The 72,089-nt window shown below is 39.3% G+C and overlaps 5 protein-coding genes and 1 non-coding gene across 6 annotated transcripts in view; 2 read left to right on the top strand and 4 right to left on the bottom strand.

The window, feature by feature from the left end:
* Nucleotides 1–981, bottom strand: part of CCDC18 (coiled-coil domain containing 18) — a 21,786-nt gene extending 20,805 nt beyond the window's left edge. The window contains exon 1 of the mRNA XM_053470235.1: nucleotides 890–981. The gene's annotated coding sequence lies outside the window, so the exon portion shown is untranslated. The remainder of the gene's footprint in view (nucleotides 1–889) is intronic.
* Nucleotides 982–1,620: 639 nt separating this feature from the next.
* On the top strand, nucleotides 1,621–4,720 carry TMED5 (transmembrane p24 trafficking protein 5). The gene is made up of 4 exons (XM_053470258.1): nucleotides 1,621–2,012; nucleotides 3,702–3,799; nucleotides 3,876–4,059; nucleotides 4,428–4,720. Exons 1-4 carry the CDS (start codon nucleotides 1,842–1,844, stop codon nucleotides 4,644–4,646), a joined length of 672 nt encoding a protein of 223 aa, XP_053326233.1. The 5' UTR covers nucleotides 1,621–1,841; the 3' UTR covers nucleotides 4,647–4,720.
* A 3,741-nt stretch (nucleotides 4,721–8,461) lies between these two features.
* Nucleotides 8,462–18,878, bottom strand: MTF2 (metal response element binding transcription factor 2). The gene is made up of 15 exons (XM_053470248.1): nucleotides 18,686–18,878; nucleotides 16,435–16,633; nucleotides 15,329–15,410; nucleotides 15,036–15,131; nucleotides 14,509–14,609; nucleotides 13,875–14,023; nucleotides 13,115–13,210; nucleotides 12,536–12,604; nucleotides 11,790–11,913; nucleotides 11,459–11,526; nucleotides 11,099–11,266; nucleotides 10,433–10,538; nucleotides 9,497–9,555; nucleotides 9,315–9,407; nucleotides 8,462–8,873 (listed from the first exon to the last, which is right to left on the bottom strand). Exons 1-15 carry the CDS (start codon nucleotides 18,688–18,690, stop codon nucleotides 8,516–8,518), a joined length of 1,773 nt encoding a protein of 590 aa, XP_053326223.1. The 5' UTR covers nucleotides 18,691–18,878; the 3' UTR covers nucleotides 8,462–8,515.
* A 7,143-nt stretch (nucleotides 18,879–26,021) lies between these two features.
* DIPK1A (divergent protein kinase domain 1A) lies at nucleotides 26,022–54,098 on the top strand. Its single transcript, XM_053470252.1, has 6 exons — nucleotides 26,022–26,137; nucleotides 46,535–46,628; nucleotides 49,269–49,403; nucleotides 51,734–51,841; nucleotides 51,974–52,150; nucleotides 52,806–54,098. The coding sequence occupies exons 2-6, from the start codon at nucleotides 46,626–46,628 to the stop codon at nucleotides 53,616–53,618; spliced, it is 1,236 nt and encodes a 411-aa protein (XP_053326227.1). The 5' UTR covers nucleotides 26,022–26,137; nucleotides 46,535–46,625; the 3' UTR covers nucleotides 53,619–54,098.
* A 12,159-nt stretch (nucleotides 54,099–66,257) lies between these two features.
* On the bottom strand, nucleotides 66,258–71,622 carry RPL5 (ribosomal protein L5). The gene is made up of 8 exons (XM_053470256.1): nucleotides 71,534–71,622; nucleotides 70,868–70,937; nucleotides 70,656–70,771; nucleotides 70,201–70,335; nucleotides 69,346–69,548; nucleotides 67,457–67,634; nucleotides 66,970–67,058; nucleotides 66,258–66,420 (listed from the first exon to the last, which is right to left on the bottom strand). Exons 1-8 carry the CDS (start codon nucleotides 71,534–71,536, stop codon nucleotides 66,318–66,320), a joined length of 897 nt encoding a protein of 298 aa, XP_053326231.1. The 5' UTR covers nucleotides 71,537–71,622; the 3' UTR covers nucleotides 66,258–66,317.
* Nucleotides 67,904–67,999, bottom strand: LOC128501052 (small nucleolar RNA SNORD21). Its single transcript, XR_008354992.1, has one exon. It is a non-coding gene; the product is annotated as a small nucleolar RNA SNORD21 (small nucleolar RNA).
* Nucleotides 71,623–72,089: the final 467 nt, after the last annotated feature.

Genomic DNA, 72,089 nt, shown 5'->3' with positions numbered 1-72,089 from the left:
TTCTGAAATTACATTTTCATCTTGGGGGAATTAGCGAAAATGTTTGGTCAACTCAAGGAGGAACCGACCAACAGCTCAAACTCAAGGAGGTTCCCTCAACATCTCACTTAAATGCACAAAAGCATTATTGTAAGGAACATAAATTGCGTCAGCTCAAGAATTCCAAAATGTAGTAGCCATTGAGATCAGAGAGACCGAACACGGAAGACACTGGTTGGCGCTACTGGTTGGCGCTCCTCCACCCTGCCGACGGCTCGGTTGGGACACTTTTCTTATGGTTCCTCAGAGAAGATAAAGATTTTGCTCCATAATCTATGGCTACACAGTGTCACTCCATTCCTAGAAACCCACAAGGTCACAGGAAAGTAGGATGGTATTCACTGTCATGGCCCTCTAGTGCAGGACAAACATACCATGCCGGCAAAAGACACATAGCTCCCGACCGTCCTAAATTTGCAGAAACAGTCTGCTATGCAATTCTCAGGATTGGCAGCAGTTTCGCCGGCAAAGGGTCCAAAGCATGCACGGTGCAGGGAAATGACGAACCGCGAAGGATGTGACATTGTCATCTGCATTATGTTAGCAGATTGCCCCTGATACGGAGACCTTTGTGTCAGGGGAGTGGGCTACATCTGCTCATTAATAACACAAACTCATTGAAAGAACACAAAAGCTTCCGTCTGAATTTAACTTCACTGTTTAGAGAACAATGAATGAAAATGAGTCTGTAACCAGCCCACCAAGCCCGATCATAATAATAATTTATATGTAATTATAGTTGATGAGTAATTAATAATTAATCATTGTGGCTGTTTTATTTCACTAACCTGGACATATGAAAAGTTACGTCAAACAATCATAAAGGCCGGCAATATTTACCAACACATACCTTTAACTCATCAGATCAGACACAATCTACCCGGTTCCTTTTAAAAATCCGCCATAACACGATCCTTACAACTTCCACAACAAATATGGCTCCGCCCAAACGGACACCTTAATTCCAGGAAGCCGATTGGATAAAACAATGTGACGTTTGCCTCCCGCCTTAATGACAAGCCTAAATTCTCACTCGGTCAGTTACAGATTCTTTGACAGACGCCGTAAGATCTCTATGGCGACAGAACGACTGTTTGTAAAACTTTATTGATACCCGCTACTCATAGTCGCAAACATGAATATGAATAGTGGCGATACCTTCTATGCGCGTTACGTGGGTACTATATCTAATGTACCGCGAGTACAAACATGAGCACAGATATCCTTAGGGGCGAGATTTAAAAGTAGCGAATACACGAATTTCTACTTCTTATTGTAATTTGCATTATTGAGGGGTTTTTTAAAAGTGGAAGGAATTAAAAAGACATTTAACGTAAACACCGCAGACAAGAATTTCAGCCGAGACGTCTGAAATACCGCGCGTTGTGATGACTAAACATTTTGGGGAGCGCGATGGTTCTCTGGAACTTGTAGTCCGGAAACGCAGTAAAGAAATATGTTTGACAGCTCTGTGGACTTCATTACCCAGAATCCTATGCAACCCTTTCTTTCATTGAAACTCCTGTGTGTGTGTGTGTGTGTGCAAGGAATACCCTATGATAGAGGCATTGACCGTAGTTAGCGGGTCGGCAATGTACCGATCATCGCTGCAGAAACCGTATTGAATGAAAGCCCGTTATAATATGACCGCTGTTGCTCACGCACTAGGAGTGGTGTGTGAGATTTCTGATTGGCTGAACCGTTTCTTCCGGACACACCCCACTTTTGGAGGAGAAGTTGCCTCCCATGCTTTTTTGGTGCCCCTGACTAACCCGGGACAAATCCCATTAGCGGACTAAAATATGGGCACAAAAATCGTGGGCTTCCTGATCTTTACATATTACATGATACAGGGCAGTCAGGGGTTCTCCCAGTCTGTAGACAGCGATTTTACCTTCACCCTCCCAGCGGGACAGAAGGAATGCTTTTACCAGCCCATGAAGAAAGATGCAACACTGGAGATAGAGTATCAGGTAATCTCTGGTTCTGGTGAAGGTGTCTTTTAGGGTTATAGCTGTATAATATTCTCTGTGTACTTTTATTTATATATATATATATATATATATATATATATATATATATATATATATATATATATATATATATATATATATATATATATATACATAGAATCAGAATGCTAAGTTACACCTTTACACCTCTATAATAAGACAGACTTGGGTGACTAGGTGAGTAACGCAGTATGGCATTGCATCCTTTTCAAACTGAACAGCTCCGTAACGGCTTTAACGGCGTTTTAAAGCTCAATTAACGGCAAAACACCAACTTACCATCAAAGTAAGATACGCTGTTGAATATAATTCATAACCAGTGTCACGCCCTAGAGGCAATTTTACTGCCATTTTGCCCTTACGTCCTTGAGCCGGTTTTACTGCATTATACTGCGATTAGCATTTTTTAAAATCTCATGTAATCTAATACAGAATCTGTGTCGATTTGGCCCCCAAATAGTGATTTTCTTTTCATTTTGAAACAAAGGCAGTTTCCAGTACATTTAAGTTTTGCAATGAGCCAAAACAAAAGTCAGGGTCAGACTTTAGGTAAGGCTCAATATATATGTCCAGAGCCGTATTTAGTCCGGGACAATTGCATGCCACCGTTTCTACAGCTAAAAAGGCAGCCAAGGTGACAATTCTTCATGCTCTCGCCCCGGGCTGCTCCGTACCCTCAAGTTAAACAGTTTATACCCCAAATGTTGTTTACAAAGAGATTTTTGATATGTAAGTACTGTGTCCGCCGTGCACTGGCTTTATCATCTAGGTGGAATTGCAGACCGTAAACGTAGTTGTGGTTTGGGTATAAGCAGTACCTGTTATGAGCAAGTAGTGCGTAATAATTCCGCTAGCAATGTCTCCCCTTTGATGATTCAGAAAATGAATATTTGACATACATGTACAGTCAGATATGTTATATTAATATCTTTTATTTATATAGCGCCAACAATGTATGCAGCATTTTTTCTTTAATGGTGTTTTAACACAGTATAACAAAGTAATTTCATATGTTAGCTTAATTAGTGAAGATATAGTTATTACTGTACTACTTAAAATGAAGAAGCAATCAAATCCATTTAAATGGCTACATGCTTAAATCAGGGCTGCACAACTCTAGTCCTCGATGGCTCCAACCAGGCCTCAGTGCTTGGATATCCCAACTTTGCACACAGGTATCTCGATTAAAAATAGTCCCTTGAGGACTGGACTTGTCTGGCCCTGTTAATAAAATCTTATTATATCATGTTGACTTTTCAAAAATAAATACATTTTAATATTTGTTTCCTAACGTTAGTTTAAGGAGATGGCCAACAGGTAGCTCTGCGCTGGCTGGGAACCTACATCTTCCATTATGCATGTGTCCTCTGTTTTGCTCCATACTTGACAGTTCCTCCCAGGAATGCTGTCTACAAATTATTCTTAACGACTGCCACATATCACATACATAAAATTAACCAAACAGAGAGGTTCATTGCCTTACCAGCAGATTTGTATATCATAGAGTATTAATGAGTTAAAATTGCCTTTTATAATGTTTCGTATTTTGTGTAAGTCAATGTTGTAATTTGTTGGGGAGGAATTGGGAGCTTTCCACTTTTGCTGCGTACAATGTGAAATCTGTAGTCTGACTTCTTTTTTTTTGATCAGGTTTTGGATGGTTCAAGCCTTGATGTTGACTTCACATTGTTATCGCCATTTGGAGATGTTCTCATCTCTGAGGAACGTCAATCAGATGGTGTCCACACGTAAGTAATATGGTTTAACATATGGTTTAACTAGACCTTACTTGAAGCCTCTTCTACATAAACTCTTCTTGCACAGGGTGGAGACGGTGGATGGAGATTACCAGTTCTGCTTTGACAATACTTTCAGTCACATGTATGAGAAGGTGATATTCTTTGAATTGATCTTGGATCACATGGGTGATGAGGGAAATGAACAAGAGGACTGGAAGAATTACATTATAGGCACCGATATGTTGGATATGAAGCTGGAGGACATATTGGTAAGTCCCATCATTTTCATTCACAATGTTTGAAAACAATATATCGAAATAATTGTTAAATAGACATTGTGTCAACCACATACTCGCGCGTCCTGATTTGTTGTTTTTTTTCCCCATAAAGAAGCCACGTGCGCATGAAAAGGGAACTCACACCATTTTTTATTCGATTAAAAATCAATTTTCAAAAATATTCTTTAAAAACTATTTTTAGAGAATTTAATTCTTATTGTAATTGGTAGCTGGCCGCTAGCTTGATTCCTTTCTGTAGAATACTGTAGATCGTAGATTTCCAGCTCTTAAAAAGGTGTATTGAGAACCTGAAATGCATGAAGTAGTGTCACATGTTTTTATCTTTCTTTCCTTCGCAGGAAACTATTAACAGCGTGAAAGGAAGGTTGAGCAAAAGTCTTCAGATTCAGACACTTCTGAAAGCCTTTGAGGCACGCGATCGGAACATCCAAGAGAGCAACTATGACCGCGTTAACTTTTGGTCTACCTTCAACTTGGTGGTAATGGTCGTCGTGTCGGTTATTCAAGTATTCATGCTACGGAGTCTCTTTGAGGACAAAAGGAAAAGCAGACCATGATCATCTGTGGGACAATAACCCAACTTTCAGAAGAAAAAAAATAACTGTGAATTGAATAAAGGATTTTGGTTACATTTGGGCTTTTCATCAATATGAATCAGTTACAAATTGTAACCAAGAATCTTTTTTTTTTTTTTTTTTTTTTTTTTTTTTACTCTTTTCTGCTTCGGTGAAGTCTAGGACCTTTTACCTCTTTGGAATGATTAACATATGTTGTAAATACCGGGGACTTGGCTGTTGCACAAGAGTACATTTCATATGATGTGGTATTTGCCCTACTTAGTACTTGTTTAAGATGACGTTCTTCCAGAAAATAACATTTGTGGAATCTTTGTTTATTATGTCAGAGTACTAGCAACATATGTAGGTAAAAGGGAACCGTGGTATAATGAATGTCTAATATACTTTTTAAATGTAAAAACATGAATGCATTTTTTCCTAAAACAAGTGGGAAATCTCATAAAACATTGATTCATGAAACTGACAGTTTTTAAAAGAGATGGACTGGACTTTGAAATGCAACAATTGGGGGGCTGTTATAAAGGTAAGTACTCCCCCTCCCCCCAATTATAAATACAAAAACTGAACATTGGCCCTTAAAGGTATTCCTAAGGTCTATGTGATAACGTTTCTCTTCCATGCCAACAATATTGTCCAAGTTCATTTAGTGTAGGTTTCTTAGGGAGACACATCCCTATGTATCTCAGGTATTGAAATGTGACTTGTGCTAGATGAGAGTTTAACGCAACATTGTACAAAAGTTGTTCTAATTTAATCGGCTGGTACCCCTACCCCTTATATGCATTCTGGGGTATAAAGAACTGATGACTTACTATCCCAGAGAAAGATATTCACACCATTAAGCTCAGACCGCGCTGAAGCTCAATCCGTTACGTCTTTTCACCAGGTTTGACCAGTTTTTTTTCTCATGTGTATTGAGTATTGAATGGCTGCCATGGTGGCGAGTCCCAGCTTTTTGGCTTTATTCACTTTTATCTCAGAGTTCGGGACAGCAAGGCAACTCAAAGATTTACTGCGATGCCATTAATAGATCAAGTCCATAGAGATGCAATGGAAGGCATTTGGCCTACTAAGCCATCATGTAATGCTTGCAATTGTACTATATGTGCAATTTATTTGGAGGGAGGGTAATATCGATCAAACAATGGAAACAATTACATAAATGTTGGTGTTACTAAAGTATAACACATAGCATTTGTTAATGGATTTCAGCGGCAAGCTGTGCTATAAGTATGATTTGCTACTAACCAGCTGTGGCCATGTTACTCTTCAGTCCATATCTCGCATACACCTACATACAAATAGTTAGCACATATGTATTGTTCACATTTGTTTTAGTGATCATAGTCAGAATATCTGCCTTTTTTGTGGTGACTATTGCCAATATTTAGGAAACATTGTGTTTAAAGAAACCCCATCTGTAATAAAGGAAATATGACATTTATTTCTTCTCTGCAATAAACCCACTGAAAAGGCATGTGCTTTCTCGCATCAAATAAAAAAACTTCAGCCATCACTTTTTATATTAAAGTTTTTCTGTGCTTAAGTAGTGTTTTTGTTTTTTTGCAGTGTGCCAAAAGTGTGAGATACATTTATGAGAAATTCCATTAAAGAAAAACGCTCCAGCACAGATACCAGATAATCATCATGCGCACACATTCTATTCTCAAACATGGTTTGAGTATCTAGAACATTTGCCATTGGGTCAAAAACAAACACTGAAGATGATCTATTCTAAAGTACTTTAATGACATACAGAGATAGTAAAGCTGTTAGAGGGCAGCAATTTACTTCATCGTAAATAGGATGAAATGTCACAATCAGTGGAATTTAGAATAAAATTAAAAAAAAAATCATCTTATGAAATGGACATAAAAAATGTACTGTATACAATTTTTACAAATGTGTATGTGGAAATTTATACAATAGAAAACTTGATCAGTAGATGAAGGGGACATTATGATGTACATTTTACCTGGGCACGGGAACATTGGATGCCAGCATTGAGACTACAGGGCCCATTAGCCGAGAAGGAGCTGCAGTGCAATCACACGTGGTAGGCCACGGTTGCAGAAGTACTTCCAAACGTCTCAGTAACAAAAGAGAAAAGAAAAACGAGGAAGAGTAATGTCAGATCCTTAACCCTTTGAATACCACCGTCGTAAGCACTTTATTCCTCTGTACTCCTGTGAGAATTCTGTTACATATACATATAAAAATAAAAAAAATAGCACCGACTCTTCATGGAGAAGAAAACTAATTTTTTGCCTAATTGTTATGCCCGTGGACCAGTTGGGCCGTAGTCCTGCTATTGGGCAATTAACTGCACCAAGAAGCCTGAGGAAGAAAGCTGTTGTGTAAATATTGCAGCCATTACTGAATTATTCTTTGCATTTGTAAGTTTAACGGTTCCATCAAATATTAAAATAGTAAAATATTGCATAGATCACTTTATAAAAAATAAAAATAAAACCCCCACAAAAACAAGACTAACTACTTACAAAATTAATCTCTTAAATACATTTTGTAAAGCAACAGTGCCAACCAGGCTCAAGGATACAGTAAGATATGTGAGGCTATACCATCCTTAGAACAGAGCATACACACCTTGTGTGACGGCTACTTATTTGCTCGTAGTTGATTTGAGATTCTAGGATCTTTCAGACGAGTCTGTAAACAGCATTTCTGCACCAAAAGTACTTTGGCACAGGATGGGGTCTTAATCTGCCATATTAAATGAAATATCATCTTTCTGGATTGATTCTTTACAAACAATTGTGCATAAATCTTTCATGCTGCTTTACAACATATAAAAAAAAAAAAGTCTTAATGAGAAACACCTCTAGCTAGGTCATTTTATATCTCCAACCTGACAAGTCTTGGAAACAAGCTCTTGATAACAGTAAGAAAATAATTCAGGGGTCTATTAAGTTAAACATTTCAAAATTAAAAAAACTCCTATATAAACTACAAAGGTACCCCTAAAAGATTTACATGAGACACAGTTGTTGCATCTCTGGTTCGTAAACAAAAAGTCTAACAGTGTGTAGTTTCCAGACAAACAATATGAATTTAGAGGCGCCAGGTGGATGTTTTCTTATAGATTTGATCAAGGCCTACTTAAGCATTAGGCACAAGGTGTGTTCTCTATGGTATATTTGACATTACAGAAAGAACTTTCTATGAATGCCCTACAGTTCCTTAAGTATTCACAATGTGGCAGATACCAGATCTTCGTTTGTCAACCAGACACCCTGAAATGATTATGCTTTTGTAAGTAACCAGACCCCCCTCCCTACGCTGATGGCTAGATGTTACCATTTCTTAAACCTGCATATCCAGTGGCACTGTCACTTTAAGAGACCCCAAATAAGTGTTCTTGGACTTTTTGAACAAAATGATTTAAACAGCATTCCATGAACATAAAACCCAAATTACATATAGAATAAATCAAACAGAACACTTCATCATGAAATACTGTAAACTGCACACTATTCTCAGATATGTGCACTGTTGCGGATATTTGGTTAGAAGCAAAGGTTCCTCTCTGATAACCAGTGTCAAAATTATTAGCAAATACATTAAAACAGACCAGAATGGAACACAAACCCCAGACAAATTGTACCCACCCCAAAATCACATTGGCAGTATTTCTAAAAGTGGCCGTGTAATCCATAAACTTGTATCAGAGCCGTTACTCAAGATTAGTCTACCCACATACAGCCAGAAGTCTTACGACATGCGTATTTGAAGACATGGCAGGCACTTTGGCTGGAAAAAAAAAAATGGGTTAATTTTTTTTTTAATTTTAGGAACCTTGATGAAGTGGCCATTAAACTGTTCAGTGGTCAAGAAGCAGTCGCACCGTCCCATTCTACAAGGTACTGCACCTTTCCATCAGGTGTAACTCGACGTGCAAGCACACGGTATTTTTCACCACATGCTATTCTACCTGCAGCACCAAAATAGCTGGTAATGGAATTTTTCAGATGATGCATCTGCAAATCCTGGTCAGTTAAGTTTTTTACAATATCTGTATTGAGTCCAGAAACATTAGAATCTTCTTTTCCTTCATCAATTTTTCCCATGTCTGAATTGTGAGCTTGCAGAGCTTTACGTGGATGGCGGCCTCGCTTCTTAGGTAGTGGTAAAGTAGCTGACCAAGACCTCCCTGTGCGTGTGACTCTTCTGAAGTCTGATGGGGGGCTAGAGCGGGGGAAAAAAAATAACACTCAAACAAGGCACTAAGACTTGATTTAAGAGAAAGAAATGGAAGACAAAGAGAAAATGAAAAAAACAGCATTGGTGATCAATAACCGAAACCCAAACAAAGAAAGATGACACTTTGTTAGGTTGCATTGCTCACCTCCATTAAGGGCTCACTTTCTACCTTTGTCCCGATGTCCAATTACCCTATGGTCCCTTACTGTCTAATGTTACAAACCATGCTCCATTGTTATGTACTTAGAGTCGCACCATGACATTGACATGCATTACAGTGTACTAGTATAAAATAAATACAGGAGTTATTGCAATATAGAATGCAAACACCATAGTCTATAAGCATGCTTGGGAAGGGGAAAAATAAAATCTTTCACGATAAGCAACAACCCATTAAAAAGGCTGCAGCTTACTATGTGTTGTTACCTAGAAACAGAAGTTGAGGTAGTTTCTTTTGAACTGGCAGCACCACTGGACTCCAAGTCTACATTTTGCGAGAAATTGTTAACATCTGGTTTTCTGTTTGGCAAAAAAAAAAGATTTAACATTAGATTAAAAAATTTAATTTAGACAATGCAGTTAAAAAAAGCGAGGGATTGGCATCTTACCGAGACTGATCTTGTAATTCTAATACAGAATTTTCTGATACCGCGGCTGTTTCTGTATTCTAGAGACATAAGCAAAACGTTAATTAAAATGAACAACAGAGTACAGTTAGTGGAATGAAAGGAAGTACAGTGGTGCTTTTGGATTTATATATTGTTTTAATCAAGTTCATTAATTATGGGTACAAAGAGCCCCTGCAGCCCAAGTGCTCAGATGGTTTAGATATGAGTTTATTGACCTGCAGTTCCAGATAGGGTCACAAGGCTTAACAAAGCATCCTTCCATGCAGTGAATAGTCATAAAAACATAGGAAGTGCATGGAACTATCAGTATGCACCATGTATATTTTGGGATCTTTAGGGAGGTGGTGTTCTTTTAGATAAATGTTGCCATACTTTTAGAAAGTACAACAATGTATACTTTATATAATAATGTTACCTGTTTATAGCTCAAAAATATCTTCTAGGATGTGAGCATGTATGAGCAGGGTGCATGCACTAATTAGCTCCTGTTAACTGCACAGCGCTGCATAATGACGATTTTGCGGATCTTAATGTATTCCAAAAAGCCAATAATTTTTTTTATATTAGAATATCCAATAAATTACACACATACACATATATATATATATATATATATATATATATATATATATATATATATACACATATACATATATATATACACACACACACGCAGCTAGTGTGTAGTTTGACTTCTACATATAGTCTAGAATACCGCTTTTTCTCCAGGATGAGTAAATCTGAGATATATCCGAGATATTAAAGAAATTGTGAGACTATGATAAAAAAAAAAAAAAACAAAAAACAAAAAAAAAAAAAACACATACGCTTGCCAATATGCATGCAGTACTACTTGCTCTTTGCAATAAGGTCCCTTAATAAACTGGAGATAATCGATGTGGTGCTTGCTCTTACCAAAACCTGCGTCTTGCACATTTCAATCTGCAGAATTTTTCTTCTGTGAGAGCCTGGAGGTCGACCTACAGGTTTCCTCTTTTTCACTTCACCATTTGTTACTTCTCTGTAGAAATAAAAAGAAATAAATCAGTAAAGATCAAACAATTAATGTAAAACAAAGTTGTATTGCATTACAAGACAATACCTACTGTGACAACACAGTTTCTGAAAGTTCCTTGCATTAAGAAGCTTAACCCCTTTAGTCCTCTATAGACATACCGGTACGTCCATAAAACGCATCTCAAGAAACCCCTATGGACGTACCGGTACATCCTGACCTTGTAGCGGCAAGAACACATCTGTGCTGCTACACGGGAGATCAGGCTGTCAACCCAGATTTGCTGCCTGATCTCCTGTAACAGCTGCCGGCGCAAACGCCGGAAGACTGCTACAATTTTAAATTACGTGTGGCATTTTAGGGATTAATACCTGTTTTGTACAGGGCTCTGCTGCTGGCGTGATTGGTGGCCAAATAGCTGCTTAATATATATGAGAAATACAAATGTTCTACCTGCTGGAAAAACATGCTAGTTAGAAATTATAAGACATTAAAAATAGCTGAAGGTGAACACTTGATCAGCCATGAGAATGATGAAGTATGCTACAGATGAGACAATTACTTACTTTGTAACAGGTACAAGTTTTGAAGACTTCCTGCCCTTAATCTTAAACTCGTGAGAAGTGCTTTCTTCCTTTTCCATTTTCACTGCTGCATTTGGAGGAACTGGGGGGACACGGATTCTAAGGCCAAACAAATGTTTCTTTTTCTTTATTTCTTTCCCAGACATGAACCTGAAAATATAAGAGAAAAATCATCACTCAATAAAAGCCCACTGTTGGTTAACAGACTAACACGAGAAACCCTATAGAGCCAGCTGGAAAAAAAAAAACTTTGTTTTTATAACCAAACATCATACAAGTATGTTAAAAAATAAAATGGAAATAGGATATTCCCCATATTTCAATAAAAAAAAAAAAGCTTACATTGTTTTATTTTCATTCAACGCCTCCAGAATTCGTTCATATCTCTCTGCTTTGGGTGTGTCAGCAAGCTGAAAATGAAAACGGGTCAATAAAAATTTCTGTGATTATGCACATAATTGCATATAAAGTATTAGGGTAGTCACCTGATATATATACTTTATGTTTAAATTGTTTATTCATGAAAGATGCATGTCTATTGCACAATTGTTGCTGAACTGGATGTCAGATGAGACAAGTTCAGGTAACTGTATGAGATCCTGCTTTTAAAAAAATAATGTTAAGGACAATAATCAAAAGGGAAGAAAAAAAGTTATTTCTTTGTCACACTTACCTCACCAGGGTGCAATAGATCCCAGTTATCATTTATGTATGTAATTAGTTCGAGCTCTGAATCAAAGTACTTCTTCTTATGAATTACACTTAGATTGTATAGGCAAAGGTGTGCTATGTCTACCCTAAAGGCAAAAAAACAAAAACAGAACACCAAATTTGTTTCACTTTTATTTCCACAGATCTCAAGGAGCACTATTAAACTACTTATAGCTTTTGTTCTCTGTCAATCCGTGTAATCATTTTGGAGATACTTAGTTATAAAACATCAGATCACACCTTTGTAATTTTCAATAATAAACCGTATGCGAGTCATTTCTTTCCCTGTCATGGTCTCTTTTGTATAAAAAAAAATTAAGGAAAGAACAATTCAGAATAACCAATAAACTATTAAAAACTGCAAAATCAACAAGGGGGGGGTCCAGGGATATGTAAATTTTAACAGTTTAAAGACACTACTACAACGAGGAACTCCCATCATACTGCTATATGCTTCATTTATTGTCCAGTTATAAGCGATATATTTATGTAACATTTGTCTCAAACCATCTCATAACTAGTAACTATTTTATTTACTGTCCATTAACCCGTTTGTGACGCTAACAGGCAAAGTATCTGCTGGCCAAAAATAACAAATTTGCAAAGATACTCTGGAACTTCCCCCTTAAGACTCCTTAAAATAAAAAAAAAACATTTCTATGTTAAAATGTAATACTAAAGCATCTTAAGCGTCATACCAGAACTTACCATCGTAAAGATAGACGTTTGAGGTATTCTGGTCCTGAATTGCAGACTGAACAAATAAATGTATAAAATCTGTTGAGAAGAATGCAGTATGAAATTATAGCATGAATATTCTTCCATTGCATTACCAAATAATGCAGTCTCAGGGCATTGGTATCTTAGTTCAGCATGATTGGGTAGTTTAACCCCTTAAGGGCATAGCTGTTTTTTGTGTGTACCAGTCGTGACAATGGCTTTTACATTTCTGCTCATGCTGTGCTCATGTTTAGCTGTAATTTACTGTAATTCACTGTTCACTAATTAACTGTTGCGTAATTTTTTCACTTTAGCAGATTTTCATTCATTTTTAAATATTTTACTAATAAAATAGAGCAATCAGAGGCCCTGTTGCAGTTTCCTGTGTTGCTGAATGCCTCGATAAAGCAACGTTTGGGAGAAGAAAGATCTTTGATCACTTTCCAAACACGTTTAAAATCGACGTGCCAGACACGTCAATTGTCCACAAGGGGTTAATGTTTAGCAGGAATGCCAAATTGCTAGTCTCATTCTTTAGTTATTCTGCTGAAAACATTCATAGCTTACCTGTCACCAAAAAGCATAGGTTTTTGCAAGCATTGCACACAGGCTTCATGGAACCACTGCTTACATTTGCAGCACTGCAGCATCTTTAAATACCAGCTGAAATAGACAGTAAACAAATCAAAAGAAAAGCAAATGTAAATATGCAGCCTATCACATAGAAGAAATCCAAACATTGGCAAGTACAGTAATTGCTTTCAAATGGGCACCTATCCGTTTCATCTATACATTGTACAAGCCAATTCACTACTGTACCATACAGTATCTGCAGTACATGCATAATATATATTTAACACAATATATTCTGTACCATTGCCACCTTTTTTTGTATGTTTGTATTTTCATACAGAGAAAATCAGAAATATATATATACACACATATTATATATATATATATATATATATATATATATATATATATATATATATATATATATAACATTAGTGTGTGTTTTACTGTACGGTTATTGTGTAAGCATATTTTACATTTTATTAAGAAACAATTACAAGCCATTACATTGGGTAAGGAGGGCCCCACTTGTAAGCTTACAATTATTTATTAAAGTTCATCATACTTTCACAAGCTATAGCATGAATAAACAACTTCTCTGCTGACTGCACCATACTGAGTATTGATTCACTCCACTTAAAGCTCACTGTATCAATGATCATGCTCCTCAGCTGTCAGGTTGGTTACCTCAATAAATAGTGTTTCATTCTGTAAGTCATCAGTTTTGCAGTAGCTGAAGTTACATTTCACTTACTCTCCAGGTCCTCCACAATAGCAGTAGCATTGCTGTGCATTGGTCTTATGGCCTATATCCCATTCCAAGGCTTCTACATTGTAAGGTAGACTCTGCTTCATGACTTGCAGGGCTTTGGCGTTTGGACCTTTTTTCAGAGCTCCTCCCCTCTTGAATCAAGAAAATTACATAGCATTAAACATACAACAATGTGTTAGACTATATGTCTTAACCCATTCAAAGCAGTATTTTCAGGGCCTGTCAGTTAGTAATCAAATTATGAGTTTATCTTCAATACACAGGAATAAAAAAAACAAACATGCATTATGTACCAAATATAATTTTTCCACAAGTACAGTGGTTATGAAGTTTTCATGTTATTGCAATCAAACTGTTAAGGGCAGGCAAGGGTTAACTGTAATATGCATCACAATCTGCAACAATCACTTGTTTAGAAACAACTGTGTATCTTCAACACACCTGTTTCTAAACAGTTGAAGAATCTGCTGGACAGCTGTAAAGAAACGGCCATGTGAGCCCTTCATGTGTTACATAATTACCAAAGTGATTAAAAGTCCGAACAAATGTACCTTGCAGACAGCACCACAACCCAATGATGCTGAATAACTGAGAAAAATTATAATAACTCGCCTACCTTTGTTGTAGTGGCAAAAACACACTGCCGACATAGCCATTTCTCATCTGTGTCTATAATGCCCGGGTCGATCTTCGGAGTGTGGCACAACTGATGATAACCTAACAACATTAGAAAGTATTTTAAACAAACTGGCATAACACAACCACCAAATGTGACAAAACCATTGCAATAAGTCACACAGGAAAACCAAGAACTACATAGAGATGCCACGTTTGCCACTCAATTAACCATTGCATACATAATTATATTTAAAGCAGCACAGGTAATGTGTTAAATAGCATATCTTGAAGCAGAACCCTTGTGAAGTGACTGATTTGTCATGATCAACAGATATTGTGCCATCATACTAACATGAGGTATGATATGGCACTCATTCCCAAACTCCATTATGAAATAGCCTAAGGCGTCCCATTTCATGGGAAATGAACATTTGGATATTAAACAAACAGCAGCTGGTTTAATATTGGTACGAATAATTGCTGCAAATACATATTAAGCCAAAGCAGTGAAATCAGACATTTTACCTTGTCCACATTTGTCACAAATAACAATTTCATTTGGTGCGTCAGAATATTCTTCTTGGCATATTGTGCAAACCATTTCCTCGCTTTCAGCAGCTCCTGGAAAAAATAAAGAGGTTTGCATTTTTACTTCACACATGCTTCACCACTAAAAAATTACCAATAAGTTAACATATGACAAACACAAGGTGGGTGTTTAATACACGTGTGTATATACATATATACACACACAGGGCAAGGTCCTCAAAGTGGCATTGTTTGCAACTAATGAAAATTAAAACTCAAAGTATAGTTACCCGTCTGAATGTCCTTCCAGAGCACCCACGATTTCGAGCCGTCTTCAAACGAGACAAAGCAGTTTTGTCTAAACTTATTTATCTGTAACAGATGTAGATTCAATGACCAAATGCTTTTGTGATAAGTGAAGAAAGCTGTAGTTAAGATAATTTGATGAAATAATTTCACAACTAAAAGTCACCTTGTGGGGCTTGAAAAGGAATCTATTAATACAACAGCCAAAAACTTACATAAAGCCAGAGATCTGTTGTCGTTATAGAAATATAACAAAACATAAGGGGAAGAACTACAGCCACGCGTCTTGGTTTACAAACAGGTAGAAACGTTATTGGGTTTTTTCCTGGATAAGTCAGTTCACTTTATCAGAGGCAACATGGGGGCATTTTAACCTAAAAAACCCAAGCAACTCTGTTACTGTACCATGAGGATGTTACATCTTCACCAGGGAAGCTCACTGGTATCAACCCTATGGACATACGGGGTCTGAATGTGGCAGAGCCAAGAGATAATAGTATTCTTTCAGTTGTTACACGTGCTCCAGGAAGCACATTGCAGCTTCCCCGCACGCTAGTAAAAACAGGAAGCGTGTTTTTTTCCCCCTCTGAATTAACCGAACAGTTTACGAGGGCAGAAAAAAAGAAATTTTTCTCACGCAACACTGAAACAAATATGATCTTAAAATTAAAAAACTGTTTAATATCCCCTTTAAGAATGCATAAAAAAGTAGTACTCAATATGCATTCTACAAAATAAAGAATACCTGACCTGCATTGCTGCAGCTGCCCTCCCCTATGGTCCAATATTTATTGGGTTCTTGTAGTTTGTCCACTTTTTTCTTCTATTGCATTGAACTAAGAGTTTGCAGTAAATGTTTGGAATCCACAGCTACCTGACATGTGTTTTGTTCAACCATAGTTTGATACTCATCCACAAGGTATAAAAACTCCAAGGGCTACATCAGTACCCGTTGCAGAAAGATAGTAATACAATTCAAGGCCTTTGTAACTTTCTTATACAGCAACGTAATGCGGATATTAAAACATTTATTAATTTGTAGAATAATAATGAGTACTAATTATAATAAAAAAAAAAAAGGAAACTGAACCTTTTTGATAGTTCCAAGATAAAACAATCCATCTGACCATCTTGCTAGGACATCTTGACCTTCTTCAAAGTTACACACTCGTCTCTTGGATTTCTGTCCATGCCGTACAGACAGCTTGGTCAAGGACTCAAAGGTCTTCGGACGCCGGTGGATAGGGGATCTTTTGAGGACCAATGAGTTGCCCACAACAGTTACGTCTCTATTTGGATAATAACAGATTTAACAAATAAGAAAAACACACAACTCACAAAACAGATTGAAATATACATTTCTTTAAAGCTATTTTTGCTGCAAGAATGTTAGTTTTACAACAGCTGATAAGTGAACACATCAGCTTTAACTCAAGCTGTTTTAAACACTACAAACATATTGTGCAATTCCCTGGAGGAGGCACAAGCCCCTACGGCAGGGGTTCTCAAACTGCGGCCCTCCAGCTGCTGCAGGACTACATCTCCCATACTCCTCAGCCAGCCCCTTAGCTGAAGGAGCATTATGGGAGATGTAGTCCTGCAGCAGCTGGAGGGCCGCAGTTTGAGAACCCCTGCCCTACGGCTTCCACAACAAAGTGCCAGAGGTGCCGACACAGAATGCCTCATCTTAGTCTAACCTTCTGTAGCTGCAGACTCCTTGACGATTACTTACTAATTAAAGAAATCTGAAAACTGAGTTTGTACCATAGGGGATGCAAAGATACTCTAACTCATTCAAAACCGATCTTAAGAACCTAATAATTGTAGATACTAATAAACGTCATCGATGCCGGCTTCCGCAGATGCCAGATTGTATAATACCAATCATTTATTAAACGCTTCTGGTAAAACCTGTACAGCAACACACTGTCATCCTTACATAAAAACAGGACTAAATAATATCATTTACAGCATTAACATAGCTTACCTTACCTAAATTATATAACACACATTTCAGGGTAACTCTACAGGAAAAACAAATAGAGTTCTAAGGAATGCTATGGTCTGCCAAAATAAACTTTATTTTGTCATTTTAATGTTTATTTGCTGCTTCTTTCTGCTGACCAACAACAGTTTAAGCCGTGACGCAATATTGCACATGGGTTATTTTTTTTTACTATACGTTTACTATTTATTTTTATGCTTAAGTATTGAATTGAATGAATTTTACAGCAGATAACCATTAGTCACATCTCTGCTGATCAGTTATTGGTCTAATCTTAGATTGAGGATAACTTCATGCTTATCCCACGCATGTTATTACCCAACTATCAGCCTCTATAAAATCTACCGCTTAAAGTCAGATTTATATTAAACCAGTGGCTTAGGGAAAAAATACTCAATACAATATAGGAAAGAACATCTTAAACATACTGTAATTGACTTATTTAGAACAGTAAAAAAAAAAATTCCTACAAATTCAACCTATTTAGAACATTAAAAATACAAATGTCATTTTTTAATAAAAAATTAAAATGTAAACAGAATTAAAAATAAGCTTTTTATGGAATACATTCAAATTAAGGGGAATACTGAATAAGCAGCATGAGAAGCATGGATTCCTAAAAAAAAAAAAAAAAAAATTACAAACAGATCAGCAAAGCCACAGATCTGGAGGACACTGTGCTGGACTCGGCTAAAGGAGGAACTGGATGGTACAAAGACAACAAAGCCCCTTCCAACCTGGCTTCCCAGCAGGACACAAAGCGGTGTCGCCCTTCACTTTACGGAACAGGAAGAATCACCCTGCATGACCCGATTAACTCTTCAGCTGCCACATCCCACACACGCCTCATAGAGGAACACCAAACCGATCTGTTGCACACAAACGATACATTAAAACACACACGGCCATATCCAAAGCGCTAGATTCCAAGTACTGGACAACTCGCATCACGCATCGGCAACATTTAATGGCATTAGCTTTCCAAAGCCTAACAGCGACCCTATTCTCTAGCCCACGGAGCTTGCAGTTTGGGGAATTTGGGAATATGTAACGGCGCGTAATTGGAGAAATAAAGAAACGATAACGGGCACCTTCCAAAATCAGAGCTGGGGCACATAACCGCAGAGCTGACAATCTAAACGGAGAGCTCACAAAGCAGCGGCACTGACCCTTTTGTGTTCAGACTCATTAATATTCACTTTGTTTGGAAAGAGCCAGCGTATACATTATAAGTGAAGCCGGACAGCACGGAACAGGTCAGGGGAAGGGGGGGGGTATGAACTCCGTACACGAAGCCAGGGTCCAGGTTTTGCTCTCAAGTCCATGGCCCGCTCACCTCATTCGGTCACTTCTGTGGTGCGGAGCGCTTCTCACAGCGAAAACACAGCGGCGCAAACTAATTAACTCCGTGGCAGACGGCTCCCTCCGCGGAGAGCGGTGAACGAACACCAGGAGACAGCTTTCCCTTACATATTATACCCAAACGGGCCGGTTCGGTCGCAGACCTTCGCCATTTTGGTTTCCCGCGGAGCGCGCACGGCATTGTGGGAAACAATACAAACGCCTCTCTGCAACCCCTCGAAACCACCAGAGAGGGCGCCAAAGGACCTTGATCACGTGAGGGTGTGTGGATAGCGGCCATGTTTAAAAAGGTCAAAATCAGAAAAATATAAGTTATGATATTTTATTTAGGACGATGACAGTAAATAGCCTAGGAAGCTAAGCTTATTTCCCAAGTGTACTGCGTTGCAAGCCTGATAAGTAACCTTGCTAGCAAAGTTATAATATACAGATGATATACTATTTTCTTAGCCAGAGTAAATCAAATAGCTGCCAGCACTGCATGAGTTATTTTTAAACCCCCCTTTCAGTGCAGTTACCCTGTCTGGTCACTCTGCAGCTGGAATGTCATGGGGAGCAACAGTTACTGAGCTAGCGTAAGCCAATCAACAGCATTCACATGTTATTCAGCCAATGACAGGAGAGGTTCTAGACTAGAAGTTTGTGGAACAAATGTTCCAGTCCTATATCTGGAGAGGTGCGTTAAGATCTACCGTCAAGGCGCCACTTTTTGTATATAGTTTTTAAGCGTGGTTAGCTCATTTTTTTGTTTTCATATTTGGAATGTTTTTTTGAATTTGTATAGCGGGGCAGAAGCAAACGCACAGTAAACCAAATTTTGTCTCACCTGAATTGCCACTGTGGAAACGGATCCCCTACCCAGTTTTTCTGGTGAGGAGGGCGCTCCCCCTAAACATATTTCAGTGGTGTTCTGTCATCAGGTGAGGGACCAAGAAGATCCAGCCCTCCTGCAGGCATTTTGGCCAGGGAGGGAAGGAAGGGGCCACGTATCCTGGACCCGACTGATGTGTCCAATTATCGTCTCATCTCTCTACTTCCTCTTACCTCCATGCTTCTTGAAAGAATTGTTTATACCCATTTAACTAAATTTCTTGATTCCTTACTAAATTTCTCGAACTCCTTACTTGACCCACTTCAATCTGGTTTTCGCCCTCAACACTCCGCTGAGGCAGCCCTTACTAAAGTTACAAATGACCTACACATTGCAAAGTCCAAGGGCCACTTCTCCATGCTAATCCTACTGGACCGTTCTGCTACTTTCGGCACTGTGGACCACGCTCTTCTCCTTCAAACTCTTCATGCTCACGGTCTTCATGACACTGCTCTCTCCTGGTTCACTTCCTACTTCTCTGATCATACCTTTAGCATCTCTGTCTCAGTAACACATCCCCTCTCCCCAAGGCTACATCTCCTCACTCATCATACATTCCTAACCGGTCTCTCCGCTCATCCAATGATCTCCTTCTATCCTCTCCTCTGATTTCTAGCTCTCATGCACGCTTATAACATTTCTCAAGGGCTGCTCCTATCCTCTGGAATGCCCTCCCCGGTCTATCCGTCTCTGCCCCTGCATTCAAACCTTCAAAAAAATCCATCAAGACCCCTTTCTTAAGGACGCTTATAATATTGCACATTAACACCCCCCATATTCCCTTAGCTCACATCTCCTAGTCCCTCTAATGCAATACTTACACTAGTGTGGCTGCTCCATCCCATACAATGGCACCTTTTCATATTGCTTAATACACCCTAACTCCCTCTGGATTGTAAAATGTATTGAGCAGGGCCCCCTTTTTCTCGCTTTTCTCTTTTCTTCACAGCGGAGCCACTGACCTCAGGGCTTTAAAAAAAACAAGGCAATGCAAACTACTTTTTCTTAAAAAAATGCCAGGTTTTGTGATTTTAAAGAATGAGACAAAGATAAATCATGTCAGAACTTTTCCACCTTTAATGTGACCTATAACGTGAACAATTCAATTGCAAAACAAGCTGAAATCTTTGAGGGGGAAAACCACTCACAATAACCTGGTTGCATAAGTGTGCACACCCTCTTATAACTGGGGCTGTGTTCAGAATTAACCAATCACATTCAAACAGAAAAAGTTCTGATATGATTTATCTTTGTCTCATTCCTTAAAATCACAAGAATCTGGTATTTTAACAGGGGTGTGGAGACTTGCTACATCTACTGTGTATCAAAAGCATTAACACAAAAAGGCCTCAGTTAATGAATGCAGATAGGTTTTTATAAAATAGTTGCAATTCTTACCAGCCACATCACTGCTTTGACTGAAATTATACTTGATAAAAAAATATATACAGAAAGGGGAGCTCATTCTGTAAATCTTTCAGAAATCTATTGAGTAACCCGTTGAGCAAGTTTCATGTAAACGTGTATCTGATCATGTGCTATATTTTATCCTGTCCAAGGACTACAATAAAGATTCTTATCTTATGGACTTATTGCCTTATGGTCTGTTGTCGGCTGATGTGCGATTTATTATGCCAAGCCGGTCTCTGCCACAGACAGAAATCAAAACGGAGCGTGGAAATATCATGCTGGCCTAATTTAAGTGCTGAAAGTCAGAAACACTGTACCAGATGCTTCCCCATGAGGGGAAACAACCGTTATTGCAAAGTATCAGTTAGAGATAGTTCTCTCACACTCTTATTCACTCTCTCTCAGGTAAATACATGCAAATTATCTAACATTCAATTGATAAACCCATTTCCTGCCATTTATATGCACATCATTATGAACAGATAATGTTTAATAGAGTGAGGGAATCTAAACATGCACAAGATAAGCAGAAGGATATCCTGAATATAGGACAAGACCAAGGACCAAAAAATGTTTGAGGTTTTTCTTACAACAGGAAACCTGGCCAGGCTAGATGGGCCAAATGGTTCCTATCTGCTGTCAAATTATGTCTCTCTTACTTTCAGGGTTGTAGGTTGCTCATACCCAGCAAACATTCTGAACACATAGAAAAGATTAAAATATAAAAAGTTAAAGGAGGAATAGTCACTCCTAAAGAGGGACACTTGGGAGTTATGGTTCCTCTATTCTGCGATTTGGTAGGTAGCATTATTCATTCAACACACACACCGCGCTATTCATTATGCTGCTCATTATGTTAGAGTGCCAGTGACTCCTGAGATGCTCTCCATAATGTAGCTTTTTTGTTCTTTGTGGAATCAAGCCAGCTTTCCGTTTTCACACAGGATGCCAGTTAACTTGTGATTGAAGTTGCTTCTAGCATAACAGTTTTTCATTATCTGAGCCTAGATATCAGCCTTTAACCGCAACAGTTTATAGTTTTAACATGGGTCAGTGGGTTAACGGACAGCACTGGTACCTTCAGCTACCAGCAAACCCCATGTGATGTTTGCGGCTGCTGTCTCTCAACGAAGCCTCGCTTCTCAGAAACACCATCCAATAAAGGCTGAATGGAGCTCTAAAACCACATTCGTGCTCGGAGGAGTCCAAATCCCCTGGAAACGTTTGTACTTTATATGCTGTTAAGATGATTTAGCAAATAGCTCTGTATTGGATTGGTATAATATTTCACCTTTAAATGTCTCTTTATTCAGATGCATATTATCTAACTTAGCTTTATTATTATTTTAGGGCATATTGCTGATTTTCCCTTTGACTTCAGTCTTCAAACTAGTTATAGCTTTTGCTTCAATCCTCAAACCCAGCTAAAATAAAAACAGTACTGCAAGGGTCAACCATTACTTTAAATATTTATCAACAACGCAGTAATAATGATATCAACATATAAATATAGAATAAATAATATCAATTTGGGCCGATATGTTTTAGTGCTCATTTATTAAAGTTCATAAACGTACCATTAATTAATATTATCCGCAAGTATAGTGTAATGTGGGCCAAAAGGATGCCACACTATCTACAGGGCTTAGTGATGTCCACCCCAACCTATTATTCTACACATAATATTATTAGTTATTCATTTTTATAGTGCCATCATATTCTGCAGTGCAGTACAATGGGTAAATACTGACCTGCATCTAAAACAATCACTGATCATTTCTAATTGCTTTCTACTGTAGCTCTGAGTTTACAATTTATTAAAAAGAACCTGCAATTATACAGGATTATGCTGCTGTATTTTGCCACTTTACCCGTAACTGCAGTAAAATAGCATATTATGTGAAAAGCAAATGATTGAAAAGTAAACACAAACTAATCAATCTATATGCTGCTTAGGTGTCAGTACCGTTTTAAGATCCAGAAGGTTGCCAGGCAGTTTAACAGAGGCATCTTATTATTACAAAAGAGATAGGCCATTTAGCTGGCTCATGTACGTTTTACACACCATATAGCTGCTTTTATGTAACAGACAATTTCAACTGTTCTTTTAGACAGGAATCGGGAAATAGTAACATAAATCTACAACAATATATTGGAGTATTGCTTAATATAATTCATGATTTTGCCACTTTGTACTGGATATAATATTATCTATGACATCATATTCATTGTCTGTTCCTATTTCAATTAATTATTATATTTTAATGAAATTGACACCTTAGTTATGGTAATACTGTTACATACCACACCTGAATTCATTAGTAAAAACAAGTTAATTAATAAATTAACAGAAATTAATAAAAATAAGGTAGCGCTTCAATTTTAAAGAAGCGTAATAATCGGGGGCTCGAGCAACAAAATGCCAAAAAAATTCAGTTTAAATAAATAAATAAATATGGTTTGACTGTAATATTGCTTTAAATGAAACATTTTACCTTTAAATACCATAGAGGTGCAATACCTTGCTTTTTCCTTTGGCACTCTGAAGGTTAACACATCTACATGCTGTTTTACCCAAGAGTATGTGATACGCATAGCACTTCTTTAAATCTAGTGTAAGGTAAACACTCTCACTGTTTAACAAACACATCATAATAATGCAGACTCATTTTATTTAATTGCTTTCATAGAAGACATAGGAGGAAAGCGTAATTACAGATATTAGTTTAAATACCTTTGTCTGGCAGAGCTCATTCTTGCTGCTCAGAAACCATAAGCTGCATTTTTCTAAAGCTTTTGCTGTCGAGTGGTTTAAAATTATCCACAATGCCTTAAAGAATTACTTTTTTCATAATGACATCTACTGCGGGATCTGACTTACTGAGAAATGCTCATTTAAATAAGATTCTGTTTTGTTTAATCGAATGCTTATAGAAACTGTAAAATGTATGTTTTTTTCAAAGCAGCAGGGGAAATTGTTTCCATTGTATACATACTCAACAAAGTCAACAAAAATTCTATGTTACTTCTGGAAACTGTGTTTTTGTTTTCTAGGCTCATAGTGAGCGGCAGGATGTAACTAATAATCATTTTTTGTTAACTGGCAGCTAACTAGATATAAGGATAGAATGACCCTTTACATACCAGGTTCCCCTAGTTGCAAAGAACACTAGTGCTTATCCTTTGAAATAGACCTAAAGAACATCACATAACATGATGACATTAGATGGATGTGGCTCAGAACCACAATCAAGTAAACATGAGTGGGTGTGGACATAACCGGGAGCTCTTTCTATTTCACCAGGAGGCTCTGGAAATCAAACATAATCATAGCTCAAAATGAGCTGACACAGAGACTTTTTAATAGACCAATGTGAAGATGACTTGTAGTGACTTACCAAATGTATTAACCAAATAACTCATGGAAAATTTGAATTACCGTTTTTAAAGGTACACTTAATTGATTAACCTGCACTCAAGCAGGGATATCAGCCATGGCATACTTGTAGAAGAAGCACCAGTTGGAAGTCTTATATATGACCACAGCGGAGTAGAATAAGAAAGGGTCAGTTCCAGATCCTATGGATCTGCCCCTTCACCCTGAAATAGGACAAATAACCTGAGATTTGGGGTCACTCCCTGAGAGTTCCCAGGTATGCAAATAATACCAGACTTCTGGGTCTGTGTGTTTAAATTTGGCGATTCCCAGTCACTGCCTATGTTCCAGCTTGGATATACCATTAAGCCACTCTACTTTTGCTTACTGTAGCTCCCCTAAAAACATGGCTCTCTAGAAGCATCCTTTACCTGCCTAGGGTGCTTACATCAGCATCACTTATGTAACATGTGAAAATTACACGTATCCTGGGAAAAATGCCCGAAGCAGTTACTATAACTCTGACGGAGAATCTAACTCCAACCCTGAATGCATCTGCAGACGCAAGCTCTCGATTCACCCTCACATCAGAAAAAGTGGCTTATTATTTCCTCGTGCTTCCGTTTGTTTGTTTTTCATTTACAAAGCCATACACTTACACACACATCCACTCTAACAATATACGTACACATATATCCATACACAATTCCCCCTCCCTCATCCTAATTTTTTAACGTTATTTCTTTTTAGGAGAGCTACAAGTTTCTTTGCAATGGTTATTACCTACTGCGTAAATAACTTTATTGAAATGAATTTGAAAATGTTTAATTTGGTACTTATGAAACTATATCAGGCTCTCTCAATTGGCCCCAGTCCATTCCGATACCATCAGCCACAGTAATATTGGCAACTATATGTTTTCGTGTGTATCTTATTTAAGGCTAATGTGTTTTTCTAATATGTATTTTAAAATGCAGGGTTTGTCCCTATTCTGAACGGAAAAGATTGAGGGCAGAACCCAACATGTGCAGTGTGCTCATAAAACGGTGCCAAGAAATACGGGGCTGGCATTCAATTATACCCAGGACTGGTTTTAAGTCTCCGTCCGGCCTGGCAAAGCGCAGAAACAAAATAAAGGGCCCAGTATCTGCGGTCTGTGTGATTCTCTCCAGAAAAGTAGACTGAAAAGAAATGCGACGGTTCGGCCTCTAATTAATGCCGCATTAAAACACGCATTACTGATCTACATGGAACCACCGTCTCCAGAACGGTATTAATCTTCTAGAGAGCGTTCACAGGTTCATTTACTAAAATGTGGAGCTGTCTGCTCCTATCACTCTGAGACTTCCTTTTGGGAAAAGCCATGGGAAAACTTGGGGACTCCTATAACTCTCAGCCAACCAAAGCCTAAGAGTAATGGGAACATCCAGGAGGCTTAATACTGGCATCCCAACGTCACTGCATGCATGTTGGAATATACTCCATTGGCATTAATTAAAACCTCGTCTCTTTACACTGGCTCAGAGCGCGGTCACACCGTAACCAGTACTGCCTGCAAAACTGCGCCACAGGCCGTTACATTGTAACTATGAGGAGAACGTAGCGCTGGCCGCAAACACCGCGAGAAGCCGGCTGAGCAGCGCCATCTCGCGAGATTTTGCTGCAGCTCCAGCCGAGAGAGGGAGCGCTTTTTCAGAGCGACTGTACCTAGCGTGTAGGACGGTATCGGCAGCTGCAGCTCCTCAGTGACCATGCCAGCTACAGCCCAGGTAATCCTATAGACTTAAGACTATTCTCCGCTGTAATTAAAGCCCCCGCCTCCTCCGCGGGCATGCCCGGCTGTCACGCTGAGGTAACGCCGCCGTCATTTATTGCACATTAGCATTGCGTTATTAGAAGGCACCTTGTTGCAGACTGTCTCTCCATCACAGGGTCTGTCACTGGGGGGACTCGTGAAATGCGGGGCAATGTGAGACAGCACCGTGCGTGCATCGTCAGCCATTAACATCAGATGCATATGTCAGGGAATCCCTCTCCTCCTTTCATTCTGCATCAGCCGACATAGCGGGACTCTGATTCAAGAACCAACTTCTGTCCATAAAGTGCCTTGGAGTTTGGGGATTTGGGATTGCGTTTACATGTTAATTAAAGAGACCTAACCAAATCCAGATATTTTAGAGCGTTAGTTCTTCTGCTTTGCGTTCCTGAGGTGATTTGGCTTTCAGGATCACTGACCATCTGTGGAGAGAATTCTGATACACCTGGGCAGATGTTTCCATCTTTTCACTTCTCTTCATGGCTTTTAACTGTTATTGTAAACTCAGACCGTATAGAATCCCATTCGCCCTCTAGTCTGCCCAATTTTCCTGCTGTAAAGACTTCTGATGAGAGGCTGTTCCATATATCTACCACCCTCTGAGTATAATAACCTCCTGACCCTCAACATTTAGGCTATGATCTCTTCTTCAACTCCTTTGAAATACTTTCCTCCTGTACTTTGTTAAATGCCTTTAAATATTTAAATGTTTCTATCACATCCCATCACTCTCTTCTTTCCTCCAAACTATACATATTGAACTTCCTTAGTCTTTTCTGATCATTATATATATATATATATATATATATATATATATATATATATATATATATATATATATATATATATATACACACACACGTCATACATGTTAAAATTAACCAGAAACTATGCTGTCGTACAAATTAATTTCTAGTCTTGCTTGCTTGTATGATAAATAAATAGATCGTGTATTCTACGCAGACAAACCCTGTGGTTCTGGACTGGTTTGGTAAGCTCCTAGATTGTTGACAGCATTCCTGTGCATTTATAATAACTGGGTATAAATCAATTTTCACCAGTAATTCATCCTAATGAATAGGATTCTTTATGACTCTCCAGTGATAAAAAAAAAAACATATTTTATATATATATAAAAAAAGAACCAGTGTTTTGCAAGAATTTTAGTTCTTTTCACCATTTGCATGTATGTTTTATGTCTGTTTTATATTATTAGATGATGCTCTTTTTTAACTGTTTAATGGTGAAGAAGAGTGTGTTGTGTTTGCATAAGAGGTTGACTTTGCAAAGTGAGTTGGTACAAGGGAAGTTAGGGCGTTGCCGTTAGTAACCCATCTTGATGTATCTTAAGTTTGATGAATTTGTTAATTGTTAGTTTGATGAATTTGTTAATTGTTGTGTTTGGTATTGCTTAGCCAGTTGAACTCGGGTGAGAGCTAATCTTTGAAATGTGGTTTTATGTTTAGGTCTTCAGTTGTGGCTTAATGAACTTTTACAAAATAGAGTTGAGCTTACTATCCGGAAAGGTATTCTTACTCATGCTGTTATTGGAGAAGTGGTATGTAGCGGAAACATTTTATTGTAATAGAGAACTTATGTTCTGTGTAAGATCTGGCTCAAATGCTTAGTTTAAAACATGCAAAGTACATAAATCTTTGTCACCACAGAGATCACCAAGGTATCTGATGACGCTTTGTCGGTAACCGGCCAGCCCCTTTTTTCCAGGTACCTGGTCATTGAAGGGAATGTTGTCAGGGGAGTTTGTTCACTATGAAGGGCCAATGCTGGCAAGTTTCTCCAGCCAGAGGTTGAGCTGTTCACGTATAATGCATAATTCAATGAGTGAGAAGACCTTCTAGAAATGTCTGATTAAGGTGTACATTATACAAAGCCAGCCAATCCCTTTCCGCAGCATAAACTCCTCAGTGGGGCTGGATCTTCTTAACGTATAGCAAAGTGACGGAGCAGAAACACAACCCTTCTGCAAACTCTTTTGTTACTATCCCTGAGTAAGTAAACCCCGTTGTGTCCAACTAAAAGTTTGTTGACCAAGCTAAAAAGTTTCCATGGCTCCTTCACTGCCGGCACCTTCATTCCTCTGTGATCTTCATTGATTTTTGTAGCTAAACCCGTCCTTCTTTCACAAATATCACGAACTGGCATTTAATATTTCCTCTTTGTCTCCCAAATTCTACATAGATTTCTCTTGCCTTCGTCATTTGAGATGTTGCTTCAAATATACAGGAGACTCTGTTGCCATAGCTTTTCGTTTGGGAGAGCCTAGGTTTTTTTCCATTAGAAAGGTCTTGTATATTAACATGTTATCGTGCATAATAGTAGGTGCCAGATTTATTATTTCTCCCAGCTCCATTTTCAAATCATTTCCTAGCGTACATTTTTCTCTATCACAAATTTCACTTATTACCACCATTATGCCTAGAGCAACTTTAGAATGAATTGTTTTATTCTCCAAAGAATATTCAGTTATCGGCAAGGAAAATATATTGAAAGAGTTTTGTATAAAAGATAATATAAGAATTTAACCCTGTAATGATCAAAACAATGCAAAAGAAAAAAGAACGCACTATAATGTAATCCCTTAGTGTTATACTCTAGCCTATAGATATATATGCTCCCATGTTGTATTAAAGTGTCAGGATCATCTATAATAATTCATGGACGTGAAATAACTCCAGTCAATGTCACCAAATACTAGGAAGTATTGTGCTTTTGCCAATTTATTTGCAGAGGTCTGCACTGCCCGTTGGCTGCGCGTCTACACAGAACCGTTCAGAAACTGCGTACGATAATAAGAAAACGGAATATCTATATTTATACTTCTGTATAAAAGCATTGTTATTTAATTCTAGAGTTTGGATTATGAAAAAGGAATATACTACTTAATGAGATTAAAGTAAGGGAAACAGCCAGTGGTGGAGACTTACATGCACAGGAAGGATTGTGAATGATATGCAGGCATTTAGCTGATTACGCGATAGCGATGAAATTAGTTTTTTTTTTAAATAGATACATTTTTAGATACTTTATTTAAAGATAACATCTTAACATGGCATGTTTATAGAATGTGAGCATGTCAAGAACCTTTTCATGAGCTCTATTCTTATTTGAAAAGTATTTTATAAAATTATATTTATATGCATTACGCAAAAAAAAATTATTTGCGGTTAATGTTTCTAGAATAGTGCGTTTAAAAACAACCTAAAAAAAATGCTTACCTCCAGTGGCAGCCAGCTTTCATCCTCTGTGGTCTGACTATTCTCACCGCTGATTGGCTGCTTAAAACATCAAGTCAGTGGCAGGAAAGTGCTCCTATTGAAATCAGTGGGACCGCTTTCTGCACATATGCACCCCCCCCCGTGTGAATAAACTCCGGGTTGCAAGTAAATCAGGACCAAACACACCCTGCGTGGAAACTAGCACGTGGGGGGGGGTGTGAATGCAAATGGGTGATTGTCTAGAATCCCCCCTCATGCATTTGCAAGAGAGACCCCCGTGGAAGTTTAAAGGGACTTCTCAACTATCGTATGGATTCAAGTGCATATAATGACTAGGGTGTCACTTTAATAACATATATACATGTTGGTGCCAGTGAGTAGTTTTACCAGAAATACAATTGAATGAAGATGACAGGCAAGAGACTTAAGGCGTATCTGCTACGTTTACAGATCAGCGATATTGTTTACAGATTGAAACAAGTGATGAATGATTACCAGAAACTAACTTTGTGTGCACGTGGGAGCAGCCATCTCAACTTCCTGCTGTCAGGAAATGCATTGTTACCCCCCCCCCCCCAATAAGAAAAACATCCTTCGATTTTTTTTTTTCTTTTTTTTTTTTTTTGTTATCCTCTTCACACAAATTCTGGATTCTGGCTGGGGTATGCAGTCTTTGTAAGGGTATGGTATGAAGAAAACAGATGGTTTAAATGTGTTAGTTTTGCCACCATTTGCCACATTTCTTCTCCGCCATTTGGCAACAAAATAAACTCACAAAACACACAGTGTGACAGAAAATCAAATTAAAAAATGTGAATTTTTATTTTATTGTCAAGTAGCTAAAAATATTTTAATGTACCTGTACTAAAGATAATGGGAGTGTCAGTTCTCCTTTAAAGGAGAACCACATGGATATGTATTTACATCCATGCATGCATTTGCCCCCTCTCCCATCCCCAGCTATTTTGCGTAATGATATCCTTATTGCCTGTCAACTCAAGATCTAGCTCTGTGAGAACCGTGAATAGGGAGTTCCCATTGATTTCAATGGGAACACTTTCCTGCCGCTGATTGGCTTTCTGAAGCAGCCAATCAGTGTTAAGAGATTTTGGACCAAGGAGTGTAAACTGTCTCTTTAAATGCTTTTAAATACATACTCATGTAGAACTGTCCTCAGCCTTGTAACTAGTATTACCTTCCATGTATTAGCCTTTTTCCCCTGTAGGGGACATCCATGAGGACATTAATACAAGAATACATTGTGAATAAGTTTTGCGTACAATCCAAGTTCAAAGACAAAAAATTGGAACGTTCCCTGACCATTCATGGGTTAAATGAGTAAATCAAAGCTGCACTGTGAGTTCTTCCATTTCTGAGTATCTGATAATACCGTCAGGGTGAAACAATGCGGTGAAATTCTTGGTTTTATTGCCTGTTCCAATATTTTTGGCAGCTATGATTACATTGCTATGCCGAAAACTATTCCTGTTTGACATCACATGTTCTTTTGATTTATATTTTTAATTTATTGTCACCGGATTGTGGTTCAAGAATAAATGAGATTCTCTAGTGACAAAGAGCAGGTAATTGAATATGATTATATGAATGGTATAATCATAACGCAGACACCAATACTGAGTAAAGATGCTAAATACCTGGTTGTCATACATGTCAAGTCAACATCCGAAAAAAAACACAACAGGAAAAGCATGTCACCCCGCAGTAGAGTATTGCAGTATTCAGATTCATATACCTGTTAATTTGCATTTTTATTGTATTCTTGCAATAAATCCTACCTATGATAGTTTTAAAATGTATATCTATCCAGCTAATATACAGATTCAAGGAGCACTTATATCTCTGGCTCAAAAGTTTAATTGCAAGCCCCTATACTTTTATAATAATTTAACGCTTTGCTGTGTTTTCCCCCCCTGTATCTGCATCTCCTCATCCTAACCCAGTTACATCAAGACTTTTTGATAGATCCCCACATACAAAAGAAACCCCATTCATTTGGGAAGATATCCCGAAAACCTGACCTGTTGTACGGACTGAAGATGGTGACCACAGGAGAAAATTATATGCTCTTCTGTATCCAGAACACTGAGTGGGCCAGAAACTTTTTCTTCTACTAAAATTGACAGTGTTACCAATGCTGTTAATCTTTACGTCAGGGGGCCCACCATTCAATTGAACCGGTGGTCTTTCTAGACCATGTACCATGTACACAGAAGCAACCTGCGAGTAAATGTGAGCAAAGTTTCAACCTTACTAGGTATTTTCCAAGCCCCCCCCCCTCTTTTTCAATAAATACATAAATCTGGACAATATTTTGCATCCTTATAACTGTGTAAATTTACTACCTCCTAATTGAGCATACGATTCCTTAATTTATTTGTCTGTTTACATCACATTTATCGATAGCTCAGCCATCATCCTTGTGTAATGTGGATTTAAATAGCCACATCTTTTTTGTTAATATGGGGTAATTTGCACTTTAAATTGCTTCTCTGGGAATTCTAAAGACCATTAACACTCAGGTGATAATTGCTTAAAATAAAATGAATGGCAGCACAATTTACACGATGACAAACCGAACTACTGAAGCATTAACTATGGAATAACGGTGTCAAGTGATTTTTGCATAAATTGCAAACCCAAAGACAGATCTATAATTTTAGTTTGTTTCACACATGTGCTGGAATCGGTGCTGTATAGGGGAATTCCTATGCTGTGGCTCGGAGGTTTATGGACTTTTTTCATTTTTGGTAGGTTTACTGGAAGAATGGGGAAATGTTGGTAGTTTTTACCTTGGGGTTCTGTTTCCAATCAGAGAATGCAAAAATCACTCATACACGCGGTATAAGTTCTACTTATTCTTAGTGAGTTGACTTTCTATTTATTTGACACGTAATGGAGCTAATCGCTTAAGAACGGAAGAGACCCTGTTGGTCGCACTTGGCTTCTCTTTGATATTGACGCAGGGACGGTTCTTCTGGTATTCCTTTGCTTCCATATATAAATGTAAGTGTAATTGAATTTGTTGCATCTTAATTGTGATATTCTGCTGCCATCGTTGCTGACACTAACACCGCGATCTAATGTTAATTTTCACCGTGTCCCCCATTGCAATGGGGCGTTTCTGCTGGATTTCTCATATGGTTTTGCCCATTCTCATGTCCCGCTACTTGTTGGACGAGAAATGTGTTTGGCCTGCCACGTAATATACTTACTGCCAGTCAGTTCCAGGGGAACAAATACTTTAATATTAATTTGATGAGACGCCTGCCCGGGGCAATGGAGTGTCCCTTAAATATAAAACTCGCTTAGCTACAAAGTGTAAATGCACAAAGGAACGATGGGCTTGTGTTTTGTTTGTTATATTGTTTATATATGTTACATTCTATTTATCATTTATTCTGCTAAAGCATTCTTCTTGTCCTGGAGAAGCATTCTCGAGTGTATTTTAGCTCACTAGAAGGCACTAAAGAAGATTTATGCATTTGGAGGCGTTTTAAGGAGCATCATCCATGGAAAATTATTGTGTTCTTTGTTGAGCCCCTTTTGTACCGTAGTTTTGTACGTAGTTTCTGTGACTCACACAGACATCTGGTTTATTGTTTAATAATGTCCGTTTACTCATCCGCATTCGTGCAAAAGCAGCGCGGTTGCTTATTTTTCTTGTCCGGGTTATTTTATTCTTTATTTTTTTGACAGGGATTTAGCACGATAGTCAGAAACAGATTTTGGGCCGCCCAAGTGTGGTATAAATGTGAGTGACATGCAGAAGCCGGGTGCCTGGGCATGGACACTTTGCCTCCTACCGGAAACAAGTGGCTAGTAGCTATAATGCCAATGAAAAAATGCAGCCTTTATTCAGAAATAATTCTGCACTACTTTATTCACATAAAATTACTTTTTATCTTAAGTACCTTTTATTTTTATATGTTAATATGATGTTCTGTGACTGATAAATTGCCCTGAATACCTATAAATTCACCACACCCCACCATGCCCTTTCCGTTCTTTCTGGCAATAACCGGGTAATGAATAATTCTAGTTCCCTTATCGTTCTCAAAGTCGTAGTTGGTTTCTCAGTTAATATTCGCATACAGACAGAAACCATCTGTACGGCATCACATTGAACAACCTTTTTCTTTCTGTATAGTTATGCCTACCCTGTCCCAGCATACTTTATCATTAACGCCTTTTAATATCACTAATAAAAATATTTAAACGTATGGGTCCCAATACTGATCCCAGAGGTACCCCACTAATAACATGTCCTCTTCCTCTGCATCTACACCATTAACGCCAACCTTCTGCCTTCCATTCAACTATCTGTTTACATATCTGTCCCAGCACAGCAAACTATGTAGAAGTGTAAACGTCCCATTTATACTGTAACTTCTTCACAACATTCCACGCTTCTGAGCCAGTGACTTGGCCAGGATGCAGCTTCGTTCTGTAATAAACCAAGCCCCCGGGCAACATGCATAAGGAACGTGAGTTTGGTTTTTGGAACCTCTGACGCAGAAGGTGATTGCGGTACAATGATGGGTTCCGACCAGGAATGCCGCATAGGCCCCTATCTCTGCAAGGGGAAGATGGGAACGTTTCTGGACGTCATATTGTTATGTTACATACTACTTGTTGTGTCCTGTCTACCCATTGTACAGCGCTACGGAATTTGATGGCGCTATATAAGACAATAAAAAATAATTACGGGTCTTTAGAATTCTGTTTAGAACATGATGGGAAAAATGAAGTAAAGCTTTTAACCAAATGCTGCATACCTTGCTACTTTGATTAATTTGCTAACCTGCAGATCCTCTGCGGTATTGCTTGCAGCAGCTGTCTTTCTTCCCCTGAATGCTCGAGCCAGAAATGCAGCAGCGTTTTTGATGCCGAGAGCTCGGATGTTGTAAGAGAAGATTACACGGACTGCAGTAATTGCTTGGTTTCCAATAAGTGTAAAATAAGATTCTTAGTTCCGAAGTTGCTAGTGTTTGAAGCTCACGAGAGCAAGTCGGCCTGAACCAATATGTCTTAACATGTGTTAATGTCGTTGTCAATCTTCAACTGCCTTTGTTAAATATATTTACTGTAAGTGTGATGAAAGAAACCCGCTTCTAGTCCTGGTTAGATATGTGTAAGGGTGTCCTGCCGCATGGAAGCTCAGCACTCTGGAACATGAGGACACATTTCCGTTTTCCTAAAAATGTTTGTTTAATGGGAAAACGCGAAGAAAATATCTACCAATTTAGTCCTAAACAATTGTTGCGCAAGGTCGTTACTTTTGGGCAAGCAGCCAACTTTTTCCAATCTTTTCCTGCGATCACTTTCTGGTTTATATACTAGGTAGCTTCTTTATAAAAAAAAAACAAAAAAAAAAAACCCCTTTGCTTTACTTCTGGATAGGAAGAGTTCTCTGCCTGTTTGTAGCACAATGTTATTTGATATTTAAATATTGTAACATCATTTATGTATCTTTTTATAGTATAAATTCATAGCCAAATCCTTACCAGAAATGAAAGTTTACTGCGCCTTGGCAAAAAAATAAAATATAGAAAATAAAATAATGATAAAAAAAATGTAAATAGTATTCTGAAGTCTAGACTATACCATGGAAGCAAGTATTATTAGTATTAATATAATATAGCTTCAGTATTTTGGTTTTCTGGTATTTTATGAAATGTACAGTATTGTATGGGAAGTGGCATATGGGCAAGGGGTCAATTGTCCCCAGACTGGTCCAAGTTCTTCAAGAAGGGCTAGCCCAGCATGACCCTTAACAGCGGGAGCATGTCGTGCGGCCCCCAGTGCTAACCTGGTAGTGTGTGTGAGAGACTATGCCTGTGTATAAATACAGGGGGTTTCTATCAATTACAAAATAAGAGGTGCCATCCAAACAATGAAATCCTTCAGACGCGTTTGTCACAGGGAAAGGGTTCCATTATATTTATATATATAATATATATATATATATATATATATCTCCTTATTCCCAATGACTATGGAGCTGAGGTTTACCAGGTAAAGTGAAGAACATTTAAGTAACAGTATCTGAGTATCTGATCCCTTAATGAATGTGTGTAAAAATCAGGTAAGTTTCACACGCTTTATTATTCTGACAATAAATGTTATCATCTTAAGTGCTTTAAGTAAAATGCATTCAGAAAGCTTTGTGTAGTTTAAATATTCATAGAGCAAATAATGATGCACTTTCCATTACTGCACCCACAAAAAAAACCTGTAACTCTCTAACAAGCAGATGAATGCAGTCTTGTTCCTGTTTACACGGCCTCCTGCAAGTTCACCTCCTGGGTTTCTTGGCTGCTCCCAGGGCTGGGAACCTTTGGCTGCCGAGGGAGGCTGTTTAAGTAGCTCCTCAAGTATATTGTAAATCACTGCTTCCACAACCAAACCAGGAAACTAGAATGATGTGGTTTATTGGCTCAATTAACTATAGTCTTGCGTTCTAGGGAGTTTTGGTACATTTTTGCTCATATTTTATTGTTGTAACCTTTCCTGCTTTGCTGTCCAGAGGTTGTCTGTGTTCGGCTTCCGATTTTGAAAGTGTCACAGTTTGAGATAAAGTATGAGACCACTGGAATGTTATAAAAGAACAATTTTTTTCATTTGGTTTTATATTTACGCAATTAAAAAAATAGTCCAAGTCATCCTCAGTTAGCCCTGCAGAGAGTTTCTGTGAGACACATTCTACAGAACAGCTCATGTAGCATATGCCCGGCGTGCCAGATGGCCAGTCTGCACCCATGCCAATGCAACAGACACAACAATGGGTTTAGTCCTGAACACATCTGCAATGGGGAAATCTACTGGTAATGCATACAAATCACGAGAGACGAGGACAATGGGGGCCTCACTAATCTCTACCAACGAAAAATATCCCGCAAATTACTGCACTTTTACAGCAGAAAACATAACTCCGTGGCCCCTACACTTCCGTGGACATTACTAAGGAATTGTTGTGACCTACTTCAATTTCCAGTGAAATGGGTATAGGGGTGTTCTATGGATTAGCGAAAATGGCGTCTTTAGACCAAACTCATACATTTTATTGGGCCAAACAAAATGATGCAAAGTTACAGCTGTTGAGGCCTCAGAGGCCTCTTCTTCAGATTGAATGGGACAACTGATAGGAACTGATACAAAATGAGCAAAATCCACATAGCCCCCAATTTAAGATCCAAACATAACACTTACCGTAAATACTACACAAGAGATGTTTTTTTTTTATTTAGCAAAAAAAAGCTAAAATGTAAATTAAATTAAGTGAAATTTAAAGTGAAAAAAATCTCCTATAAACATCTTGCGTATTTACTGCAGATCTGGAGGCTGGAATTGTCAGGCATGCAGTATTTTGGGTGACTTTCCCTGCTCAAGCACCACACTGAGCTGATGCTTTATGGCAATGCTAATAAAGTCCAATGAAACCCTTTCCTCCATAGAAATGATTAAGAATGTGCCATTCCACTGCTTACCACAATGCAGTATAACAAGTAGTCGGAGTGTCTGGGTTAAAATAACAGCGCTAGAACACATACAAATGGCTGATATGCAGCTGTATTAAAACATTATATTATGCAAAAACTATAACCGTTTAAAAAAAATACATAAAAAAGAGAGCAGCACAAAATGTTTAATCTGCCATTACGAATAAAGAAAGCGATGGGAGTTACCCTTTACGCTCCATATGTTTTTGAAGAATGGCTACCCTTTGGTATTATAATTGTAATTCTGCTCATGAGGTTACTACCTCATGGCCAAACAGATAACCCATATGATTGCATAAATAATTTCTTTAAGATCCTCTCTGAGGCATTTTTTGCATTTATATTTAAAGCAAAACATGAGCCGTCTTGTAACAGAAACAGCCTGAATCACAAACTGCTTTGTATATCATATATAATAAATATATCGTATATAATAAAATATGTCATTCGCTAAAACATATATAATGTTAATAAGACATTGTAATCCTATAGGAGTGAAATCCAGCAGTTGATTTAAATTATTCTTTAAAGTCAAGTAAGTTATTCTACACAGAGTACTACAAATGATCCTATCTCAGTTACTATTACCTGATGAGACTCGGTCCTCTCCAGTTTACATTATGAATTTTACATTTACAATGTCTACATTTTTTAATTCAAAATACCTAATTACTCCGTCACCCCAGCATCCCGGATGTCGCGTTCAAAGAGCGCCCTGTATAATGTAGCTTCACCCGGCACCAAGCTTAGGAAGAAAAAGCCGCCCTGACGCTTTAAGGCTGGCAGCCACACACCGCAACACCCGATTTAACAGTAAATATAAGTGTGGGGCGACACTGGCCACCAGATCGCTGGGCTTTTGCCTGCTTTCCAGAGGACCAGACCTGGCTTTGCCAACAACATTTTGGTTTTCCTGTACCCCTCTCATGGGTTTTGCAACCCCAGTTTCAGCCACTGTCCCCAGATTAACCCTTAAAATTCAATCCTGCATTCAGAGCAGATGCTAATAACAATTGCAGAAAGTATTATAGGTTGTTACTATGCACGCTCACCGCATACTAAATAAGTGAAATTCATTTTTTATAGATTTGATTATTTCCCCTTCTTTTACAACTTAAACCAAATGCACATTTTCGCAGAAATGGATTACGTGGAAAAAAAAAAATCTTTTTTCTCCTTTTTAATTATCTTTGAAGAGAGATTATTTCTGCCTACATAATTCCGCAATGTAAATTGGCAGCGTTACATAGATGAATCAATAAATAATGCAGAGGAAGAGGCTGATGCTAATTAAACGCTAGAGAACAGTTGTCCTAACGATACAAGCTCTGCTGTTTGATTATGCACCATATTGCGTTGTTAAATTCCTTTTCTGCCTTCCTGACCAGTAGATTAAGTGTTAAGCGATCAGATTCCCCGGAAGCTGCGATTTTATGGTAATCATTAATCGGCATTCTATATAATATATATTCCTGAGGATCAAATGAAGCTGTTCTGTAGCTGCAAATCTTCATCGCGGGTCGACATGAACATTAATTAGGTCGTCTACTTAATGAAACGCAAAAGAACATTTTGACAACATTTAGCGGTGTTAATAAAATAGGCAGACCTGATGTGATTATTAAAGCATGTCTTGAACAAACATGTTGGGGGGGGGGGACAAAAACGAAACAGATTTAAGAATAATTATGATAATTTGCCTCCTGCTGTCTGCATGGCCAAGGGCATAGTCTGGATAATGCACATTAAAAAGTGTTCGGATATTGCAGTTTTATTTTTAATTAAGATCTTCCCTGTCTATCCAGATAACGATTGAAAAAATGGGCATTTGAGTGAATAAGCGCATCTGTTATCACTAGACAGGAAAATAAACTTTGGTAAAAATGGCAGTTTTTAAAACCTGCTGTTTATACTTCTAGGATTAAAATCTTGTACAGTTAAGGTTAAGAACATTCTATACAACGTGCACCTAGGTGTAGCCAATGTGTGTGGATGAGAATGTAAATGGGCCCCTCGCATGCAAAATGTGGTCAACTCGCTAAACACCGGAGATTTGTGATGTGGCCGTTCTCGGAACACGTTGACGGCTCCTGTGATTAGCCCATGTGTCAGGGGACTTTCTGACTACTTGGGGGCTATGGGTGTTCCCAATGTGCACTCATCAACCCTGAACCACATTAATGCTTAATTCTAGGGTACCCTGCCACCCCCCCCATTACTCTTAACTAAAAACACACCTTTGTAAGATAAAACGGAAGACTTTTCCCCTTACCAACACCTCACCCTTCTGCTTGCAGGGTTTACTGGGCCAGAGCTGGAGCTGACTGGTGTTATATTGTGCCAGAACACATCTCCTATACGGCTTATAGCTTGGGGGGGTATATGGGGAATTTGCAGAATCCATGTGCAGGGAAGTCACCGCGGCGGTTAAAAGGGGCCACCCAGCTATCACATTAAAGTGTGCAATGGCTGACGTTTTCTTTCAAATATTCACTTTTTAATTGATTTAATTGCTTGTCCAAAGTCACTTTTCTACTTCGTTCGGTAGAATTTTTTTATACGTCTAAGCCATCTGTATCTTCTACTTCTACTATCTCTAACAGTCTCTCTCGCTGTGACAGTCATTTACAGTTCTGTACTATCATTCTCTACCCAAAACACGCACAGCCCAGAGATAAGCATGACTAGAACTATAAAAATCTGCTGTTCTTGTAAACATTCTTTATCTTCTTCACACTTAATAGAAACTGTCTCCTTCATAGTCTTAAGCATAACTACATGAATTTATTAAAACTACCTTTAGCTGGTAGACTTTGTTTTGCTGTCGCTGTAATCGTTGAATCGTGATTTTTATCTGAAACTGAGATCTGCAGCGAAAAGTGCAAGACGTGCATGTTAATGGATTTGCTGTCCTGATGTTCTTTCCCATTCTACTTACTCTACCTTGAAAAAATAAAAAAAAAAGAACAAATTAACTTCCATCAAATGAGCGACGCTTCGTCAGGGTTATGCCCCAGCGCACATCCCAGGCCTGCATGCACCTTGCCTGTCGTAGGACTTTGAACCTCACAACTACAAGCAGGTTCTTAGCAAAGTGACAAAGTAGGACCTGGAATGAAGGTCTGTGCTGCACTTTCCCTGGGGTGGTCATCTCCAATCAGAGGGTCTCCGCATCCTGCCCGTGCTCCCTACTTCCTGCGAAAGTGCGACAGTCCCCCAAAACTGGGACTGTTGGAAGGTATGTGTTAAGTGGGCTATTTAAACCTGTCTCTGACCTGTATCCCATGCTGAGTGATGCTTTTCCTGTTAATCTTGCTCTGTTGTCTTTTTTGGTATTGATTTCTTGCCTGTTTACTAGATTACAGATCTGTGCTGCCTGCCCCTAATATGGATTATCAGATTACACTACTGGTTTAGTCTTCTGTACTGTGTCTCTGTAAACTGTCGGTGTGTCTAGTCGCACTGCTTGTTTGATTTGTTTGCCACTAAGGGTTGTGGTTTTGTAAGGGTGTGCATTCCCTGCGACTGCTCGCACCTAAACTGTTTGGCATCCTGGCCCAGCCTCGCCAACGATGAGCGTATATACAAGGAAATAGTAACGAAGAAAGAAAACGAGGGGAGTAAAAGTACATTTAGTAATTTATCACCTGCACCCAAGGCAAAATAATAAAAGTAATAATGAACACCTTTTATTTTAATTGGTACTGTTAAAATGACTACGGAAATGTGTCAGACCAGCCATAAGTATAAAACAATTGGTTCGCTCACGTCCCGCAGGGAGTTCTTTCTGGATAGTAAATCGTGTTATAGTCAGATCTTCTTTGGCGAATGTTAAATCTTCACTCTGTGCTCCAGATGAATGTAACCTTCCCGCAGGAATTTTAGACCGCTTATCTGCTTCCATTATGCTTATAAATCTATCTTGTGGAAGCAGAGATGTCTGATGCATGGACTGCAGTTGAGTTGATAGATTTGCAAAGCATTTAGATCCATAAAGAAATCACTTTTTTTCTTATATCTAAGTGAATCACTCCATTTGCATGTCTGCAAAAAAAATAAATCTATTACTCTGGAGTCATATGTTATAATAGAATGAACAATGGGTGTTAGAACAATGGGTGTTTAGTTGATCTGCCCAGAGGATTATCAGTAATTTTTGTGTCCTCTACCTGTCGATGCTTCCCTGTTATGGGATGCAATTACAACACCTACTTGTAACATAAACTATTAATGAATGTTCTTATGTTTTTGAGTGATCTACCAATGTAAAAATGAGCCAGACCAAGTGGTGACCATCCTGGGGGGGAGTGAATTTTGGAGATGCCCTGGACCGTAAGGGCCTCTTAGCTAATTTGTTTAATTGTATGAAGGACCAGCTAAGCTTCCGTAACTGTATTAGTGAAGTTGCTTATATAGCTGATGGCAGCAAAATTCCAGGGCTGATTCATGCCATGTGCTGCAGATAGTAATACCAGAAGTCGAACCAGCTGCTGGTATCTGTTACATTAATCACAATACCAGCGACTATAATACACAGTAGCAGCTTTGGTAAAATATGGAAACTAGACTCCATGTCATTTACATTACAGAAAATCTTTCCTTTTCTCTTTATATTGAATGAAGCCGGGCGGGGGGCAAAATGGAGGATTGGGATGACTATCTAGCTGGGCAAACTTTCTCCTGACATCATAGTGTCCTATTGAAACACATTTTATTGAGCTGCATTGTGGTGCAAAGTTTTAAAAGTGTTCTTACTGTCCTAACGAACAATAAAATATTCCCGATGACCACTTTATTGGTTGCTATTGCCGTAAGACCTCTTTTTAAACTTTATCCCAGAATCAGTTTTTATACATATCCCCACAGAGCATTTTCATAAAGCCACTCAGCTTGCAGTAGCTCATGGAAGCTTGGAGTTGCTCTTGAATTGGGATTTTGTGAAGCATTGCCTCTTTGGTGAGTTTTCCAGTCTGCAACGAGTTAAATGCCAGTTTAGTATATGCTAATCTTATAGTTTAGTGAATAGTCCCCTCCACTTTGCAGGCCTCTGAACACTAAAATGTCAAGAGACATTGATTCCAGAAGCATGGACAAGAGCTCAACTGCCAGGGGCAAATCCACTGGGAGAACGTGTAAGGTGAAGCATGCACAGATAACCAGAACATCTGACTGACTGGGTTCAGTGAATTGACCTATGACCTCATAAGTCAGCTTGGGGGCGAGTAACAGCATGGAGCAGGCTTTCTCCGGCTGCTCGGATCACTGCAAGAAAGGGAGTGTGAAGCAAACATACTCTGCCTTGCTGATCAGTGAAAAACATAATGGAGCATGACTGTTCTCTCAAGATTGGACAATCCGGAGGAAGGAGTTAATACCGAGGAATTTGGAAAGTTAACATTACTAGATGGCTAATGAATTACAGAAGGTTAAGTCGATTTGGCTATTTGACAAAAGTATATACTTTTCTTTTGTAGACCTCTGTCAGGTAAACAGAATTAAATGTCTGATCAAAACATAAGGTGGCCCTTTTTTAAAACGTTTCCTCCGTTATGTTAGCAATTTACTGTTTTTTTTGTCAGCTTTGGGTAGTAACTGTAGTCAACTAGCATAACACTCTAATAACATAAAATATTGTAACTGAAAACAGATGGTTTAGTGTTTATGCTTGGAAAAAAGCGGCAAACGTTTCCACATTTAGATAATTTTACCCTCACGTTTGGTAAACACATATTTACATGGCTTATTGTGCTAGTGAGTCCTACTGATTAGATAGACAAGTAATGCAGTTGTAACATTATAGATTGAGCTGTTTAAATAAAATACAACTAGTTAGTTAGAGGCTCCCTACAACTGCACAGATTGTAGAAGTTAATACGCTGAAGGAGTTTAAACATGGCGGGGACAGTCATGAGAGATGAGAACTTTTCTCTAACTGACCCATGATTTCCATCGCCGCCAAGAGTGTCTAAAAGCTGGGGCACTTGGGAGGTATGACATAATGTACTCCTATCCATCAAACAGATTGAACTCTTAGAAAAGGGGGTCCTCGTGGTAGGAGAGAGGGACAGAAAGTTTCTATCAGGACTGAGAATGAGTGGCGTATTCACGTCCAGCGCTGCCCAAGGCCTAACCCTTCCGTGGGGCTGTTTTTTCTAGCGGGCATTGGAAATATGATGTCATATCCTGGCCTTCCGCTTTTAAAGGAAGCTGTGCGGAAGGAAACTATGGAGAACTGTGCCAACTCAGCAGAGGCCTCCATGGATCCCCACATACATTTTGTCTCCTTACCGTGGGACCTCTCGTGAGCCAAGCATATTAACTTAATCTAATCCTCATTTTTATGTTATCTCCTAGTAGAGTGTAATTAGTGATGATGGAAATTCAAAACTACTTGCAAGCCAAACTTTAGTGATTAAATCTGTAGCACATGTTGTAATTTACCAGCTTTGTGGAGCACACTGTCAGTATTTGGATATTATAACACAAACTTGCAATTTGTGAGCAACCTGTACCTCATAATCTGTTACAGGTCCACATGGTTCTAGGTCAAAAACTATGCGAGTGATACATTTACACATTTGGAGTGATACTCCGGCATAATTAGAAAGTAAGCTCATGTTGGAACATCTCAGGAATTTAAATGCTTGAATGTTCTCCAGCTGCAAGCAGAAGATCTAAATCGGTGAACCTGATTTATCACTACTGTAAAGAAACACACCAATCATTGGAATATAATGAATCTTTAGTTGTAGTCTAATGGCTGTATCTTTTTATAACTTTTATTTAGTAAACTGTAACTGTATCATTTAGTAAAGTTTTAGGAGTATTCTTTTTTTTTTTTAAGAGTATTCATAAAAGTATTTAATTTACTGTTGGTAAATAAGAATGAAAATAGGACTTTATGGGTTGTCTGGGACAGGCAGTGGTTATAAAATTACCTTCAGGTTCACTCACTAGGTTCTCAACAATGGGCAAAACATTTATACGTTATCATGGAGGCTGTGGGTGACAAGGGCATGCAATTTATTGCCCACTCCCAGCCCATACCACACATGCAAACCTGGCTTATCTTCTATCAACATATCTAACCTCTCAGAATCTGCCTGATTGGTTGGCAATCCATAAGTGAAGTACCCATTTCATACATCTATTACACACCTCTATGAGCATCTGTGAGTGGATTATTTGCATTGTTACCACTTACGGGAAGAGGTCCTCGGCATGTTCCTGTATTGATGGGATAGGGTAGCGTTCGGGGTCAGGTAGGCAGGGATTGGCTGGAAAGTTTTCATCCCTCTGGTGTAATTAAAGATTATTCCACACTTATTACCGAAGGAGAGAAACACTAACTCACTCCAACAATGCTCTCTTATCCAGCCTTGCTGGGTTTTTAGGATAATCCTTGCCTGAGGCCAAGGTGATGAGTGATATTGACTAATCCACTTGTGTGCATAAATAAGATTGTCCTTGGAAGAGTATTATCTGATGCTCTCAAAGCTTAGGCTTTCGTAGCATGATGTATGGATTTTATATTGACAAAATATGCTACACAACATTACGATGACATTCGATTAATAAAACAACAATGAGCCATTTACTTAAGTTAAACAGTGTGAATATGGTAATCTGTACATTTTTAGATGTCTGCCGAAGAAATTGAATTTTCACTGCGGCGATGATTATGCTCCAGGGAGTAACATTCTTATGACAAAGCAAAAGAATCCCAGCCAAGCTGTTCTAAATTCTAGCACTACTGTTAATAAGACACTAAAATATTCAATGGGCTTATTAAAATTGAAATCACACAGGTTATTGGCTTGTGATTTGAAATGTGAAGGTTAAAAAAATTATTTTTTTTTATCCAAACTTAAATAAAATAAAATACATAAGGGGTTGTCCTCTTCATGGTTAGAGAATTTTAGGCCGTTGCTAAACCATTTTCCCATTGTCCTTTAATAAATGAATTGTAATTTTGTGAGACTAAGACCTTTTCTGCATTTTCTGCAGTAGGAAATACGCTTGTGGGTTGGATAGCGCAGGCTGAAATAAAATGATGACTTTGCATATAAAAGAAGCCTGTACCTAGCAGTTCAAACACTGTCGCTGGCTATTTTTATGTTGTAAAAGCTACAGAGTGGTATTTTTGGTAAACCAGTACTGGACTTTTCAATGCATTTATTTGCTTATAATTGAGAGTAATGGAGAGAATCAAACAAGGTACAGAGAAGACGGCAGGCAACATCAAGAACAAGATATTATAGTTCCTTTAGCTTAAGAGGTGCTCTTTCGTGTACTCGGCTGACTTTACCATATTTGTAACTACATTCAGCATTAGAAGCGTTATTCCTAGAACCGCTTGGTGGCCAATCCCTTCTCACAGAAAAGTCAAGTAGAGTTCCGCAGAGTCCCCCATATGCATTTACCCCTTTTTCTTATTTGGCATGCAGGGGATGCCCCATTACGATTATTTCCAGTCAGCTCTAGGGCAAGTTTTACGTGGTTGGTTTAAGAAGATCTCCCCATGCACATGGTTTTAGTAGAGTGCTTTCCTGCCACCGATTGACTGCTTACAGCTGACAGTTGGTGGAGAGAAAGCACTTTCCACAGAAGAGGCGTCCTGCTGCAGCTCTGGAGCTGCAGTGTCTTCTAAAGTCAAGACGTTGAATGTATTTATTACAAATGCATTCATTTTTCAGGAGCCTGTCTATGACATTGGGGCGTTTCTTTAATTGCCAGGCCAGTCACTGATAAGTTGTTGCCATAGAAGCTGAAAACGGTTTCTGACATTTTCTTTGTTTTATGGGATAAAACCTTCATAGGAATAAAATGACAGATGTGTTGAGGTTTGATTAACACTAGAGTGCAATTAATGTTTTGTCTGAACAGTATCTTTAAGCTCCACTCTGTAGCTAATAATCATTGGATTACATATGGCAATTTATTCCTACCCCGGGCCTGTGTTCAGTATAAAGAAAAAAAACATACATCTTCTGGAAAAAGCATTTTAGTCGATTTTAGATGAAGAGAGATCCGACATTGTCCCAGACGTTCAGGATGGACGTATTCACAGAGCCTGCCTGTGGGATTCACAAATCTGTCGCTTGCCTTAATGGATGACGTCTCCTTTAATGCAGTCTCGCAGCAAAGATAATGCCTGTATTGCAAGTTTGTGAATTTCCACTAACTCCTCAATGTCACTTTAGGACATATTTATATTTCTTTTCCTGTTACCCCGTCTTCTTTTGGCACTAGTTTTTGTCTGTTCCAGAAAGAAAGCCAGACAGAGTTTCAAAACCATGGCAATAAAATAATTTGCAATAAAAGCCGTTTCTGTCGCCTTCATTTTAAGAATTTAACAGAAATAATTATTTTTAATTTTTCCTCCCTATTTTATTGATACGATCCAGAACAATTTGTCTAGAACACAATTACATTTAAAAAGTAGAAAAATAAATTAACCTCCTCGATAAGATGTCAATTTTAACAGCTGCAACTGAGAGTTTTAAGGTTTGTTTAAAAAATATGCTTATTTTTATGTAGATACTGCATTTAAATAAATGTACTATTTAATAGATATGTATACTTTATCCCCAGGCCCGATGTCTCTGTGCTATCAGCAGTAGAGGAGCTGCTATTGCAACCATATCGCTAATCTGAGCCGTGAACATAAAGACCATCATCTTTAATGGTAAGAGAAATCACTGGATTTGACACAACTTATAAGTGCATTTTTTCCTTGAAAAATGTTTACCAGATACTGCAGTGTTACGTGATGCTAAGCTTTTAATATAATATATTTAATAATATAAGAAATTCACATAACAATGTGTCTTTCTAAGCATCTCTGTCCAGACTAAAGAGCTTCCATCTGAGAAAATGGCTGATGAAGTACTCCCTCGGAGACAGAATTACATTTTATTCACCAAGCACTTTATAACATTTCCCCAAATCCTGGATGAATTAAATGTTCAATCGCGATTAACGCCCATTATTTTGATCCACTGCTTGTAATATCCATTTTTATTATCGTGTCCAGGTACCTAAAGACGAGTTTGCCCTTGACTAATCATTATTTTTGTGTGTAATAAAGTAACATGTTGTAGTGAATGGGAGTTGAAGAAGAATTAGTAGTCTGTTCACCGGTTTTCCTTGGTGTTGGGTGACATATGGTGGAAGATTCATGGAGTGTGTAATGTACACTTATCACTTCCCGTTTATAGAAATAGTCTTGGGTTGCTACAGAGTTTAGACACAATACAAAAGATTCCGCTCTGCAGGGGATATTTAAAACATTTAACTGAGCAACCAGTAGAACGGATATTTGACAATTTAATTGGATTTATGTATGTATATATATGTATGTGTATGTATATATATCCACCAATAATTTGAAGCACTCACATGTCTTGTATCAGTAAAAAATAGTTTATTCACATTACAATTGTTTTTTTTTTTTAATGTAAATAAAATATTTTTTAATTATTGATACAAGACCTATGAGTGCTTCAAATTATTGGTGAATATTTTTAATATTGCTATATAGACACACTATATATTATTATTGAACTTAGGTATTTCAATCAGACCTATTGCCACAGGTGTATAAAATCAAGCACCTAGCCGCGCAGTCTGCATTTACAAACATTTGTGAAAAATGGGTCGTTCTGAAGAGCTCAGTGAATTCACGCGTGGTATTGTGATAGGATGCCACCTTTGCAATAAGTCAGTTCATGACATTTCAGCCCTGCTAGATATTCCACGACCAACTGTAACTGTAAAAGCATTTAGGGACAGCAGAAACTCAGCCACAAAGCAGAAGACCACGGAGTCACAGAGTGGGATCATCGAGTGCTGAGGCGCATGGTGCCTAAAAGTCCCCAAAGCTCTGATGATTCCATAGCTGAAGAGTTCCAAACATCCACTGGCATTAAACTGTGCAGCGGGAGCAGAGCTTCATGGAATGGGTTTCCATGGCCAAGCAGCTGCATGCAAGCCTCACATCACCAAGTACAATGCCAAGTGCTGGATTGAGTGGTGTAAAGCACGCCAACACTGGACTCTGGAGCAATGGAAACATGTTCTGTGGAGTGAAGAATCATGCTTCTCTGTTTGGGAGTCTGACGGACGATGCCAGGAGCACTGTACCTGCCTGTATGCATTGTGGCAACTGTAAAGTGGTGGAGCAGGGATAATGGTATGGGGCTGTTTTTCAGGGGTTGAAACACTTACTTGAAGTGAAGGGAAATCTTAACGTCTACCAACACATTTTGGACAATGCTATGTTTCCAACTTTGGGAGATGTTTGGGGAAGGCCCTTTTCTATTCCAGCATGACTGTGCCCCAGAGCACAAAGCAAGGTCCATAAAATTGATTGGATGAGTGTGGTGCGGAAGAACTTGACTGGCCGCACAGAGCCCTGATCTCAACTCCATCAAGCACCTTTGGGATGAACTGGAACGGAGATTGCGACCTTCTTGCCCATCATCAGTGGATGACCTCACAAATGCTCTACTGGATGAACGGGCAAAAATTCCCACAGAAACCCTCCAAAATCTTACGGAAAGCCTTCACAGAAGAGTGGAAGCTGTTATAGCTGTAAAGGGGGGCCGACTGCATATTAAGGGAGGTGGTGTTATCAAATACATTAGATGCCTTTTAAAAGGGGTCTGGATATTTTCTTAGAAAGGCATGACATACAGGGCTATAAATAGAATAACATTAATAGTTTAGAGCTTCTTGATCCAAGGAGAAATCCGATTGCCTCTTGGAGTCAAGATGGAATTTTTCCCCCCTGATGGCAGAATTGTTACTAACTTAATTAGGGGGTTTTTTGCCTTCTTTTGGATCAAGAATAGGAAGGTTAGGTAGAAGGGTTGAACTTGATGGACTTAGTTATAGTAAACAAGGTTGAAAAAATACCTATGTAATTTAAAAGTCCCTGTTGGTGTAATGGTCGGGTGTCCCGATCCAATACTTTTGTCCATATAGTGTGTGTATACATGTATAATATATAAAATCAGATGTTGTTGGTCTTATATAGTGTAATGTGATAAATTCCATGGGAGGGGGCTATCAATCCACCGGTCAATGAACCTATAAGTTGGAAAATGTATGGTGTGTGTTTTATTATGTTTGAGGCAGTTTTTATTTATCATCACTCTTATATTTTATTTATAAAGGGCTTGAATAATCTACAGGCATAGTAAATGCATAATACTTATAACACGGCATCGCAGGTGCTGTATAATAAATGTAGCCAGTAAATTGTCTATTATTTGGGTCGATATAATTCTGCGCTTAAATGTGATTGTTTTCTCTTTTCCTGTAGGCTCGTTTGTCCTATATGCGGATTAAATATCTCTTCTTTTCATGGCTGGCTGTATTTATTGGCAGCTGGGTTGTGTACGTCCGCTACAGTTCCTATACAGAGCTCTGCAGGGGACATGATTGCAAAACCACCATAGTGAGTTATGTGTTAATATGACTTTTAAAACCTGTCATTGAGTCCTGCTGTCCAACTTATCGCTTGGCGTACATATTTCTTTTCCTCCAAGCAGAGGGTTTGTAGTAATGTCTTGTAATCACATTGTCCCCCCATTTGTCTTGTATGAATGATTCCTGGAATGTTTTCCAACCAGAGAATTATGCCAGCTATATTAATATTGTTGTGTAGCATTCATCAACATGTGTAAACAATGTTTTTACATCTTTTAAATTTTTCTTACTCGGTGAAAGTAAATAGCCATGTAGCGGGCTTAGAGATCAGCGCAAGGAGTAACGAGAAGTGAAGGGATCAGAGGCAATGAATGCTTTAAGCTTGGACATGGACAGAGATATTGGTCATCACTTTCATTTCCCATGAGTCACGCAATCAGAGCGGCCCAGATCAGGCCGCAGGCGGCAAAGTGTTATACGTATGCCCCACATTCTGTAAAACTGCAAAATACAGGCAGATTGCTGAAGTATATAAAGTGCTTTTTTTGCATGTAAGAAACCCATTAATAATGTAAAAGTAGCAGTTTTCATACAGGCAACGTTTATTTATAACTATTCTCTCCTGTTTAATTTCACCCTTCTCTCTGATGTAAAGCTACTGTGAGGCATTCGTTCTCAGAGATCGAGACATAAGACTTTGTAGGCCTTGCTTTGCCTTGTAGACCGTAACAAATTAGTGTCTGAATATGCCCCCGGGGCTTTGTTATAAAGCTCATTGGCTTCTCGAGCGGCATTCAATTGGACTGTTATTCTGTGTCACATAAATAGCACAATCTGCAACTTTAAAGAACCTTCCTCTGCGTATTCTATGCATCGCATTACATTATTATGAGTCCATGATCACCGAGGCCTAATCATTTAGTGTTCTCTGTCTCAGCCATGGTTTCCTCATATCGCATGTTATCTTATTATTAGGTCTTACAGTATTTGTTCAGTCACGTGAAAGTTAAATATAAAAAAAACAGCAGATTGAGCTAGTTTGCTTATTGTAATCATCGGTTCATCTTTGGGACATATTTTTAGGTATAGCTTCTTTGTTACAATCCATATGGGATACTCTGCCTGAAACGGCTTACGGGAGAGCCATGTCAGCATTTCACTTAAGTTCCTTTGATATATTGGAAATACTATTACTCTGACCTTACTTCGTGGGCTCAAGGTCAAGCTGGAGGCGCTAGCGAGGCAACTTGAGTGGGCATGATGAAGGCTCTTCCCCACCACAACAGGAGTGGCATAGGATGTATGAGCCGCCTCTATATCTGTGCCCTGCAGCTTTCGATGAGCGCACCCTTTCTTTGACCTGATGACGGGGACCCATTGCAGTTTAATGCCAGAGGATTCCTAAACCTGATTCGTAGACTGCCAACTGATTATAGAAGTGATAGCATTAACTTTTTTCCCAACCATTTTCCTGTCTGTATTATACATTAACACAAATTGTTTGAATTGCCATTATTGTAATTTCTAGATTAATTGTAATTATTGCTGTTCTCCATTATTTTAATGGTGCAGCGCTGCCAATGTATGCATTTTACACTAAAAGACAGTATGTTCCTGTCCAGTAGATTTTACAATGTAATTGTATCTGATAAAGTAACTGGCCATATATCAGGCATACAGACACGGTGCCTGGTGAAAACATCCTTGTTTCAGCAGAGCATCTTATAATCCATGTACCACTTTATTTTTTTTTTACTGCTACATACTATGCGAGGGAATTCACGCGCAGCACATGTTTTCTAATCCAATTAAAAACTATAGCTAAATTTTACTTTGTGTATTTTTTTTCCATTGTTCCTCCTTTTTCCACAATGCCGGGTTCATGGAGCGGATAGCGTAACGGCAAACGTAGTATTGTATGGCGATAACTTATAATGCGTGTTGTGTGCCTAATATCGCATAGAATTCATGTTTAGCTATTTATGATGAAGCATATGTAACGCGTTTTGAGAAAGCAATAATTGTATTTTTTGTGTGGTTTATTGTTGTTATCTTGAAAAACTTAAGAAGGAAGCAAACGGCTGCTAAAAATAATAAAATTTACATTAAAAAGTATAGAGCTTTTCCCTTTAGTACTTATTTCTGCTGTATTTAGGTGCGTTATATGCTTTGTAAGGGGGCATGCCCAGCAAACTTTCCTGCAGAAGCACTAAGTTGTCCCTATATAGTGAAAAGGTCGGCAAATAGAAGTCACCCTTGTTGATGCTCTACGTGGAGCTTTATTTTTGCATAAATAAATGACAGATTCATGAAGTGGCACCTAAACAGCTAACAATGTACCTCGTGCTTTTTTCCTAGTGTGATAAATATAGGAAAGGCGTTATTGATGGATCTGCCTGTGAAGGACTTTGTTCAAAGGAATCCCTATATTTTGGAAAATGTTTATCAACAAAACCCAACAACCAGGTAACAGTTTGTTTGAATTTGCTCTATTGGAAATTGACCAATTGTTTACATCTCATGCCACTTTTACCGGTTTTTGCCAATGTGAATCGGTGAACATAAAATGATTACTAAAATGTGGCTGTACTCTTTTAGATGTACTTGGGAATTTGGGGAAACTTGGAAGGCGTGATAAAGTGTCAGATGGAAGATGCTTTACATCTCGATTTTGGAGCCGAACTAGAGCCGAGAAAAGAAATTATACTGTTTGACAAACCAACAAGAGGTACAACCGTGCAGAAGTTTAAAGAAATGGTGCACAGTCTGTTCAAAGTAAGCCCTTTTCTTACCAGTGCATTATGATTATTGGCGTCTTATGTCTGAGGGGCTGTTTAGCGATCAGCCTGATCTCAGTCTGAGCTGTCGATATGGCTGGTTATGACAGCATTGGGATTCTTTTCCCTTTCCTTATTAGTAATGGAATCAATTTGGGACAGAGTCGTATAAAAGGGATACTTTTACTTAAAATGTAAATACATGTAGTATAATGTCGCGCCTGATAGTACTGGAGACTCATTTTCCAGACACAGGAGGTAACACAGTTTCAACTGCAATTCTACTCTACAGACATTTATGTATTTAAGAACACAATTTATACAAGTAGACTCCTCGAAATATGTGATCTGTTACCTGGCATATTTTTGCACCTCCTTGTATTGTTGTGTATTAGACAATGAAATGTAGGGGGCTAGACACATTTGCTAAAGGTAATCATACCGTCCCTTTTCTGTGATATTATTTAGCAAAAACATTCTGGAAACTGAAATTTAATTTTATTTTTTACTGTTACTTCCGCCGCTTGTAATACATTTTTAACTTTTGTATTGATTTTAAAAAAAATATATATATATATATATATATATATATAATATATAAATACTGGTCACATTTGATGATTTATCTTTTCTTTTTTGTACTGTCTTTTTAGGCCAAATTGGGCGATCAAGGTAATCTCAGAGAACTTGTAAATCTTATACTGACGGCTGCTGATGGGAATAAGGATGGGCATGTGTCTCTCCCAGAGGCCAAGTCTGCATGGGCGCTTTTACAACTTCATGAATTCTTGCTGATGATCATCCTGCAAGATAAGGAACATACCCCAAAGTTGCTCGGGTTTTGTGGGGATTTATATATAACTGAGCGGGTGCCATACACATCACTATATGGAATAAGCCTCCCATGGCTCATTGAAGTATTTCTTCCCATAGGCCTTAGAAAACGTATGGACCAGTGGTTCACACCATCCTGGCCCAGAAAGGCCAAGATAGTTATAGGTCTTTTGGAGTTTGTAGAAGACATTTTCCATGGACCTTATGGTAACTTTCTCATGTGTGATGTAAGTGCCAACAATTTTGGTTATAACAAGAAATATGACTTGAAAATGGTGGACATGAGGAAGATAATACCTGAAATGAGCCTGAAGGATTTGATCAAAGATCGACCTTGTGAGTCTGACACAGATTGCGTTTACGGTACCGACTGCATTACTACGTGCAACCAAAGCAGAAAGAAATGCACTGGAGACATAACCCAACCAAATCTGGCTAAAGTATGTCTCTTGGTGAAAGACTATCTGCTGCGTGGAACTCCTTCAGAAATCCGAGAGGAGCTGGAAAAGCAGATTTATTCTTGCATGGCCCTAAAGTCTTCAGCCAAGCACATGGAAATGGAACACTCATTAATATTAAACAATTTGAAAGCTCTGTTATGGAAAAAAATATCGCATACTAATGATTCTTAAGGGCAGACCTTTATCAACTGGCAGAAGCTGTTACAGAAGCGTTTACTTTTACCAGTCCTGTCTGTCCTATGCGATTTTTAGTTCTTGTGAGAATTTAGAAATTGTGTGTGAGTTGGAACTCTAGGAAAATGTCCACTAAACAAAAAAAAAAAGTATTGTTCTCATAACTCCATATGTGCTACTTTTCAGGATTTTATAATGCTGTGAACCGGCCAAAAATATAGTTGTAGCTAAACCCAATGGCCAAACGACCACTAGGGACGTAGAGTGGTTGAATAGAAGCTGCTGTTTTAAAGGCATTTTAGGACACGTTCAAGTTTACTGGTACTTAGCATGGAAAAATTTGCACACTATGGTTTAGAATATAAAAAAACTAACATGAAGTGTTACGTTGTAGTTTAATTATGGTGTTTTAACGCTTTTAGGTCATGCTTCATTCTATTTTTATAACTTATCCACAAGACGGGTTCTGAGGACTCTGCGAGAGGAAAATCAAAGATGTTTAATCAATGAAAAAAGTTCAGAGAAGCGCCACCATATGGGACGGTGATATTCTCCATGTCCCTCTTGGTTCTAGGTATCCTTAACGAAAGCTGACGAATTGTGAATTTGCTCTGTATTATGTCATCAGACTAACCCAGCGATCAGCTGGTAAATATTGCTGTTGCAGACAAATAACACATAGTCAGCCAAAGAACCCTCCATCAGTTGAGAGTGTAAAACACACTTCTATGATACCTTTTCCACTCCAGAAAGAGCAGTTTAATGAAAATATTTAAATTGTATCCTAGATGTGTAGAAATTAGTAAAAGTAACACATTTTAATCAGCATTTTTTATTTCTTTAAAAACTCAATGTAAAAAAAAAACCACACATTTGGTGATTAATGTGCAAACATAGGTTGAATTTAGGTTTTTAAGATTACTTTTCAGTAGAGAGAATACTAAGCTGTGAATATGTCCAGATTCTTGGGAATCTATAACAAAGATAATATTCTCATAGAACCGAGTGAGAGCCTTATAACTACTTAACTATGGTGTGTATACTTATAAATATTAATGACCGGAAAGTATTTCTAGGCTTGCAAATATGTCTTTTACCATAATTGTTATAGTCAGTTGTTCAACTAAAGAAATCATACAAAGTATAACTGAATTTAAAAATGTCAGATGTGTTTGGGAAAGAGTATAACAGTTTTTCAACCAGTTTATGGAACTGCGACTAGATATCTTTCACTTGGTTTATGATCGCGTGCCATATATATATATTTTTTAAATGAGTTACCGATAGTGGGGATCCAGAGCTAAATATCTGAACATCCTAAACTATTGGGAGGTAGACTCCAATTCCCAAATTTCCCCAGGATATATGATGCGTTTATGTTGCAAATGGCAATTGCATTTGGGGTAATTAATTATGCTCTAACTATATTGTATGCAGAGAACTAGCCCCCTTCTACCCCTTTACCTCTGCGGCCGCCGTATACCATGCAGTGCCAACAGGGCCACCGGTTATGCAGGGGGCTGCCTTCCCCTTGCAATTGCCACCCCATGGCTAGTCGGCAAAGATGAGATGTACAGTGGAGAGTTTTTGTTTACCGTAAGCATGTATAAACTGTGGCCTTTCTCAGATTTGCTTGCATGGGACTGAACGGTTTCTATCCGGCACAAATGAGATCCAAGAAGACTGAAACAGCTGTATGTAGGCGGAAGACCAACCCTGTGCTGCGCGCAATATATGAAAAGGATATAACCGTGCATTGGAAACCTTCCACTTTTTTGGATTCAGAGCAAAATTGTTTTTAGACATGCCCATACTGACATAAATGTATCTTATTTCGCTGTTTGTACATATGCCTTGAGCGAGATAAGAATTCTCCCTGTGGTTTTGCCTCTAATTGCTGACACCTATGTTCTAAAGCTGTATTTAATTAAAATGACTATAAAATATATAAAATGTATATAAAACAATGCTGATGTACCATTTTAATAAACAAGTTTATTTTCATGATCTACCAATAACCGTTTAAGAGTGTTTTATCTGACAAACCAGAGGAATGTTTGGAAACTGCAGACAAAAGAAGATAGACCATGCTGTGGAAAAGTATTTGCCCTTTCCCAATTTCTTCTATTTTTGCCTATTTGTCACATTTAAATGTTTCAGATCATCCAACTAATTTTAATAAAAGACAAATACAATGCTAGTAAACCCAAAATGCCGCTTTCAAATGATCATTTCATTTTTTTGAAGGTAAGGAGTTAATCAAAACCTATATGTAACGATCTGGAGGGTGGCGTGTGCCAGGTCAAAGTGGGGAAAACGACACAATACAGAGCACAAGCAAAACAGATGCGTTACACCAACCACAGGTCACACAGAAGTGAAAGTCCCGGGCTTAAATAGGGAGAGAGAGAGGTACTTCATGAAGGAAGAGGTCATCCGAGGTCATAAGAGCGTGTCACCGCTGGAACGCGCATTTCGAGGTTTGGCCACATGTGATCCATAATAAAGAAGCAGAGGCTCAGCGCTCAAATGGTAAGGTGAGTTTATTTAACGCAGGCAATGTTTCGACATGTGATCCATGGTCTTCCAAAAGTTCTACTTTTGACTCATCAGTTGGGGGTCACCAAGATGTTTTTTTGTCAAATATTTGATGAGCCTTTGTGTTCTTTTTGGATAGCCGTGGTTTCTCGCCTTGCAACTCTCCCATGGATGCCATTTTGCACAGTTCTTTTTGTGGAATAGTAAACTCTGATCTAACTTAGGCTTGCAGTTCTTTACATGTTAGTTCTTTTGTGACCTCCTGGTGTGTGCTCTTGAAGGAATTTTGGTAGGTTGGCCACTCTTAGGAAGGTTCACCACTGTAGATAATGGCTGTGGGTGCTGGAGTCCCAGAACCTTAGAAATACCTTTGTAACCCTTTCCATGCTGATAGATGTTAATGACTTTGTTTCTCATCTGTTCTAAAATTTCTTTTGATGGCAGCACAATGTGCTGAATTTTGAGATCTTGTAGCACTTTTCAGGTTCTATTTAATTCATGGTTAGATTCAACAAAGTAATCCTCGCAGTAATCATGCCTGCGTGTGTCTAGTGATATTGAACCCAATTATCAATTATATTTGCTTAACTGGTTGATTTAGTAACAAAGGGGGCAATTACCTTTCCAGGGGCCAGGTGGGGTTGGATAGCTTTTTCCTTCTATACATGAAATAATCATTTATAAAAAAGGCATTTTACTTGGATTATTTCTGTCTAATATTAAAATTAGTTTGATGATCTGACAGTCAAGTGTGACAAGTATGCAAAAAAAGAAGAAATATGGAAGAGGGCAAATACTTTTTCACAGCGCTGTACTAATAGCTAAACACTTCATCTTTATTGCACTGAGCTTTATTTTCAATTTTTCATTGTTTAGTTTTCTTTAAATTTGTTAGCTGGCTTTATAAAGTGATTGTTACATGTGAAGCCTTGTAACCCTAACCATTGTTTAATATTATAACAGCACATTTGAGAATAAAAACTGACTGATTTTCATATTCAATCAAGGTATTACAGAAATGAATATAACAGTTGGCCCCTTCCTTTGTTTCTGGTAGAGTCTGCCTTGATGAATAAAGATACTTGTAATGCAGTGAAGTGCAGTGTCTTGATTCCACATCAGATAAAGAAGCACTCCAGGTATTCAATGTAATACGACACTGCTGAGTAAAGTGGTTTTTTCGCATTTGTAAATGAAAGCAGTACCAAGTAAATTTGCCAAATTAAAACGTTTAAAAAATGGCTTCAACCCAGCATATTAGTAACGGCTCCCTAGTGCCCCATAATGTGGCACATTGTTAGTTTATGTTATCACATCACTACTTTTTGCACTCCGGTATTAAAGGGGTTAAAAGCACACACTTTTTGTTAAACTCTAGCAGTGAAGAAGTTCACTGCACACTCAAGATTTGCCCTCCGGCACTGAGATAACTACACACATAGTTAACGTATCAGTATGAACTCAACTGAACAGACCGAACTGAGGTTGGTGATTAGTTTGATGGATTATTATTATTTATTGTTTTATATAGCACAAATTCCGTAGTGTTGTACAATGGGTAGACAGGACATAACAAGTAGTATGTGACATAACAAATTGACTTAGAGACAACAGGTGAGGAGGGCCCTGCTCAAATGAGCTAACATAAAATACAGCCTCCTCCCAGCAAACATTGGCTTTATAGAGCCACTCGGGTTGTCCAGTCGGCAACTGGCCTTGACCTTTTAATAATCAAGGTGGTGAATATAGGCCACTTGGCAATCCTAGTCCTCATTAACACACATTTGATGTACACTTTATTAGCTGACAAGAGTGGAAGCCCATGTGCTTAAAGTTCCACCAGCCACGTAGACCTCATCGTGTCCTGGAATTAATACATTCAGCGCTGGCAGCCCTTTCCCGTTTATGTCTGCAACCAGTATAAGGGAGCACAGCAAAGTAACTGACACTCTGTAAATCCTACCAGACAGTTCACTAAGAGCAACCAGGATCCTGGCAAAAACCCAGTTAGACGTCTGGGATGCGTGAGCTGCCTTTATAGCGGCTGCCTTTAGCAGCTGTGAGTAGCTGCTCAGAGTTAAATCCGTTGAAACTGTGGAGGCTTCAAGCCAGTTCAGTGTGAAAGAGGAAACTGAAGGTCTCTGATTTTTCACTGAATTTACTGATTTTTCAGTGAATTCATTTTTTCATGTTCCTGTTATCCATTATCTTTTGACCTCATGACAGCTCTCCTGTGGTGCCCGTCATTCCTATTGCCCCGTTTCCCTTGCCAGCAATCACCTGGCCGAGGCCCACTCCTTATTTTTTTCCTAAATTATTTAATTATAGAATAATTGAATGTTGATAAAAAAGGATACAAGTAAAAAATGTAATAAAGATGGAAAGGGTGATACAAAAAATGCATTGTGGTCAATATTGTGTTTATATGTAAGGGAGAGTGTGTGTGTGTGTGTATGTATGTATGTATGTATATTTATATATATATAGCAACTTGGCTAGTATACAGGTCAAATTATAAGGCTTTATTGACTTCTGAAGCCACACTTCTGTTGAAGCTACACTCCTGTCCCTATCCCTGAATCAGAATTATAAAATGTGGTCACCATATCATAGAGAGAGGGCCTGTGATATAAACATTTAACCTAACAATTGCCCGAATGGACCCAGGTATGCATTTCACACATTTGTTGCCCTTTTAATAAAGTAAAGTTTCCTTACATTACATCTACGTTTCTGAACCTCTAGTTTTAAACTCAATATATTTCCCCGGAGCTATTCATATTGAGATCCTTTATTCTTTCCTGATTTTTATTTTTTTATTTTTCTTAACTCCCAGTGTCATTGTATTCCTTGACAAAGCCATGAAGACTCTAAGTCCTTCAATCTGCTGTGGACAATGTTGTTGACCATGACCTATAGCATGGGAATAGCTGTTGGAAGTTGGTCGTCTGTAGATCGATTCCATAGCATAGGGTTATCCAACCTAGTCTGAACATTTTTGGAAATGTTGCCCAATAGCTCCAGTGGTATAATTGGCTTTGCACCAATAGATATGGCTGCTTCTTGGCCAAAAGCAGGAAATTCAGCAACCTCTTTAAAATCAAGCAATAGAACAACGCGGTCAGGGAAAATTGCAAATTAAGCTTAATGCCAGAGAAAGCCAAACTCTAAACCATTCTTTAAATATTTGATTAAACAAAAGAGGACTAAGGTTTCTAAGACTAAGCTGAGAAGAAGGTTAGCAATGATAAAGAATCAATGTACTGGACAGCTCATTTTCTTATCTTTACGTCAAAGTCATACTGATGGACAAGGTCAATGGTGAAATGGATAAAGTTATAATAAATGAAGCACCAGGTGCAGATGGCATTCATCCAAAGATTTTTCAGGAGCTCAATGAAGTTATTACAAGAGGGTGGTTTCAAACAGTCTGAGTATTTATATACATGTCGGTGTCATCTGCATTGTATGTAGATGTTCTGAGCTGCATGGGTTAAAGAAAAAAGATAGTACAGTTAAAATAAATATTAAATTCTAACAAGCTGTTTAGTATTTGAAATTGACCACAATGTCATTAACCCTTAGATTGATTTTCCATGCCATAAATCCCATTTTAAATATCCATTTTAATGAGGCTGGTCAAATAGTTTCCTATAACAAGATCAATGCTTTCCACATTTTTATTAGGTTTCCATATAAGCCAGATATACAGAAACATTTCTCTATAAATATTTAAATAGATCTGGCCATGCACGCTCAGAACTCTATAAGAAAACAAAAGTAGCAAAAATAAATTCAAAGCGAGGTTTAGTCCAGAGGTGGGCTGGCCCAGGGGGCAGGGGTGCAATTGGTGCACCTCCAAATTCTCACCCAATAGGCAAGAACATGCATTTGCTATAACAAAAATTGGTGTTAACATTTAAATTAACCAAACATAGCAATAATTCACACATGTACAACTATGGTACAGCTCCACATTACCTCACCTACTATTAACAACCAAAAAAGACACAGCAAAGCAAGTCCTAATATTGCTGGATGAAGTTGTCTCCAATCGCTTACTGTCTGACCTCTGGTGGATCATGAATTCTGTATGTGAAATGTTATATGTAGGATGATATGCACACATCTACACATGAGTTTAAGCAAGTTAAGTGTATGGAAGACGATGCATGATACCGTGGTGAAAATGTAGCTGCTTGCACAAGGTGTGTAAGGGGAAGGAGGAGGAAGGAACCACGGACAGAGTGAGAGAGGTAAGCAATGGAGGCAGGCAGGGTGAAAGTAAGGGGGATGATATGTATGTATGTATGTATGTATATATGTACAGAGATAAGAACCCTTTGGAATTACCAGCATGTATGTATGAATTGCTTCTCTGACACACATACTAACACTCAAACACCCCAGACACTAACACACAGACATTGGCAGTCACACACAGCCAGGCAGATACTCACAGATACACACAGCAAGACACTGACACTCTGATACACACAGTCACACAGCCCGACACTCACACTAACACAGGAACACACTGACAGTCACACACACAGCTAGACACTGACACAGACATTGACAGACACACACAGCCAGATACTCACAGCCACACACTCACACCAACACAGACACAAATGCACACAGTAACACACACACACATACCCAGACACTAACACACACTAGCAGTCACACACACAGCCAGACACTGACACTCACACAGACACTCACACTCAACACACACCTCGCTTACCCTTTGAGAAGCTTCAGTCCTTCTTCTATGAAGCTTGCACAGTGCAAGCTGTAACGCTACTACCATGGGGTCACATAACTCAACATTAAATGACCCTGCTTAACTTGACTTACATTCTATTTTTTGGGTTTCCAGGACATAAAAAAGTCTGGTACTCCGGACTCACCTATTTATTCTGGAATTGTCAAACTGGCAGAGGTGGCAACATGGATGCTTATTTTCGTGGGGAAAGCTTTTTCTCCCAAGGCATCATTGAAGTATGTTTACTGAAGCAGGGAGTCCCTGAGGTACATTTGTGGGTCTCCCCATCAGCAACAAGGCCGTGTACTCACTACACGAAGAGAAACACTGACAAAGTAATTTCTCAAGTCTTTCCAGTAGCTGCATTTACAGGAACACGGCAGTTAAGCACAAGGCCAGATTAAGGAACCTGGGGCCCTGGAGAAATTAGATAAAATTTCCCCTCCTTACCACATCCACTGCCCCCTCCTGGATGTTCTCCATAGCCAGTCCTTTGTGCTCCCCCACTGATACTGAGCGCCCAGAAGCAATTTGATTCACTGAGAGTTATGTGCCCTCACAGCTCTGGAGCAATTGCTCCAAGGTTAATCCAGGTTGAAGTTCAGTGCTCTTGGAGGCCCTATCCAGAGAGTTTCTTCCTCAAGAAGAACCTCATAATGCAAACTTAATGGAGTAAGATGAAACTTTCCATCTAACAGCAATTGTTTATTTAGTGACAAAAGCTTGAAGTATATATACATACGCACCATTCAGCCATAACATTATGAGCACCTGCCTAATATTGTGTAGGTCCCCCTTTTTAGGCCAAAACAGCCCTGACCCATCGAGGCATGGACTCCACTAGATCTCTGAAGGTGTGCTGAGGTATCCAGCATCAAGACGTTAGCAGCGGATCCTTTAAGTCCTATTGGAGATTGGGGCCTCCATGGATGCATCCTGGTGCCAGGTGTTCTCCAGGTAAGTGACGCACCCGGCCATCCACGTAAAAGAAAACATAATTCATCAGGCCACCTTCTTCCATTGTTCCGGGGTTCAGTTCTTATGCTCACATGCCCGTTGTAGGTGCTTTCGGCAGTCGACAGGGGAAAGCATGAGCACCCTGACTGGTCTGCAGCTACACAGACCCATACACAACAAACTGCAATGCGTTGTGTGGTGACATCTTTCTATCAGAACCAGCATTAACTTTTTCACCAATTTGAGCTACAGTAGCTTGTCTGTTGGATTTGACCACACAGGCCAGCCTTCACCCCTCACATTCATCAATGAGCCTTGGCTGCCCATGACCCTGTCATCGGTCCACTGCATTTCCTTCCTTGGACCACTTTTGACAGGTACTGACCACTTCGGACCGGGAACACCCCAAAAGAGCTGCAGTTTTGCAGATGCTGTGACCCAGTCATCTAGCCATCATAATTTGGCCCTCGTCAAAGTCGCTCACATCCTTACATTTTTCCTGTTTCCAACACATCAACTTTGAGGGTGAAATGTTGACTTGCTGCCTAATATATCCCACCCACTGGCAGGTGCCATGATAGCAAGATTATCAGTTATTCCCATTACCGGTCAGTGCTCATAATGTTATGGCTGATTGGTGTATACCGGTATATATATATAATATACCGTATTGGCTCGAATATAGGCCGCACTTTTTTCCCCCACTTTAAGACTTTAAAGTGGGGGTGCGGCCTATATTTGGGGTCTAGCGCCCGACACTGCATGTCCCGGGCGCCGGGCAGGCAGCGGGGTTAGGATACAGATCCCCCGCAGCGGTGCAGGGGACCTGTATCCTACTCCCCGATACGCTCAGACAGCCTCCCCTGCCAGCACTTCCCACGGGGGGGGGTGCCGGCACGGGAGGTTGTCTAAGCGCATCGTGCGGATGCGTTTTACCTCTGCACCCCCCCCCGGACTTACCGGAGCAGACTCCCGGGTGTCTTGCGGGGTCGGCGGGGGACGTCTACGCAATACAACTTCCGGTGCCGGATGTGTCGGCACCGGAAGTTGTATTGCGTAGATGTCCCCCGCCGGCCCCGCAAGGCACCCGGGAGTCTGCTCCGGTAAGTTGGGGAGGGAGGGGGCAGAGGAGGACAGTGGCAGCGTATCTCGGGGAGGGAGGACAGTGGCAGCGTATCTCGGGGAGGCAGGACAGTGGCAGCGTATCTCGGGGAGGCAGGACAGTGGCAGCGTATCTCGGGGAGGGAGGACAGTGGCAGCGTATCTTGGGGGCGGTGGGGGACAGAGTGGCAGTATGTTTTTTTGGTGCTTTTTTAAAGAAAAAAACTTTCTTTAAAAAAGCACCAAACTTTTAGGGTGCGGCCTATATACGGGGGCGGCCTATATCCGAGCCAATACGGTATATAATACACACACACTAAGAAATGAAAGGTATGAAAGGCAGCTCCAGTTTGTTTCTAAAGCACATTAATATTAAAAAGGTGGATTTATTTTGTTACTTGTATTGATATATATGCCCCCCCCCATTTAAATGTAGGTGACTGAATTAAGTATATTAAAATATTAAAATATAAGCAGGCCAAGTTATTATAAAGATGGATTTAATGGAATACTATGATGGTATATGAGTTTTTGTCAGATAATAGAACTTTTATAGCACAGCAGCACCCCCTACTGCAGGACAAACATTTTTGGAACTAAATGTTATGCTGCAGATTCTAGCGATGTTACAAACATGAATAAAAACGGGCAAGATAGATAGATAAAAAAAAATGTAATATTGTGCCACTGTGGTTCACTATGTCTAAAGGTTGCCACATTGAGTGTCCAGTCTGGGGAAATTCTCCATAACCTGTCTGAAAAAGCCAGACAGCATTGCCGCTCAGAGGGACTGTGCCCATCTGGGAATAGACATGCTTGGGCTGTACAGTCACAAAGACAACTGAATCTTTTACATGCAGGTAAAATAAATTGTAAATTCTTACCTAGGAATTAATTGTGTTGTATTTCATTTGCTTTGGCAGTATAGATGAAGAAGTGCAGGAAGAACATGACTATAAGAGAGACCTCTCCCATACCCAGTGTAATAACAAAGACCCACACACAAAACAATAATGCAAAATATGTTCTGCCAAAAGGATAGACAATTTTCATGCCAATGTTGGCAGCACAGGTGAGATATGGCAAAGAGAGGGTAGGGATCCAGAAACGACTGCTTCCGGCACTCGTGTGCCGAAGACTGCATCCACAGAGAATGGAAGGACCAGACTATAGTGCTTATAGAAGACGTGCACATTCTTCCAAACTACTGCTTTGCATATTTGGGCAGCAGCAGCTTCAGCCTTTTTTCTTTTTTCTTTGCCAAAGGTGTAGCCAGATCTCCTGAGTTGAATGGGCTTTCAATTTCAAAGGTGGGTCTTTGGCTGGTGATTTGTAGCATTCATGAATAGATTGAATAATCCATCTAACAACGGTGGGTTCAGAGACTTAGCGCCTCCTGGTACTGGAGAGGGTGACAAAAAGGGTCAGCAGAACATCTCCAGAACCTAGTCTTAGACAAGCAAACGAGTAAGCACTTCTTGACACCTAGAACGTGAAAAAGACATCCCTTCTCATTCTTGGGAGGTGGACAATAAATCCTGAGATATATGAAAGAATGATACAACTTTGGGTCTGAATAATGGAGGAAGTCAAAGGATCACCGGCCTCATAAAAAAAAACCAATAAGTCCATATCTGGAGCTAGTACCGGCAACCAAGGTCTCGAGGCAGCCAGAAGAGACCGCTTCATCCAAGGATGTTCTGCCAGTCTGATCTCACGAAAGACACTCAAAACAAACTTAGGAAGGATAGGCTAAGAGCCATCTTGATTCCTTGTTGGAGAAAATCCTAAATTTTAGCAGGAGACCATATATGAGGCAAGAGGCTTCCCCTCCTGCACCAGGAAGAAAACCGCTTCCAAATTTAAATAGTTGAATGAGGCAACACTTCCTACTTTGCAGGATGATTTCTATGACCAAAGAGAAAATACCCTTTGCTTTGAGTGACTGAGTAATGGGGTGTAGGATCAGTCCCTGATGGAGAAGATCATACCACAGGGGCAACCTGTGGAGAAGATTAAAAAACCATATACTCCATGATCTTCCTGGAGTTATCAGCATTGCAGATGCACAGCCTTGATTTTTCAGACAACCATTGGTATAATGGAGGAAAAACATGCCAGACTGAAGTCCCAGGTCCCCGCAAATGCATCTATTCCAGAAGGATTTCAAGAAAAACATCACCTACTTTTAGGTTTTCTGTAGTTTTTCCATTTTCAAATCTACGATGAGATGCCCATCTGCAGAGCAAAAGATATAAATACCTCACACTTCAAACTTCCTTCTCCTGGAAGGATAGCCTAGTGGCTAGTCTGCTTGTACGTTGTGAACTCCAATTATGGAGGGTGGAGAGATGGGCCACGTTGTCCTCGGCCCATAAGCACATCCTACCTTGTTTGTTCGGGTAAGAGCTTCTGAAGAACAATTCCCAAACAGGCTCAACAACTGAAGGAAATGGTGTTAGTAATGATAACCCAGTGTTGAACATGCTTGGGTGTTGGGGAAGTAAACACCATTTCTGAGACCTCTTGGCAGTATTCACCATCTAGCCCAGGAGTTTGAAGACTATAGAGGACTTTGTAGATGTGCTGCAGAGTCAAATTGAGCCTGTCAAGGTAAGGGACTAGCTTTATTCCTCTGAATTGAGGAGATACCCAAGATTAAGGCTTGGAACTGAGGCTGGGAAACTCAGGAGGGCATGTACATAAAAAGACTTGCCCCAAAACAGATTACACCCACCAGATTTACCAGGGACGCAGATTGCACCCATGGTGGTCTCTTCTCAATCACACCAAAAACAGTTATGATACTGTCAAAATACACACAACTCTTATGCCTGCCCATAAACACGCACATTTACACTTACCCTTTTAATGCACACAGCTGCCTGCTCTAACAAACTCTTAAACCCTTTCATCTCATCTATCTCTCCCTTTTATTTCCTCATCCCATTTTCTTTGTGCCATCCCCCACGCCAGGAAGTGCCATTTTTAATCGGCACATGACCCCACTCCCCTCCTGCCTTGCTGAGCCAGTCTAAAATTGTTCACTAAGGGCTGGCTCAGCACATCTCGTGAACAATTTTAGACTGGTGCAGGGAATAATCATGGCACCCAGGGCAGACCACTTCCCCTAGTACCAAACACTGGGAACACGACATACCCCACCCAACCACGTGATGTTACCATTCCACCGACATGAAAGCAGATACTGATAACAGGTTTTAACTAATTGTTTGAAAGGAAAAAAAAACAAAAAAAACACATGAAAGTAGATTGAATAGATTTATTTTGTAGCATTGAGACTCATAGAAAACAGACGGCAGCAAAGCTTAGCTGTCAGCAGCAGCCTTCTCCTGGGCTCGGAGGAAGCTTGCTTTCTTCTGAGCAACGCGGTCTCTCTTCTGTGCCAGGGAGAGTTTGGCACGATTCCACCTAGGAAGATGAATCAAAATAAGCCATTTTATAAAACAGTAAAATATCTTCAGCCCTGCACTGGGCGAGTACACACCCTTCGACACAAAGAAAACCGGTTCCCACAAATACTGGGAAATACAAGGGTTTATTCATTATGCCAGGAGTTTGCAGGAAGATGTCACTGCAACTCAAATCCATTATGCAGACACATACAACCATGGCATCTTAATTATCGAGGTGGAATGGAAGGAATCCTCAATTTTACTGCATTATTCAGTTATATGCACGGTCTCCTCAGAGTATTACTGGGATCGGCCCAACGTAATGTAGTGCGCAGCCAAAGACCCACAACTGCAACTCTGCCAATCAGAGCACTCTCTGAAATGCCAAGATTTTACCAATAGACAACTGGTACAGAAATAACATGCCTCAACATAAAAGTGAGCCTAAAAGTTATTACAGGATCAGATGCTATATGCACAGAATCATAAGACATTTGCACATCTCTGCCTGCACCATAAAAAAAAAAAAAAAAGAAAAAGAAAGACAAGACAAAAAAAGATATACCTCTTCTTCTTCACTTCTCTCTGGGGCTTCTTTTCGTGCACTGGGTTCTCCCTTATGGCAGCATGAGCCTTTTTGTAGAGGTCTTCCACCTGAGAAGAAAAATATATAGTACTTAAACCACAAGAACACTGCAGAATGTACATCTATTTTACCTATGCAATAAGAAAAGGATCAAAAAAAAAAAACACTAATACGCTAATAGTTCTGGAGTTCACCAGGAGTGTGAATGTTTACAGACCCCAGTCAACACAGAATTGTGAACTAATACAACACATCACAAGAACGATCATATAAATAGTAAACATGTGAAAGGCTCCAGAGTTGTCATTTTAGTTTAGATTGCCTTGTCAACACAATAAAGGCATTCAGGGATACAGATGACAGACAAGACAATGTAAAAATCCAAATATTAAAGAAACTAGGATGGCTGAAATGTTGTAAGAAAAAGATAAGGCAGATTAAATAACTTTTGGGTTCAAATACTTACAAGGTCAGCTGTGACGCCGTTCTTTATGTACCGAGAGAACTGTTTTTTGTATGCGTCTTCATCTTCCTCTAGGAGGAGGCGCATGTATTCAGCCACGTTTCGGCCCAGGATGTGTTTACGGTGGACCTCTGCATTAAACTCTTTACTCTCTGAGTCGTAGCCTGGGAATCGCTTGGTGCTAGAAAGTGGGGGAAAATAAGGACTTGAGTGCCAAATCATGCTAAAGATACCCCCTAATTAGTTTGATGTCAAGACGTAGCTCAGGGCTACACAACTCCAGTCCAACTGCTTCATTCACACCATGATCAGCATCTGAAGACATGTATTTTAAATGCTTAGATGCATGTGCTGTAGCTGCCATTTGTTACATGTATCACCTGTTTGCAGCATACAAGGGCTGGAGTGGCGCATGTTTGATTTAGCTCTTTCCCTGACCCGGAGAACCAGGCTGCTATCAGTCCCGTCTTGAAACAGTAGAGTTGCATCACAAGCAAACCAAGGACCAACTACAGTATGCTCAGATATAGGGATTCATCATTTAGCAGCTACACAGCCATTACACAAATATGCTCTGAATTTGTGAGTAGCAAATTTTAACCTATTTACAAACTGAAGCAGCTCATCACACAAACAAAACCAAAGCAACAGTTTCACTTGGAACACATTTCACTCAAAGATCTGCTTGTTTAATCCCAGAACGCAGTACTACAGCATTCTATGACAACTGTGGCTTAGTGCTGGGGGGCAGCTATTGGTTAGAATGGTGTATATGTGAAGTTAGCCCTTACAAAGTAACACCATGTAAATTATCAGTGACAGTACATCTGTCAAAGGGCACTATTTTGTTTAGTGACAATTTTGTTCATTGAATATACTCAGATCCATGATGCAAAAGGTTATCGGTAGAAGGAGCATTTCACCAAGAAATGTCACTTTGCAGTTATGTATGTTTTCTTGTATGCTTGCTTTCTAAATTCAGCCTGGCAGTTGGGGGTCCCTCCATGTAGTGACAGACAGCCTTTCTATAAGGATAGTATGCCATTAGCACAGACAAGGTGCAGGTTAAATCAGATGGATGCGGCCAACTCCTCTGTTCACAGGATGAGGAGGACCTCCATCCTTCACAGTGGAGCGAGCAAGACTGACCGATCAAGAAACACCAGCAGAAGTGGCAGAGATTAAACACATGAGAAGTTAAACATGCACCAGATAGGCAGAAAGACAACGCCAAGGATTAAGGTTTGAGTCTTAAGGATGGAAAAACAAATTGCAGTCTCTATGCAACTCATGGTTTTTATAGCTGGCAAATTCATTTTTTTAATCATGTGGTGAAAACTGACACTGAGGTTGCAGTGTTAACAGATCCAGAACGTACCATTGCTCTGCCAGCAAGCTGACATCTAAAGAATTACTGAATGGATACACATCTGGCCTACTACAAGCCCTTGATAAATCGTTACATCTACCTCAGTGGTAGGTTCCACACAAATCTCTATAGCTATTGTACTCATCTACAGTAGTACCTCACAACCCCAAGGGAAAAAGACTACAGTTGGTACCTTTTTATCACGCCAACATAGACAAACATGTGAAGTTACATGGGTTTTATGAATCCATCTAGAGACCTATGGCAGCCTGAACATATGGACCACGGCACAAGCAAACCAGTAAGCTTCATTTCACACGCATGTGCACAGATCACCCCAAATCAATTAAATCAGACCACCATTCATCTCCCCAGTAAAGTGCAACAGAAGTTTAATACTATAATGGCGTTACTGTTTGCTGACTGAAATAAAGCTCACATAAATTAACTCCATTTAATTGCCAATAATACTAAAAAGGTCAGTGTCCCGCGGGGGAATTGGTGGAAATTGAGCGGCACTTACCTGTGTGGAATGGATAAGCCACCATCCACAGCGCCTTTCAAAGCACCAAAGACTCTGTTTCCAGTGGTGGTTCGGGTTAGGCCGGCATCCAGGTAGCATGTAAAGGCACCAGGTTGACCATCAATGCTCTCTACGTTGTATTCATCTCCAGTCACCTCTACCTGGCCTTCGTAGACTTTGTCAAGGCCGAACTTGTTAAGCAGCTACACAAAGAACACACAGATCAGCCCAGGTTACACAGATCCAATAATTACCTGTAGAGCACGGCCTTACTAAAGATCTTTCACAACCAGTATGTCAACGCCACCAAAACAAAGGTGCAGGTTTTGAAACACATACATGCATCTATCTCTATATATCAAACACAAGTAGTAAGTAATAAGCTCTGTAGAGCGTTCCATGCATTTGTGGAAGAGGCACAAATGACTTCCGCATGCTGTATCAGGGCTTGTGCCTACACTTTGTAAAGTGTATATTTATAGCAGTTGTCATTTAGACAAATCTGTTCTTTGAGATAGCAAATGAAAAGGTAGTAAAGTCTGCTTTTTACCGACTGGTATGGACAGCCAATAAAATGGATCAAATTAAGTGCCATGCAGGCAGCCATGGGAGATGTGTTAAGTTAAGGAGCTGAACATGCTTTTTGGGCACAGCTGGGTCCTGCACCGTCAGGCCGGCTTGTGAAGCTAATTCAAGTCCACATTGGCAGGTAAGGCCTTTAACTTCAGACCTTAATTATGAAAAGCTTACTTCTAACATCAGTAAGACTCCTTAAAATACAAGGAGCTGATGTAGAAGCCAGTCTAACCAGTAGGTATAGAACTTGCAAGTGATTCTAGATTAGCAAACACTTACCCTGCGGGCCAGCAGCAGACCGGTGCAATAAGCTGCAGCATAGTTCGTCAGGCCAACTTTGATGCCGTATTTGGGAAGTTCGTGAGAGTAAGCAGCGCTGACAACCATATCTCCTTCAATCCTGGCATAAGCAACCTGGAGAGGAATGGGTCATGAAGTCAATACGACACCCGAGGTAACCACAGCATGGTCATTGTGTTACTAGATAAATTACAAGAACACATCTAGGATCTTTTAACAATTATAAAATAAACCCGGATCCTAATACTAAGTAACAGCACCCTCCACTGACATTAAAGCCATTACAGAATAATTCATTGTGCATAATAAACTCAGGTGCCTGACATATACTAAAGAAAAGCACCTAATAAAAGCTACTTTGTCGGCTTTAACCAGACAAGTTTGATAACGTAGAAACAAAGTTCCAACATGAAAGGGTCACAAGCGCAGCGTACCTGGCAGATGATGTCTCTGTTGGTTACACGCACAATCATCCTGTACTTAGGAGTATTGTATTTGTTCTTGTCCTGGATGACCAAGCGTTTACGGGCATAGTAATCGGTCTTGCCCTCTGGAACACAAGAGAAGAGCATACACAGCGAGCTATTAGCATATTCAACAAACACTATAGAAAATTATCACAGGATGGCGTGAAGGGCCGACTTACCTCTCCTTCTGCGAAACTTCACTTGGTATCTTTTAAAGTAGGCCTTGTTCTTAACAACCTTCACAAACCCCTGAAAGAGCAGACAAAAAGTACATATATATGTCAATAAGTTACAGTAACTATGGATTTCAGCCCAATACAAGCATATAAATATCCAATACTGGACATCACTGCAATCCCCCTCCCCCACCATGCAATAACCCAGGAGACAGCCAAGGGAGGCATTACTTCCCATATAACTTACAAATCAAAGCTCAAAGAACGATAGCAAAAGGAAAAAATACATGTTTACTGTAATTAGGTAAAAGTAGGAATGCACTTTTGCATAAAAACCCTTGTCTTACGAGTCGGTGCATGAAGCCACTTTGCAAGAATATTAAAAATATTGAGTTAATTAACAGTTACAGACTCACAAACTACACCCAAATCACAGCAGACCTGTCTAAATCACTACACATAACTAGAGAGGAGTCCCTCTGCCAGCCGGCCGGTCAGCCATTGCAGCAGCCATTAGGCCACGCTGGAAGGAGCAGCTCCCCCACTGACATTTCTCGAATCCGACAACATCCGTCCCAGAAATCCACCGTAGTCGCCTTTAAATCGCTGCGCGTTATAGAGGGAACATTATAATATAGGTATGCGGTGATATTGCTTCGGTTTACTAACCATTTCGGCGTATTTTGTCCCGTTTGGGCTAGGACCGGAGAGTCACAGCGCAAACGTAAGGGCGCTGCAGCACTGGGAAAAGGCCGTGCATACTGCGCATGCGCAGTAAGTAGGCTGCAGATCGGCCGAAAGGAACATTCTATGCATCAAGAAGGAACCACTGGTTTAGCCGGGAATTGCATGAGAAAAGGTGCTGCCGCCTCATGGCGGGAAGCCTACATAAATCGCGGTTTTATTTTTGTGTGTTTAATGATTGCATCCCATATTTTATGGGAAATATACAGCATAGATAGCAAATTACACGAAAAGAAACACATTATTAGGTGTCTGATATAAATAATTTGGTTCATCTATGCAACTTGTTTTTTAATGTTAATCAGTTTTTTAATCAGTTATTCTATCCAGGGCCTGACTGGCCTACAAGGATACCAGGAGATTTCCTGGTAGGCTACCTGCATTGAGGCAATCTTGTGAAGCTGCAGGAGCAAAATAGATTTTGCATTGGCCGCCGCTTTTGTGGCCACATGTAGATTGATTCCCACTGCGCGGATACCAG

Source organism: Spea bombifrons, chromosome 6, assembly GCF_027358695.1.
Source record: "Spea bombifrons isolate aSpeBom1 chromosome 6, aSpeBom1.2.pri, whole genome shotgun sequence".
Taxonomy (NCBI): domain Eukaryota; kingdom Metazoa; phylum Chordata; class Amphibia; order Anura; family Pelobatidae; genus Spea; species Spea bombifrons.
This window is presented reverse-complemented; position numbering and strand designations above follow the sequence as displayed.

Excerpts from the sequence above, each read along its gene's own strand:
- RPL5 (XM_053470256.1), bottom strand. Across the intron at positions 67,635-69,345 it reads GGCTTATCCATTCCACACAG|CACCAAGCGATTCCCAGGCT; the intron begins GTAAGTGCCGCT and ends CCCACTTTCTAG. Across the intron at positions 67,059-67,456 it reads ACGGCGTCACAGCTGACCTT|GTGGAAGACCTCTACAAAAA; the intron begins GTAAGTATTTGA and ends TTTTCTTCTCAG.
- DIPK1A (XM_053470252.1), top strand. Across the intron at positions 49,404-51,733 it reads ATGATTGCAAAACCACCATA|TGTGATAAATATAGGAAAGG; the intron begins GTGAGTTATGTG and ends CTTTTTTCCTAG. Across the intron at positions 52,151-52,805 it reads TGGTGCACAGTCTGTTCAAA|GCCAAATTGGGCGATCAAGG; the intron begins GTAAGCCCTTTT and ends CTGTCTTTTTAG.
- TMED5 (XM_053470258.1), top strand. The coding sequence starts at position 1,842 with ATGGGCACAAAAATCGTGGGCTTCCTGATCTTTACATATTACATGATA. Across the intron at positions 3,800-3,875 it reads CAATCAGATGGTGTCCACAC|GGTGGAGACGGTGGATGGAG; the intron begins GTAAGTAATATG and ends CTTCTTGCACAG. Across the intron at positions 4,060-4,427 it reads TGAAGCTGGAGGACATATTG|GAAACTATTAACAGCGTGAA; the intron begins GTAAGTCCCATC and ends TTTCCTTCGCAG.
- MTF2 (XM_053470248.1), bottom strand. Across the intron at positions 15,132-15,328 it reads CTGGAAGGACATTCAGACGG|GAGCTGCTGAAAGCGAGGAA; the intron begins GTAACTATACTT and ends TATTTTTTCCAG. Across the intron at positions 8,874-9,314 it reads ACCTCAACTTCTGTTTCTAG|CCCCCCATCAGACTTCAGAA; the intron begins GTAACAACACAT and ends CCCCCGCTCTAG.